Here is a 72089-nt window from a genome sequence, read left to right as displayed (position 1 = left end):
ACTGTGAAACATCAGTCTGCTTTTTTGTGTCAGGCTCACAGCGTATACTGTGCCTACTTGCCCAGTGGCACCACTCATATCTTGTTTAATAGTAGTGTAAGTGTACATTTAAAAAAAAATACTTTTTGGACTGTGAAACATCAGTCTGCTTTTTTGTGTCAGGCTCACAGCGTATACTGTGCCCACTTGCCCAGTGGCACCACTCATATCTTGTTTAATAGTAGTGTAAGTGTACATTTAAAAAAAAAAAAAACTTTTTGGACTTTGAAACATCAGTCTGCTTTTTTGTGTCAGGCTCACAGCGTATACTGTGCCCACTTGCACAGTGGCACCACTCATATCTTTTTTAATAGTAGTTTAAGTGTACATTTAAAAAAACAAAAAACTTTTTGGACTGTGAAACATCAGTCTGCTTTTTTGTGTCAGGCTCACAGCGTTTACTGTGCCCACTTGCCCAGTGGCACCACTCATATCTTGTTTAATAGTAGTGTAAGTGTACATTTAAAAAAAAAAAACACTTTTTTGACTGTGAAACATCAGTCTGCTTTTTTGTGTCAGGCTCACAGCGTATACTGTGCCCACTTTCCCAGTGGCACCACTCATGTCTTGTTTAATAGTAGTGTAAGTGTACATTTAAAAAAAAAAACACTTTTTGGACTGTGAAACATCAGTCTGCTTTTTTGTGTCAGGCTCACAGCGTATAGTGTGCCCACTTGCCCAGTGCCACCACTCATATCTTGTTTAATAGTAGTGTAAGTGTACATTTAAAAAAAAAAAAACTTTTGGACTGTTAAACATCAGTCTGCTTTTTTGTGTCAGGCTCACAGCGCATACTGTGCCCATTTGCCCAGTGCCACCACTCATATCTTGTTTAATAGTAGTGTAAGTGTACATTTAAAAAAAAAAAAAAATTTGGACTGTAAAATATCGGTCTGCTTTTTTGTCTCAGGCTCACAGCGTATACTGTGCCCACTTGCCCAGTGCCACCACTCATATCTTGTTTAATAGTAGTGTAAGTGTACATTTAAAAAAAATGACAGGCAGAGGCAGGCCACCCCGCAGGTGCCGTTGTGGTCGTGGTGCTGTGATTCCCTTTGGCCCTAGAAAAATGCCCAGTGTTCAGAGGCCACGTCCCATGAACTCGAAAAGTTCTGAGGAAATAGTTGACTTTTTAACACAGGACACCCAATCTTCTACAGCTTCCGCTCCGAACCTTGATGCACCATCCTCCTGCAGCTTAGCTTCGGGCACCTCTCAAGTTACTAGACATGTGCGGTTCGTTTCGGATTAATTCGGAAATTCGGTAAATTCGGAGATTCGGATCGATTCGGATTTCCGAATTAAAATACTTCCGAATCTACCGAATGAATCCGAAATAGCTGCCGTATCTCCGAATAAATCCGAATTAGCTCGTTAAGATTCGGCATTTCCCCATAGGAAACAATGGGAGTTTCGGCTGAAAAAAAACTAACACCGCAGCCCCATTGTTTCCTATGGGGAAACACTAAGTCTGCACCTAACACCCTAACATGTACCCCGAGTCTCTAAACACCCCTAATCTGACACTTATTAACCCCTAATCTGCTGCCTCCGCTATCGCTGACACCTGCATTATTTTATTAACCCCTAATCTGCCGACCGAATATCGCCGCCACCTACATTATAACTATTAACCCCTAATCTGCTGTCCCTAACACCGCCGACCCCTACATTATAGTTATTAACCCCTAATCTGCCTCCCCCAACGTCGCCGCAATCTAACTACAAGTATTAACCCCTAATCTGCCGACCGCAAATCGCCGCCGCCTACATTATAGCTATTAACCCCTAATCTGCTGTCTCTAACACCGCCGACCCCTACATTATAGTTATTAACCCCTAATCTGCCTCCCCCCAACGTCGCCGCAATCTAACTACAAGTATTAACCCCTAATCTGCCGACCGGATATCGCCGCCGCCTACATTATAGCTATTAACCCCTAATCTGCTGTCCCTAACATCGCCGACCCCTACATTATAGTTATTAACCCCTAATCTGCCTCCCCCCAACGTCGCCGCAATCTAACTACAAGTATTAACCCCTAATCTGCCGACCCGATATCGCCGCCTACATTATAGCTATTAACCCCTAATCTGCTGTCCCTAACACCGCCGACCCCTACATTATAGTTATTAACCCCTAATCTGCCTCCCCCAACGTCGCCGCAATCTAACTACAAGTATTAACCCCTAATCTGCCGACCCGATATCGCCGCCGCCTACATTATAACGATTAACCCCTAATCTGCTGTCCCTAACACCGCCGACCCCTACATTATAGTTATTAACCCCTAATCTGCCTCCCCCAACGTCGCCGCAATCTAACTACAAGTATTAACCCCTAATCTGCCGACCCGATATCGCTGCCGCCTACATTATAACTATTAACCCCTAATCTGCTGTCCCTAACACCGCCGACCCCTACATTATAGTTATTAACCCCTAATCTGCCTCCCCCAACGTCGCCGCAATCTAACTACAAGTATTAACCCCTAATCTGCCGACCCGATATCGCCGCCGCCTACATTATAACTATTAACCCCTAATCTGCTGTCCCTATCACCGCCGACCCCTACATTATAGTTATTAACCCCTAATCTGCCTCCCCCAACGTCGCCGCAATCTAACTATAAGTATTAACCCCTAATCTGCCGACCCGATATCGCCGCCTACATTATAGCTATTAACCCCTAACCTGCTGTCCCTAACACCGCCGACCCCTACATTATAGTTATTAAGCCCTAATCTGCCTCCCCCCAACGTCGCCACAATCTAACTACAAGTATTAACCCCTAATCTGCCGACCGCAAATCGCCGCCACTATAATAAATGTATTAACCCCTAAACCGCCGCACTCCCGCCTCGCAAACACTATAATACATTTTATTAACCCCTAATCTGCCCTCCCTAACATCGCCGCCACCTACCTACAATTATTAACCCCTAATCTCCCGCCCCCATCGTCGCCGCTACTATAATAAGGTTATTAACCCCTAAACCTAAATCTAACCCTAACCCTAACACCCCCTAACTTAAATATAATTTAAATAAAACAAAATAAGTTTACTATAGTTAAATAAATGAATCCTATTTAAAACTAAAGACTTACCTGTAAAATAAACCCTAAGATAGCTGCAATATAACTAATAGTTACATTGTAGCTATTTTAGGATTTATTTTTATTTTACAGGCAACTTTGTATTTATTTTAACTAGGTACAATAGTTATTAAATAGTTAATAACTATTTAATAACTACCTAGCTAAAATAAATACAAATTTACCTGTAAAATAAATCCTAACCTAAGTTACACTAACACCTAACACTACACTATCATTAAATTAACTAAATAAATGAATCATATTTAAAACAAAATACTTACCTGTAAAATAAACCCTAATATAGCTGCAATATAACTAATAGTTACATTGTAGCTATTTTAGCATTTATATTTATTTTACAGGCAACTTTGTATTTATTTTAACTAGGTACAATAGCTATTAAATAGTTATTGACTAATTAATAGCTACCTAGTTAAAATAATTACAACATTACCTTAAAATAAATCCTAACCTAAGTTACAATTAAACCTAACACTACACTGTCATTAAATAAATTAACTACAAGTACCTACAATTATCTACAATTAAATAAACTAAAGTACAAAACCCCCCCACTAAATTACAAAAAAAAACAAACACTAAATTACAAAAAATAAAAAAATATTACAAGAATTTTAAACTAATTACACCTAATCTAAGCCCCCTAATAAAATAACAAAGCCCCCCAAAATAAAAAAAAATGCCCTACCCTATACTAAATTACAAAAGTTAACAGCTCTATTACCTTACCAGCCCTGAACAGGGCCCTTTGCGGGGCATGCCCCAAAGAAAACAGCTCTTTTGCCTGTAAAAAAAAAACACAATCCCCCCCCCACATTACAACCCACCACCCACATACCCCTACTCTAACCCAAACCCCCCTTAAATAAACCTAACACTACCCCCCTGAAGATCTCCCTACCTTGAGTCGTGTTCACCCAGCCGGGCCGAAGTCTTCATCCGATGGGGCAGAAGAGGACATCCAGACCGGCAGAAGTCTTCATCCAAGCGGGGCAAGAAGAGGTCTTCCATCCATCATACAAGTACCAAAATACAAACAAACACTAAATTACCAAAAATAATAAAATATTACAATAATTTTAAACTAATTACACCTAATCTAAGCCCCCTACTAGCTATTAATATAGCTTCAATATAACTAATAGTTACATTGTAGCTATTTTAGGATTTATATGTATTTTACAGGCAACTTTGTATTTATTTTAACTAGGTACAATAGTTATTAAATAGTTAATAACTATTTAATAACTACCTAGCTAAAATAAATACAAATTTACCTGTAAAATAAATCATAACCTAAGTTACAATTACACCTAACACTACACTATCATTAAATTAACTAAATAAATGAATCCTATATAAAACTAAAGACTTACCTGTAAAATAAACCCTAATATAGCTGCAATATAACTAATAGTTACATTGTAGCTATTTTAGCATTTATATTTATTGTACAGGCAACTTTGTATTCATTTTAACTAGGTTCAATAGCTATTAAATAGATATTGACTATTTAATAGCTACCTAGTTAAAATAATTACAAAATTACCTGTAAAATAAATCCTAACCTAAGTTACAATTAAACCTAACACTACACTATCATTAAATAAATTAACTACAAGTACCTACAATTAAATGCAATTAAAAAAACTAAACTAAAGTACAAACCCCCCCCCCACTAAATTACAAAAAATAAAAAAATATTACAAGAATTTTAAACTAATTACACCTAATCTAAGCCCCCTAATAAAATAACAAAGCCCCCCAAAATAAAAAAAATGCCCTAACCTATACTAAATTACAAAAGTTAACAGCTCTATTACCTTACCAGCCCTGAACAGGGCCCTTTGCGGGGCATGCCCCAAAGAAAACAGCTCTTTTGCCTGTAAAAAAAAAACACAATCCCTCCCCCCACATTACAACCCACCACCCACATACCCCTACTCTAACCCAAACCCCCCTTAAATAAACCCAACACTACCCCCCTGAAGATCTCCCTACCTTGAGTCGTGTTCACCCAGCCGGGCCGAAGTCTTCATCCGATGGGGCAGAAGAGGACATCCAGACCGGCAGAAGTCTTCATCCAAGCGGGGCAAGAAGAGGTCTTCCATCCATCAGAAAAGTACAAAAAAACAAACAAACACTAAATTAGCAAAAATAATAAAATATTACAATAATTTTAAACTAATTACACCTAATCTAAGCCCCCTACTAGCTATTAATATAGCTACAATATAACTAATAGTTACATTGTAGCTATTTTAGGATTTATATTTATTTTACAGGCAACTTTGTATTTATTTTAACTAGGTACAATAGCTATTAAATAGTTAATAACTATTTAATAACTACCTAGCTAAAATAAATACAAATTTACCTGTAAAATAAACCCTAACCTAAGTTACAATTACACCTAACACTACACTGTCATTAAATTAACTAAATAAATTAATCCTATATAAAACTAAATACTTACCTGTAAAATAAACCCTAATATAGCTACAATATAACTAATAGTTACATTGTAGCTATTTTAGCATTTATATTTATTTTACAGGCAACTTTGTATTTATTTTAACTAGGTACAATAGCTATTAAATAGTTATTGACTAATTAATAGCTACCTAGTTAAAATAATTACAAAATTACCTGTAAAATAAATCCTAACCTAAGTTACTATTAAACCTAACACTACACTATCATTAAATAAATTAACTACAAGTACCTACAATTAAATACAATGAAATAAACTAAACTAAAGTACAAAAAAAACAAACACTAAATTACAAAAAATAAAAAAAATTACAAGAATTTTAAACTAATTACACCTAATCTAAGCCCCCTAATAAAATAACAAAGCCCCCCAAAATAAAAAAATGCCCTACCCTATACTAAATTACAAAAGTAATCAGCTCTATTACCTTACCAGCCCTTAAAAGGGCCTTTTGCGGGGGCATGCCCCAAAGAAAACAGCTCTTTTGCCTATAAAAAAAACACAATACCCCCCCCACATTACAACCCACCACCCACATACCACTACTCTAACCCAAACCCCCCTTAAATAAACCTAACACTACCCCCCTGAAGATCTCTCTACCGTGTCTTCACCCAGCGGGCCGAAGTCTTCATCCGATCGGGCAGAAGAGGACATCCAGACCGGCAGAAGTCTTCATCCAAGCGGGGCAAGAAGAGGTCTTCCATCCATCAGAAGTCTTGATCCAGGCGGCATCTTCTCTGTTCATCCATCCGGAGCGGAGCGGCAGCATCCTGAAGACATCCCACGCAGAGCATCCTCTTCTTTCTTGATCCGACGACTAGGTGACTGTACCTTTAAGTGACGTCATCCAAGATGGCGTCCCTTGAATTCCGATTGGCTGATAGGATTCTATCAGCCAATCGGAATTAAGGTAGGAAAAATCTGATTGGCTGATTCTATCAGCCAATCAGATTCAAGTTCAATCCGATTGGCTGATGGAATCAGCCAATCAGATTGACCTAGCATTCTATTGGCTGTTCCGATCAGCCAATAGAATGCGAGCTCAATCTGATTGGCTGATTGGATCAGCCAATCGGATTGAACTTGAATCTGATTGGCTGATTGAATCAGCCAATCAGATTTTTCCTACCTTAATTCCGATTGGCTGATAGAATCCTATCAGCCAATCGGAATTCAAGGGACGCCATCTTGGATGACGTCACTTAAAGGTACAGTCACCTAGTCGTCGGATCAAGAAAGAAGAGGATGCTCTGCGTGGGATGTCTTCAGGATGCTGCCGCTCCGCTCCGGATGGATGAACAGAGAAGATGCCGCCTGGATCAAGACTTCTGATGGATGGAAGACCTCTTCTTGCCCCGCTTGGATGAAGACTTCTGCCGGTCTGGATGTCCTCTTCTGCCCCATCGGATGAAGACTTTGGCCCGCTGGGTGAAGACACGGTAGAGAGATCTTCAGGGGGGTAGTGTTAGGTTTATTTAAGGGGGGTTTGGGTTAGAGTAGGGGTATATGGGTGGTGGGTTGTAATGTGGGGGGGGGTATTGTGTTTTTTTTTACAGGCAAAAGAGCTGTTTTCTTTGGGGCATGCCCCGCAAAAGGCCCTTTTAAGGGCTGGTAAGGTAATAGAGCTGATTACTTTTGTAATTTAGTATAGGGTAGGGCATTTTTTTATTTTGGGGGGCTTTGTTATTTTATTAGGGGGCTTAGATTAGGTGTAATTAGTTTAAAATTCTTGTAATTTTTTTTATTTTTTGGAATTTAGTGTTTGTTTTTTTTGTACTTTAGTTTAGTTTATTTCATTGTATTTAATTGTAGGTACTTGTAGTTAATTTATTTAATGATAGTGTAGTGTTAGGTTTAATAGTAACTTAGGTTAGGATTTATTTTACAGGTAATTTTGTAATTATTTTAACTAGGTAGCTATTAATTAGTCAATAACTATTTAATAGCTATTGTACCTGGTTAAAATAAATACAAAGTTGCCTGTAAAATAAATATAAATGCTAAAATAGCTACAATGTAACTATTAGTTATATTGTAGCTATATTAGGGTTTATTTTACAGGTAAGTATTTCGTTTTATATAGGATTAATTTATTTAGTTAATTTAATGACAGTGTAGTGTTAGGTGTAATTGTAACTTAGGTTAGGGTTTATTTTACAGGTAAATTTGTATTTATTTTGGCTAGGTAGCTATTAAATAGTTATTAACTATTTAATAACTATTGTACCTAGTTAAAATAAATACAAATTTGCCTGTAAAATAAATATAAATCCTAAAATAGCTACAATGTAACTATTAGTTATATTGTAGCTATATTAATAGCTAGTAGGGGGCTTAGATTAGGTGTAATTAGTTTAAAATTATTGCAATATTTTATTATTTTTGCTAATTTAGTGTTTGTTTGTTTTTTTGTACTTTTCTGATGGATGGAAGACCTCTTCTTGCCCCGCTTGGATGAAGACTTCTGCCGGTCTGGATGTCCTCTTCTGCCCCATCGGATGAAGACTTCGGCCCGGCTGGGTGAACACGACTCAAGGTAGGGAGATCTTCAGGGGGGTAGTGTTAGGTTTATTTAAGGGGGGTTTGTTTTAGAGTAGGGGTATGTGGGTGGTGGGTTGTAATGTGGGGGGGGGATTGTGTTTTTTTTTTACAGGCAAAAGAGCTGTTTTCTTTGGGGCATGCCCCGCAAAAGGCCCTGTTCAGGGCTGGTAAGGTAATAGAGCTGTTAACTTTTGTAATTTAGTATAGGGTAGGGCATTTTTTTTATTTTGGGGGGCTTTGTTATTTTATTAGGGGGCTTAGATTAGGTGTAATTAGTTTAAAATTCTTGTAATATTTTTTTATTTTTTGTAATTTAGTGGGGGGGGTTTGTACTTTAGTTTAGTTTTTTAATTGTATTTAATTGTAGGTACTTGTAGTTAATTTATTTAATGATAGTGTAGTGTTAGGTTTAATTGTAACTTAGGTTAGGATTTATTTTACAGGTAATTTTGTAATTATTTTAACTAGGTAGCTATTAAACAGTAAATATCTATTTAATAGCTATTGTACCTAGTTAAAATAAATACAAAGTTGCCTGTACAATAAATATAAATGCTAAAATAGCTACAATGTAACTATTAGTTATATTGCAGCTATATTAGGGTTTATTTTACAGGTAAGTCTTTAGTTTTATATAGAATTCATTTATTTAGTTAATTTAATGATAGTGTAGTGTTAGGTGTAATTGTAACTTAGGTTATGATTTATTTTACAGGTAAATTTGTATTTATTTTAGCTAGGTAGTTATTAAATAGTTATTAACTATTTAATAGCTATTGTACCTAGTTAAAATAAATACAAAGTTGCCTGTAAAATAAATATAAATCCTAAAATAGCTACAATGTAACTATTAGTTATATTGAAGCTATATTAATAGCTAGTAGGGGGCTTAGATTAGGTGTAATTAGTTTAAAATTATTGTAATATTTTATTATTTTTTGTAATTTAGTGTTTGTTTGTATTTTGGTACTTGTATGATGGATGGAAGACCTCTTCTTGCCCAGCTTGGATGAAGACTTCTGCCGGTCTGGATGTCCTCTTCTGCCCCATCGGATGAAGACTTCGGCCCGGCTGGGTGAACACGACTCAAGGTAGGGAGATCTTCAGGGGGGTAGTGTTAGGTTTATTTAAGGGGGGTTTGGGTTAGAGTAGGGGTATGTGGGTGGTGGGTTGTAATGTGGGGGGGGGATTGTGTTTTTTTTTTTACAGGCAAAAGAGCTGTTTTCTTTGGGGCATGCCCCGCAAAGGGCCCTGTTCAGGGCTGGTAAGGTAATAGAGCTGTTAACTTTTGTAATTTAGTATAGGGTAGGGCATTTTTTTTATTTTGGGGGGCTTTGTTATTTTATTAGGGGGCTTAGATTAGGTGTAATTAGTTAAAAATTCTTGTAATTTTTTTTATTTTTTGTAATTTAGTGTTTGTTTTTTTTGTACTTTAGTTTAGTTTATTTCATTGTATTTAATTGTAGGTACTTGTAGTTAATTTATTTAATGATAGTGTAGTGTTAGGTTTAATAGTAACTTAGGTTAGGATTTATTTTACAGGTAATTTTGTAATTATTTTAACTAGGTAGCTATTAATTAGTCAATAACTATTTAATAGCTATTGTACCTGGTTAAAATAAATACAAAGTTGTAAAATAAATATAAATGCTAAAATAGCTACAATGTAACTATTAGTTATATTGTAGCTATATTAGGGTTTATTTTACAGGTAAGTATTTAGTTTTATATAGGATTAATTTATTTAGTTAATTTAATGACAGTGTAGTGTTAGGTGTAATTGTAACTTAGGTTAGGGTTTATTTTACAGGTAAATTTGTATTTATTTTAGCTAGGTAGCTATTAAATAGTTATTAACTATTTAATAACTATTGTACCTAGTTAAAATAAATACAAAGTTGCCTGTAAAATAAATATAAATCCTAAAATAGCTACAATGTAACTATTAGTTATATTGTAGCTATATTAATAGCTAGTAGGGGGCTTAGATTAGGTGTAATTAGTTTAAAATTATTGCAATATTTTATTATTTTTGCTAATTTAGTGTTTGTTTGTTTTTTTGTACTTTTCTGATGGATGGAAGACCTCTTCTTGCCCCGCTTGGATGAAGACTTCTGCCGGTCTGGATGTCCTCTTCTGCCCCATCGGATGAAGACTTCGGCCCGGCTGGGTGAACACGACTCAAGGTAGGGAGATCTTCAGGGGGGTAGTGTTAGGTTTATTTAAGGGGGGTTTGGGTTAGAGTAGGGGTATGTGGGTGGTGGGTTGTAATGTGGGGGGGGGGATTGTGTTTTTTTTTACAGGCAAAAGAGCTGTTTTCTTTGGGGCATGCCCCGCAAAAGGCCCTGTTCAGGGCTGCTAAGGTAATAGAGCTGTTAACTTTTGTAATTTAGTATAGGGTAGGGCATTTTTTTTATTTTGGGGGGCTTTGTTATTTTATTAGGGGGCTTAGATTAGGTGTAATTAGTTTAAAATTCTTGTAATATTTTTTTATTTTTTGTAATTTAGTGGGGGGGGGGGGTTGTACTTTAGTTTAGTTTTTTAATTGTATTTAATTGTAGGTACTTGTAGTTAATTTATTTAATGATAGTGTAGTGTTAGGTTTAATTGTAACTTAGGTTAGGATTTATTTTACAGGTAATTTTGTAATTATTTTAACTAGGTAGCTATTAAACAGTAAATATCTATTTAATAGCTATTGTACCTAGTTAAAATAAATACAAAGTTGCCTGTACAATAAATATAAATGCTAAAATAGCTACAATGTAACTATTAGTTATATTGCAGCTATATTAGGGTTTATTTTACAGGTAAGTCTTTAGTTTTATATAGGATTCATTTATTTAGTTAATTTAATGATAGTGTAGTGTTAGGTGTAATTGTAACTTAGGTTATGATTTATTTTACAGGTAAATTTGTATTTATTTTAGCTAGGTAGTTATTAAATAGTTATTAACTATTTAATAGCTATTGTACCTAGTTAAAATAAATACAAAGTTGCCTGTAAAATAAATATAAATCCTAAAATAGCTACAATGTAACTATTAGTTATATTGAAGCTATATTAATAGCTAGTAGGGGGCTTAGATTAGGTGTAATTAGTTTAAAATTATTGTAATATTTTATTATTTTTTGTAATTTAGTGTTTGTTTGTATTTTGGTACTTGTATGATGGATGGAAGACCTCTTCTTGCCCAGCTTGGATGAAGACTTCTGCCGGTCTGGATGTCCTCTTCTGCCCCATCGGATGAAGACTTCGGCCCGGCTGGGTGAACACGACTCAAGGTAGGGAGATCTTCAGGGGGGTAGTGTTAGGTTTATTTAAGGGGGGTTTGGGTTAGAGTAGGGGTATGTGGGTGGTGGGTTGTAATGTGGGGGGGGGGATTGTGGTTTTTTTTTTTACAGGCAAAAGAGCTGTTTTCTTTGGGGCATGCCCCGCAAAGGGCCCTGTTCAGGGCTGGTAAGGTAATAGAGCTGTTAACTTTTGTAATTTAGTATAGGGTAGGGCATTTTTTTTATTTTGGGGGGCTTTGTTATTTTATTAGGGGGCTTAGATTAGGTGTAATTAGTTTAAAATTCTTGTAATATTTTTTTATTTTTTGTAATTTAGTGTTTTTTTTTTTGTAATTTAGTGGGGGGTTTTGTACTTTAGTTTATTTAATTGTAGATAATTGTAGGTACTTGTAGTTAATTTATTTAATGACAGTGTAGTGTTAGGTTTAATTGTAACTTAGGTTAGGATTTATTTTACAGGTAATTTTGTAATTATTTTAACTAGGTAGCTATTAATTAGTCAATAACTATTTAATAGCTTTTGTACCTAGTTAAATACAAAGTTGCCTGTAAAATAAATATAAATGCTAAAATAGCTACAATGTAACTATTAGTTATATTGCAGCTATAGTAGGGTTTATTTTACAGGTAAGTATTTTGTTTTAAATATGATTCATTTATTTAGTTAATTTAATGATAGTGTAGTGTTAGGTGTAATTGTAACTTAGGTTAGGATTTATTTTACAGGTAAATTTGTATTTATTTTAGCTAGGTAGTTATTAAATAGTTATTAACTATTTAATAACTATTGTACCTAGTTAAAATAAATACAAAGTTGCCTGTAAAATAAAAATAAATCCTAAAATAGCTACAATGTAACTATTAGTTATATTGCAGCTATCTTAGGGTTTATTTTACAGGTAAGTATTTAGTTTTAAATAGGATTCATTTATTTAACTATAGTAAACTTATTTCGTTTTATTTAAATTATATTTAAGTTAGGGGGTGTTAGGGTTAGGGTTAGATTTAGGTTTAGGGGTTAATAACCTTATTATAGTAGCGGCGACGATGGGGGCGGGAGATTAGGGGTTAATAATTGTAGGTAGGTGGCGGCGATGTTAGGGAGGGCAGATTAGAGGTTAATAAAATGTATTATAGTGTTTGCGAGGCGGGAGTGCGGCGGTTTAGGGGTTAATACATTTATTATAGTGGCGGCGATTTGCGGTCGGCAGATTAGGGGTTAATACTTGTAGTTAGATTGTGGCGACGTTGGGGGGAGGCAGATTAGGGGTTAATAACTATAATGTAGGGGTCGGCGGTGTTAGGGACAGCAGATTAGGGGTTAATAGCTATAATGTAGGCGGCGATATCGGGTCGGCAGATTAGGGGTTAATACTTGTAGTTAGATTGCGGCGACGTTGGGGGAGGCAGATTAGGGGTTAATAACTATAATGTAGGGGTCGGCGGTGTTAGGGACAGCAGATTAGGGGTTAATAGCTATAATGTAGGCGGCGGCGATATCGGGTCGGCAGATTAGGGGTTAATACTTGTAGTTAGATTGCGGCGACGTTGGGGGAGGTAGATTAGGGGTTAATAACTATAATGTAGGGGTCGGCGGTGTTAGGGACAGCAGATTAGGGGTTAATAGTTATAATGTAGGCGGCGGCGATATCGGGTCGGCAGATTAGGGGTTAATACTTGTAGTTAGATTGCGGCGACGTTGGGGGGAGGCAGATTAGGGGTTAATAACTATAATGTAGGGGTCGGCGGTGTTAGGGACAGCAGATTAGGGGTTAATAGCTATAATGTAGGCGGCGGCGATATCGGGTCGGCAGATTAGGGGTTAATACTTGTAGTTAGATTGCGGCGACGTTGGGGGGAGGCAGATTAGGGGTTAATAACTATAATGTAGGGGTCGGCGGTGTTAGGGACAGCAGATTAGGGGTTAATAGCTATAATGTAGGCGGCGGCGATATCCGATCGGCAGATTAGGGGTTAAATAATGTTATTATAGGGTTTGCGATGTGGGGGGGCCTCGGTTTAGTGGTTCATAGGTAGTTTATGGGTGTTAGTGACTTAGTGTACTAAATGGGTGTTAGTGTACTAAAAACATACCGAATTTCGGAACGGAATAGAACCGAATTCAGCCGAATCCGAATAAATCCGAAACGAATTTATTCGGATCCGAATAAATCCGAAACAAATTTATTCAAATTTTGCCGAATCAGATTCGATCCGAAACGAAATTTGAAAAGTCCGAATCGATCCGAACCGAAAACGAACCAAATTTTTTAGCGGTGCACATGTCTACAAGTTACCACTCGCCCGCCTACCGCCACCACCAACACTAGCACCACAACCGCTTCACTTGATCTGTCAGAGGAGTTATTTACACATCAGTTTGAAGAAATGAGTGATGTGCAACCATCATTGACAGAGGATGTAGATAACAGTGATATGTCTCAGTCAGGCAGCATTACAGACATGGACGTACGGTGTGATGATGATGATGTTGTACCCACTGCTGCTTCCCAGGGTCAGCCAGACAGCACGCCAATCAACGCATGCTGTTGCCACCACCAGAATGCCGTCATCGCAGAGCTCAGCAGTGTGGCATTTTTTTTGTGTGTCTGCCTCTGACAACAGCGATGCCATTTGCAACCTGTGCCAAAAGAAACTGAGTCGTGGGAAGTCCAACACCCACCTAGGTACAACTGCTTTGCGAAGGCACATGATTGCACATCACAAACGCCTATGGGATCAACACATGAGTACAAGCAGCACACAAACTCAAAGCCGCCATCCTCCTCCTGGTCCAGCATCTTCAGCCACGTCAACCACTGCTGTCCTCCTTGCTCCCTCTCAACCATCTGCCACTCCGTCTCTCGCCTTGAGCAGTTCCTGCTCACCTGCCCACAGTCAGGTGTCTGTCAAGGACATGTTTGAGTGTAAGAAGCCAATGTCACAAAGTCACCCCCTTGCCCGGTGTCTGACAGCTGGCTTGTCTGAACTCTTAGCCCGCCAGCTTTTACCATACAAGCTGGTGGAGTCTGAGGCGTTCAAAAAATGTGTAGCTATTGGGACACCGCAGTGGAAGGTACCCAGCCGAAATTTCTTTGCACAAAAGGCAATCCCCAACCTGTACTCAATTGTGCAAAAGCAAGTAATGGCATGTCTGGCACACAGTGATGGGGCACCTACACTGCGCATTGGGTAAACCTGCTGACGGCTGCCAAGCATGGAATGCATGGCTCTGCCGAGGAGTTGGTGACACCGCCACGACTTGCAGGCAGGCCTGCTGCCACCTCCTCTACTCCTCCTACTCCATCCTCTTCCATAACCTCCTCGGCTGAGTCCTCTTCTGCTGCTGCGTCTTGCTCCACATCAACGGCACCCCCCCAGCTCCCCAGGTACTATTCCACATACCGGATATGGCAGTGTCACGCTCTCTTGGGGTTGACTTGCCTGAAAGCAGAGAGTCACACTGGACCAGCACTCCTGTCCGTCCTGAACGCACAGGTGGATCAGTGGCTGACTCCGCACCAACTGGAGATCGGCAAAGTGGTTTCTGACAATGGAAGAAATTTGGAGGCGGCATTGAATTTGGGCAAGTTGACACATGTGCCGTGCATGGCACATGTGTGTAATCTGATCGTACAACGCTTTGTGCATAAGTACCCAGGCTTACAGGATGTCCTGAAGCAGGCCAGGAAGGTGTGTGGCCATTTCAGGTGTTCCTACACGGCCATGGCGCACTTTTCAGATATCCAGCGGTGAAACAACATGCCAGTGAGGCGCTTGATTTGCGACAGCCCGTCATGTTGGAATTCAACACTCCTAATGTTCAACCGCCTGATCCAACAAGAAAAAGCCGCTGACGACTATTTGTATGACCGGGGTGCTAGGACAGCCTCTGCGGAGCTGGGAATTTTTTTGCCACGTTACTGGACGCTCATGCGCAATGCCTGTAGGCTCATGTGTCCTTTTGAGGAGGTGACAAACCTAGTCAGTTGCACCGAAGGCACCCTCAGCGACATCATACCATTTGTTTTCTTCCTGGAGCGTGCCCTGCGAAGAGTGCTGGATCAGGCCGTAGATGAGCGTGAAGAGGAAGAGGAAGAGTTGTGGTGTCCATCACCACCAGAAACAGCCTTATCAGCATCGCTTGCTGGACCTGCGGCAACGCTGGAAGAGGATTGTGAGGAAGAGGAGTCAGAGGAGGAATGTGGCTTTGAGGAGGAGGAAGAGGAGGAAGACCAACCACAACATGCATCCCAGGGTGCTCGTTGTCACCTATCTGGTACCCGTGGTGTTGTACGTGGCTGGGGGGAAGAAAATACCTTCAGTGAGATCATTGAGGATGAGGAACGGGTCATGAGTAGCTCGGCATCCAACCTTGTGCAAATGGGGTCTTTCATGCTGTCGTGCCTGTTGAGGGAACCTCGAATAACAAAGCTGAAGGAGAACGACCTGTACTGGGTGTCCATGCTACTAGACTCCTGGTATAAGCATAAAGTGCCTGAAATGTTACCGAATTACCACAAGTCGGAAAGGATGCAGCAGTTCCAAAAGAAATTAAAAAGTATGCTTTACACAGCGTATAAGGGTGATGTCACAGCACAACAGGAATCTAACAGGGGAAGAGGTGAAAGTAATCCTCCTCCTCCCACGACCACGCCGGCAAGGACAGGACACTTTACAGATGTGTTGTTGATGGAGGGCATGCAGAGCTTTTTAAGTCCTATGCATCGCCACAGCCCTTCGGGGTCCACCCTCAGAGAACGACTCGACCGACAGGTAGCAGACTGCCTCGCCTTAACTGCAGATCTCGACATTCTGAGGAGCGATGAACCCCTTGACTACTGGGTGTGCAGGCTTGACCTGTGGCCTGAGCTATCCCAATTTGCGATAGAACTTCTGGCCTGCCCCGCTTCAAGTGTCCTGTCAGAAAGGACCTTCAGTGCAGCAGGAGGTATTGTCACTGAGAAGAGAAGTCACCTAGGTCAAAAAAGTCTAGATTACCTCACCTTTATTAAGATGAATGAGGGATGGATCCTGAAGGGACTGACATTGGGCGATACATTCGACTAAAAAAGGCCTGATGAGATGAGCTGCCTTGGGCTAAAAATGGTCCACACGCTGCTGTATTTTATCTCTGAATGCCGGATGACTTGCGTGACTTATCCGCCACCAACTAGTGTTCAAGCCGCAATGTTTTAGGGCACTTTCTGCCTGTGAAACAAACATCAATTTTTCTGGCTGCTGCTACAGCAGCAGCTGCAACAATACCTAATTTTTCAAGCATGTGTACATGCCTAATTTTTCTGGCCTCTGGTGCAGCACTGTGGCTTCAAAAACCAAACCAATAAAAAAGGCACATAACAGGGATTAAACTTTTTAGGAATAGTACTACTTAACACACCACTCATATCTGTTGGCACAGTAGATTGCACGCGCAGTGCCCCAAATTTGAAGTGGGAGGACCGACCAAGCATCTTTTTCCATCTCCCGGTTCCTAAAATCCATGCCATATACACGTCCCCTGATAGGGGACATAACAGGGATTAAACTGATGAGAATAGTACTACTTAACACACCACTCATATCTGGTGGCACAATAGATTGCCCGCGCAGTGCCCCAAATTTGAAGTAGGAGGACCGACCAAGCATCTTTTTCCATCTCCCGGTTCCTAAAATCCATGCCATATACACGTCCCATGATAGGGGACATTACAGGGATTAAACTGATAAGAATAGTACTACTTAACACACCACTCATATCTGGTGGCACAGTAGATTGCACGCGCAGTGCCCCAAATTTGAAGTAGGAGGACCGACCAAGCATCTTTTTCCATCTCCCGGTTCCTAAAATCCATGCCATATACACGTCCCCTGATAGGGGACGTAACAGGGATTAAAATGATAGGAATAGTACTACTTAACACACCTTATAATAATGAAGAGAGAGGCAATGCAGAGAGAGGAGTCTGAAGAAGAGGAGTCAGAGGAGGAAGGTGGCTTTGAGGAGGTGGAAGACCAAACACAGCAGGCGTCCCAGGGGGCTTGTTGTCACCTTTCGGGGACCCTTGGTGTTGTACGTGGCTGGGTGGAGGAAGAGACCTTCAATGACATCAGTGAGGACAAGGAACGGGACATGGCTAGCTTGGTATCCAACCTTGTGCAAATGGGGAGTTTGCGGTTGTGTAAATGGACTGTTTGCGGTTGTTTGCGGTGCGTTAAATGGGGAGTTTGGTCTGTCACTGTGAAGCGACGTAACCCTTACACTACCTGATCGATACAACATCATACCTGATGTTTTAAAGCACGTTATTCCAAACAATTTAGGAATGTTAGGTGATTTATGCCCTTTATGGATTAAAACCAGACTCTGCATCAACTATGTAATTTTCCGTGGGAGTTTTGCCATGGATCCCCCTTCTGGAATGCCACAGTCCAGGTGTTAGTTCCCTTGAAACAACTTTTCCATCACTATTGTGGCCAGAAAGAGTACATGTGGGTTTTAAAATTCGCCTGCCTATTTAAGTCAATGGCGGTTCGCCCGGTTCGCCCGTTCGCAAACTCTTGCGGAAGAGCAAAATTTTATGTTCGCGACATCACTAGTTATCAGTTTAATTTAGTTTATGGTGATGTGGGGGGCTGGCGGTTTAGGAGTTAATAGGTTTAGTTAATAGTAGTGATGTGGGAGGCCAGAGCTTTAGGGTTTAATATGTTTATTTAGTGGCAGTGGGGTCTGGGAGCGGCAGGATAGGGGTTAATAATTTTATTTAGGTTGCGGCGGGGTCCGTGAGAGGAGGGATAGGGGTTAATATATTTTATTTAGGATGCGGTGGGGTCGGGGAGCAGCGGGATAGAGGTTAATAACTTTATTTAGGTTGCGGCGGGGTCCAGGAGTGGCGGGATAGGGGTTAAACATTTTTTTTTTTTGAATTTTTTTTTTTTTTATTGAAGGTTATGCATCATAACAGAGATTACATCAAAGAAAACGCTCAGTAAGTTCACTTGTATACACACAGCAATTTGTTGCATCATTACAATGAATATCTACATTAGTGGTAACACAAGACATCTGGGATGAGCATATCGGAAGTAAATAAAACATCAACTGCATAAACCTTATTTTCTATTATTGTGAACAAACCTAAATATAGGGACTAGAGTAATACTCCAGTCCCATACATAGACTCAACTTTCTAGAAACTACAGAAGGTCAGTTTAGAAATGTCTGTTAGCACACTTCAACTAGTACTCATAATGTGCGTTCCCAGGCGGGGGAGGCCACCCCTGAGGGGTTAGAGAAGAGGGAGAGATATGGGCTAGGGCAAAGAGTAGGGCACATATTATAGGGGGGGGTGGGGAGGGGGGGGGGACAAGATTAGAGAAGGGGAGGGAATGGACCTGGTTTGGCAGTAGATTCATTGAGCGGAATAAGGCTAGAAATGAGAAGTTAATTACGTTACTGGGGGTAGTCGGGGACTGTAACATGACTTCATGTTCAACTATGATTTCCCTGGTAGTTAAACCAAGGTTCCCAAATCTGCCAGTATAGGTCTTCTTTTTCCATGTTAAAATAGAAACTTTGTTCCATTTTGGCATACATCTGCATTATAGATGTAACCGCTGCAATATCTGGAGGCAGGACCTGTTTCCAGGCCCTTGCAATTGCCAGTTTCGTGGCTGCTAGGACAAAAATGATCAGTTTAGAAACGTGGGTTGGGACGTTTCTTGGAAAGATGTGTAGGAGAGCAATTGTAGGAGTGAGTGGAATAGAGAGCCCGAGACTGGCACAGAGGTCGGCTATCTGACTCCAGATGGGTGCAAGTTTTGGGCAATCCCACCATATATGTATATCTGAGCCTCTCTGCATGCAGTCTCTCCAACATGAAGGAGACGTTGTAGGAAACATCTGCGACAGTCTCGAGGGGGTGTAGTACCATTTCAAAAATAGTTTCATGTAGGCTTCTAAGGTGTTTGCACAATGAACCGTCTTTTTAGTCAGCGTCATAGCAGTATGTAGGTCCCTATCTGTAAGTGGTCTGGAGAGGTCTCCCTCCCATGCCCTTAGCTGCCAGGGTCTCTCTTTGTTAGTAGACGTCTGTAGGAGGTCATAGTGAAACGATATGAGTTTAGGAGTCTTGATAGGGAGCTGCCACAGTTTTTCCCATTTAGTCAGGGGTCTATTTAGGGTTTTGGTAAATCCCCAAGATATCATAAAAGCATATAGCCTCGAGTATTTAAAGGTGACCCAAGGAGGGGCTTCTGGGACAGCTGTTCCGATATTATGGGGAGTGAGTAGAGTGCCTGAGGAGTATAGGTGGGAAACTGATTTCAGGTCCCACTCACTCCATTGCAGGACATGTGTGTCAGGTAGGGCCGCCAATAGGGCTGGTAGGGAATGAATGGGGGATGGATGTGGGGCGATATCGCAAAGATTTCTAAGGCTATGCCAAACTTTCAGATTATCTCTGACGATGGCATTGTTTAGTCCCAAATTATCAAGGCAGTGGCAAGGAATCCAGGGTAGGTCTGCCAGCTTTAAGCCCGGAGGGAGGGTTAGTGCCTCTATGCTTTTCCATCCCTGCGGTTCTCCTTTGTTTGCCCATGCCATGATGTGGGAAAGTCTGGCTGCTTCATAGTAACCACGTACGCTAGGCATTGCAACCCCTCCTTGTTCATATTTTTTTTGGAGTATCTTCGCCGCAATCCGGGGCTTAGATTTACCCCAAATATATTGTTGTCCCAGGGATTGGAGCTTATCAATTAAAGCTTTGGGGACATTGAGTGGGATACATTGGAAGTAGTACAGGATTTTAGGCAGGATCGTCATTTTGAAAGATGCAATGCGACCCAGCCATGAGAGTTCTTTAAGGCTCCAAGAGGAGGTGAGTTCAGTGACTTCTCTGATGAGACCTGTGTAATTAGCAGTGATTACTAATTTCGGATCCGGACCTAGTTGTACCCCCAAATGCCGAATAGTGGTTTGCGACCATCGGAATGGGTACGATGTGTGTAATTGTAAGGATTCCAGTCCTGCTTTTACTTTTTGCCTCAACTCACCTTCCTCACCTGTACTTAAGGCATCACCCCGCCCCAAACAAGTGCTTAGTTGTTGAGTATTGTTTGCTGAAACCAGTGCTCTGTTTCTTATAAGCTATATACTTATCAAAAGAAGATTTACTTCTACTACTTTAACATTTGGGATTACAAATACCAGCTGCAGTTTGGTCTCATAAAGGGACTAATAACAACTAGTCTCATTCATCCTGAAGATTGCTGTTCCAAGAAGTATTAATTTATTTCAACTCCACATCTCTACAGGAATTGCTATTTAATTTCCAACAGGAGGATTCTACCTACTACCGCTACGGTACTTGTATCAATTCTAATTTACCTTGGATGCCTTAAGTAACGGCTAATTACAAATTTCATGTTTTCTCTTGAACTTATCTAAATTGACTTTGTCTCTCAGATGTTACTTTGTTTGCAACGTATGTTTTATTTAATTCTATGAACTTCCTTTGATACATTCTCATACCGGACAGTAACGGACTTTACGTGACGTCACACAGCTTCATTCATCTCAGCGTGCCATACAGCTCCTTACAACTCAGCGTGTCTCACAGCACCTATTGCAATCACTAGTCTGTGTTCAGATATCCACGCTGCAAGCATTACTCTGTGTGCTGTGTCTCGCAGCAGGTCACGCCCCTGTCAGCAGCTGCAGTCTGTGTGTCTCATATCTCTCATGCTTCAGTGCTTGTTACAATGAACACTATCTCTCTCATTTAGGTTTGAGTACAACTAATGTCAAAAGTTGTTATTAATAATAATACTTATTTTCAGCCTCTAAATATTTATATGGTATAACAATATTATATAACCATATAAAGACTTACTGCCATTACTTATAAAAATCACTCTGAGTAAAACAGTCTATGCTGATATAATAGCCTGTACTTCAGTTGTGAAACAAATACAATTTATTTAGACTCTGCAGTTGTGATTCAAATAACCAAGGAACCTGATATAACAACTAAGCCATAAATAATGGATCCAGCAGAGCTTCCTCAAATTGTTTATAATTTAACACAAAGAGCTGACCAACTTAGTCAAGCCTTTAGAGAGTTACAATTAGAAAATGAAACTTTAAGAAAAGTAATAAAAGACACTGTCTCTACTAAACAGAGCCTTCCTGACAATCTGTCAGAACCATTTATTGCACCTCCAGATTTTTTCAATGGAGATAGGAATTTATACCGTCAATTCAAAAATGCTTGTCTGCTTAATTTCACCCTTAAACCTAAAACATACCCAAATGATAGGGTTAAAGTCCTTACAATTATAAGCTATTTAAGAGGTGAACCTCGCATTTGGGCAGACACTCTCTTTGAGACAAATAATGCTGTTCTTTCATCTTTTTCATCTTTTCTGGATATCATGGATGAATTATACTATGATTCTAACCTACAGTATACTGCTGAGAAAAAGATGAGGAACTTAAAACAAGGTATCAAACCTGTTGAATGTTACATAACAGAATTCAAGCAATATTCTATTGACTCTCAATGGAACGCTATTGCTTTAAAAAACCAGTTCAGGCTTGGACTCTCTGACGCAGTAAAAGATGAATTAGCCCGAACTGAGTTACCTGAAACATTGGAAGGCCTTATGAAGCTCAGCAGGCAAATTGATAGGAGATTACGTGAAAGAAGATTTGAACGTCAATACCCTGAAATAGTTTACAAGAAGGATAAGGTTCTAAACCATCCCACTTCTAACAGTCCTCATACTGGTTCAACTGGTGCTGAAGCAATGGATATAAGTTTTATTAGAGGACCTCTAACTCCTGAAGAACGCATCAGAAGGAAGACTAGAGGCCTCTGCATGTATTGCGCATCCTCATCTTATACTTTAAAGGATTGCCCCTCTTTGCCACAGAGCAAGAAGAGTAAGTACCATACCAATCTTTCTCTCCAGTCAAAGCATAACAACCCTCTTCATTGTTCTTTACTTCTTTCTCTACAGTGGGCAAATAAGCAATTGACCATTCCAGCCATCTTGGATACAGGAGCACAAGGAAACTACATTGACAGTTCTCTGGTTTCAAAAAATAAAATACCATTGATAAAAAAGTTGTCTCCTATTTTCCTTCGTGTGGTTGATGGCTCTGAGATATCATCAGGGCCAATTACACATCACACCATCCCGCTCTCTGTCACCACATTAAAAACACATCATGAACATCTCACTTTTGATGTAATCACTTCTCCATTATTCCCAATAGTACTTGGGCTAGCTTGGTTACAGCTACACGAACCTGATATTAATTGGAAATCCTTAAATGTTCAATTACATTCTGATTTCTGTCAACAGACTTGCCATAGAACCTTTTTTCACAGTTTATCCTCCACATCAGAAACTCTGATACCAGAAATGTACAAGCAGTTCTCTGAAGTCTTCAGTAAGAAGGAAGCAGATACCCTTCCCCCACACAGAATCTACGACTGCCCTATTGAACTGAAACCTGGAACCACACCACCTATTGGACATTTATACCCACTTTGTCAACCAGAACTGGATCATCTAAAGACTTACCTAGATGAAAATCTAAAGAAAGGGTTTATCCGTCCTTCGGTTTCTCCTGCTGGTGCAGGAATGTTTTTTGTGCGGAACAAAGACCAATCTCTTCGGCCTATCATTGACTTCAGACAATTGAACAAAATAACCATAAAAAAACGATACCCTCTCCCCCTCATTCCTGAACTCATAGAAAGACTCAGGCATGCTCAGATTTTTACTAAATTAGATTTGAGAGGGGCGTACAATTTAGTGCGTATCCGAGAGGGGGATGAGTGGCTTACCGCTTTTAGAACTAGGTATGGGTTGTTTGAATATCTAGTTATGCCTTTCGGCTTAACTAACGCACCCGCAACTTTCCAGTTCTTTATTAATGACATTTTCCATGATCTCCTTGACACATGTGTTGTTGTCTACCTAGATGACATTCTAATCTATTCCACAAATCTAGAAGAACATATCAAACATGTTAGTTGGGTTTTAGCAAGACTCCAAGTCCATCGGCTATACGCCAAATTGGAAAAATGTATTTTCCACACCAACAAAATAGAGTTCCTGGGTTACTCCATCAGCCCAAATGGGATTCAAATGCAAGATAACAAAGTGGAAGCAGTAAAATCATGGCCCACACCTTCAACACGGAAAGAACTACAAAAGTTTCTTGGCTTCAGTAACTATTACAGAAAGTTCATTCGCAATTTTTCAAAAATTGCAAAACCTCTGACTAAATTAACTAGTGCTAATTGCTCTTTCCAGTGGACTAAAGAACAGGATGATGCGTTCAGCTTCCTGAAGAATTCCTTTTCATCTGCTCCCATTCTGAAATATCCTGATCCAAACCTTCAATATACCCTAGAGGTGGATTCTTCAGATTATGCTCTTGGCGCTGTCCTCTCCCAAAGACAGTCTCCTACAGAACCACTACACCCAGTTGGGTTCTATTCAAAAATTATGAGTCCAGCAGAGATCAATTATTCCATTGGGGACAAGGAACTTATAGCCATTAAAAGAGCCTTTGAATTCTGGAGACATCTCCTTGAAGGTACCTCCCTACCTATAGTGATTTACACGGATCACCGGAATTTGGAATATCTACAAAATAACAAAACTTTATCTGGACGTCAAGTGAGATGGAGTCTCTACTTTAGTCGTTTCAATTTTCAAATCATGTACAGGCCGGGTTCAAAAAATGGGAAGGCAGATGCACTCTCTCGACGAGATTCAAGACCTATACAAGAAGACTCTCCTACTAGCATTCTTCCCCCTACTCGATTCCTTGCTATCCTATCTCAACAGGATAAGGAATACCAATCTGATCTATCTTCAGAAGACCAAACCCTACTAGATAGCCTAACCCTCCAGAATGGTTTTTACTTTCATGGTTCTAAACTATATATTCCAGAACGTTTCAGACAGAAAATAATCAAAGATCATCATGACCCTCCACTAATTGGTCATCCAGGAATCAAACGTACACATGAGCTCATCTCCAGAAGTTACTGGTGGCCATCGATGAAAACCAGTATAAAGGAATATATACAACATTGTACAACCTGTACAGTATCAAAACCAGAAAGGAGACCTCCCTATGGCTATTTAATTCCTCTGGAAGTACCGGAATCTCCTTGGTCTCATTTGGGAATGGATTTTATAGTTGATTTACCACCTAGTTCTGGACAAACTACCATTTTAGTTGTTACAGATCATTTTACTAAAATGGCACATTTTATTCCTTATCACAAGTTACCCACTTCCATTGAAACACATACTTATTTCTAAACCACATTGTACGATACCACGGGTTACCCTCCATTTTAACTACTGATAGAGGAACCCAATTCACCTCATGCTTCTGGAAAGCACTCACTAAAGCACTCCAAATTGATCAAAGGTTAAGCACAGCCTTCCACCCTCAGACTAACGGCCAAACTGAGAGACTCAATCAGTGGCTTGAGCAATATCTACGTTGCTATTGCTCATATCATCAAAATAAATGGACTTCTTTTCTCTCTATGGCTGAATTTGCCTATAATAATACCGTTAACAGCACTACAAATTACTCTCCCTTTTTCGCCAATTATGGTTTTAATCCAAGATTCACTATCCAAACGACCTCTACACATGACTCACCATCTGTTGATGTGTTAACACAAAACATAGCTGAAAATTTCCTACACTTACGAGATAACATCAAACAAGCTCAGGCTTCTCAGAAGAAATTTTATGATTTACGTTGTAGAGCTTCTCCGAAATATTCCATAGGGGACTATGTTTGGTTATCTTCCAAAAACATTAAAATGCACTTACCAAGTAAAAAATTGGCTGGGTTGTTCCTTGGCCCATTCAGAATTCTACACATCATCAATGAAAATGCCGTCAGGCTTGACCTACCTGATTCTTTACCCATCCACCCAACTTTCCATGTATCATTATTGAAACCCTACTTGGGAGATAAGCCTGATGTACCTCTTCTACCCCCTTCTCCTATTCAATTGGGCACTGATGTCTATGAAGTTTATGATCTTTTGGACTCAAGACTTTATAATGGAGAATTACAGTATCTGGTCCGATGGAAAGGGTTCACCCCAGAGGATGACACTTGGGAACCTCATGCACACATTAATGCTCCAAAGCTTATTGCTCGTTTCCATAGATGCTATCCAAGTAGACCTAAATTCCAACCCATGGTCGGCTTGCTTGAGGGGGGGGGGATCTGTAAGGATTCCAGTCCTGCTTTTACTTTTTGCCTCAACTCACCTTCCTCACCTGTACTTAAGGCATCACCCCGCCCCAAACAAGTGCTTAGATGTTGAGTATTGTTTGCTGAAACCAGTGCTCTGTTTCTTATAAGCTATATACTTATCAAAAGAAGATTTACTTCTACTACTTTAACATTTGGGATTACAAATACCAGCTGCAGTTTGGTCTCATAAAGGGACTAATAACAACTAGTCTCATTCATCCTGAAGATTGCTGTTCCAAGAAGTATTAATTTATTTCAACTCCACATCTCTACAGGAATTGCTATTTAATTTCCAACAGGAGGATTCTACCTACTACCGCTACGGTACTTGTATCAATTCTAATTTACCTTGGATGCCTTAAGTAACGGCTAATTACAAATTTCATGTTTTCTCTTGAACTTATCTAAATTGACTTTGTCTCTCAGATGTTACTTTGTTTGCAACGTATGTTTTATTTAATTCTATGAACTTCCTTTGATACATTCTCATACCAGACAGTAACGGACTTTACGTGACGTCACACAGCTTCATTCATCTCAGCGTGCCATACAGCTCCTTACAACTCAGCGTGTCTCACAGCACCTATTGCAATCACTAGTCTGTGTTCAGATATCCACGCTGCAAGCATTACTCTGTGTGCTGTGTCTCGCAGCAGGTCACGCCCCTGTCAGCAGCTGCAGTCTGTGTGTCTCATATCTCTCATGCTTCAGTGCTTGTTACAATGAACACTATCTCTCTCATTTAGGTTTGAGTACAACTAATGTCAAAAGTTGTTATTAATAATAATACTTATTTTCAGCCTCTAAATATTTATATGGTATAACAATATTATATAACCATATAAAGACTTACTGCCATTACTTATAAAAATCACTCTGAGTTAAACAGTCTATGCTGATATAATAGCCTGTACTTCAGTTGTGAAACAAATACAATTTATTTAGACTCTGCAGTTGTGATTCAAATAACCAAGGAACCTGATAGTAATACATCCAATTCAAATGTTGGAATGCATACTGGTAAGGCCTCGGTTTTGGAGACATTAACTTTGTAGTAGCTGTGAGCCCCAAACTTGGCAATAAGATCAAAAAGAGCTGGCAGTGAGCCTATTGGGTTCGTTAGGAATAGTGTCACGTCGTCTGCATACAATGCTAACTTCACAGCCTTCCTACCAAACTGTACACCTTGTATAGGGCGCGTTTGTCTAATAGCCTGAGCTAGAGGTTCAATGGCCATAGAGAAAATCAAAGGCGACAAGGGGCACCCTTGTCTTGTGCCATTAGTGATATGTATGGTCGAAGAAGCGAATCCTAGGCCCTTAACTACTGCAGAGGGACAAGAGTATAGGGCTTGTATCGCCGTAATCACTACCTCTGGAATGCCAAATTGGGCAAGCGTGTGCCACAAGTATTCCCATCTGACCCTGTCAAACGCTTTCTCTGCGTCTAGTGACAGGGCCAGCATGGGCAACTTCAGCCGGGACGCCTCCATAAGTATGTTCAGCATTTTCCGGGAGTTGTCTGGGCCCTCCCTACCAAACGTGAACCCAACCTGGTCCGTGTGAATCACCTTTGGGAGTAGGCTGTTAAGGCGGTTAGCCCATAGTTTTGCATATAGCTTTACATCGCCATTTATTAGCGAGATTGGTCTGTAACTCGTGCATGACGAGGGGTCTTTGTCTGGTTTAGGGATGGGCAAGATCACTGCTTGCAAGAATTCTTTATGGAATGAGCCTGCCTCTCGGGCTTCACAAAAAACCTTGAGGAGAATCTTGTGTAATTCTGTTTGGAACATTTTGTAGAAGGCTCCCGGGTAGCCATCAGGACCTGGAGCTTTATTATTATGAGTATGTTTAATGGCTAATTTGAGCTCAGTTAAGGAGAATGGGGCTTTAAGTGCCTCTCTATCCTCCTCTGGGAGAGTTGGTAAATTTAGGTTCTGCAAAAAATCCATCACCTCTCGGGCAGAGGATTCTGTGTCAGTCATCGAGGGTTTAAGATGATACAAGTCAGAATAGTAGGACGCGAACGTCTCCCCAATGTCTTTGGGTGAGAAGACCGAGGTAGAGCCTCTTTGAAGTGACAGAATTCTAGCTGCCGCTGTTCTGCCCTTTAATTTGCGAGCGAGTAGGATCGAGGCCTTGTTACTTTGGCAGTACATCAGCTTTCTGAATCGAGCATAGGAGTCTTTTACTCTCTGTAGTTCTCTGTCTGCCAATTGTGCTCTCAGCTCCACTATTTGGTCCGCAAGACGTGCAGTTGGAGAATCTTTATTCTCCTGTTCTGTGGAGCGCAGCTTAGCCATAAGAAGACCTAGGGGCAAACCTGCTTGGCGTTTTAGTATTGCCTTTCTTCTAATGCATATCCCCCTTATGTATGCCTTCAAAGCGGCCCATACTGTTTGGGAGGACACATCAGGGGTTTCATTTATTCTCAAGAACTCTACAATAGAGGTTTGAAGGGAAGTTCTGAAAGCTTTATCTTGAAGCATTTGTTTCGGGAATTTCCAGCTGGGCCTAGATTCTGTGGTTAAATCAGTAGAGAGAGTGAACGTAAGGATGTCATGGTCCGACCATGAGCATACCCTGATATGTGACTCTATGACTCTGTTCAGAGTCCACGAGTCAGTAAAGAAGTGGTCAAGCCTCGAGTATGAGTTATGGGGTCTGGAGAAGTATGTATAGTCCCTGTCCTTGTGGTGAAGTGCCCTCCATATATCGTACAGATTATGTTGGGAGATGTAGTGTCGAAATTTATTGGCAGTAGTTATAGAGTATTGGTCAATTTGTTTCCCCTTTTGAACTTTCTTATCTAGTAGGGGATCCCATATCATATTGAAGTCGCCCCCTAGGACTGTCGTACCCGTCTTGTGTTTCTCAATTTTAGACAGTATCCCTTTCAGGAAATTAGATTGTAGTTGGTTTGGGGCGTATATATTAACTAGAGTGAATAGGGTACCATTTAGCTTACAGTTAAGCAGTAGGAACCGTCCTTGGTTATCTTTTTCTGCGTAGATGTGTTCAAAATGTAAAGATTTGTGTATGGCAATTGCTACTCCTCTGTTTTCTCAGTATTAGAGGCTAGGACTACTATGGGATAATCAGGGGTTCTATATGGATTCTGAATTGACGCTAACCAATGGGTCTCTTGAAGAAACACAACTTGCATCCTCAAAGACCTCATTGTATTAGTAAGCATGCTTCTTTTCTCTTGGGAATTTAGTCCTTTGACATTTAATGTTGCAAAGGAAATGTTATTAGAGGCTGTCGCCATCTTAATCCTAGGAAGGGGGGGTGGGGGAGGGAAGGCAGTAGGAGGGAAGAAAGGGGGAAGGAACCAGGTATGTAACTCACCCCGCCTGGGTCTGCGCACCTGAATGTGGCCCTTGATGAGCGTAAAGCACAATGTTCGGATCTGTGTTTCACCTGAAATATAGTGAAAGAAATGCAGAAAACCAGGAAAAGTTGAACAACTGAATAGAAAAAACAACAATTAAATACAGACAGTACAATGTAGGATTATAGGTTTGATCAGGTCGTATTTGTATTGAGTAGGTGAGATCTAGGTATTTTAACCAATATGGTGAACCACTGGATCACCAAAAGGAGAAGTGTGTCTAATTAAAGAACTGACTTCTCCAGTCCCCGTAAGAGGGGATATCACAAATAAATTTGCGTATATGGGGGGGGGTAGTGCAAGTATTTAACTTGTAAATGAGGATTGACTGTCATTGGGGGAGTATGAACAAAAGGAACAAACCAGTGTCCTTACAACAAACTGAATAACATATACCATTTCTACAAGCATAGTTACATATATTGTTAGTGCTGTAAAATACATTATAGTTTCTGTTATTTCTAGAGACCATTCAAAACAGCAGCAGGTAAATATCTTAGGGAGATTGAATGGCTTGGATAAGTTAAAGGAGTGGGGAGTTCCCGTGAGTCCCAACCAAGAGGAGGTAATCAGTTAGAAAACAGAGTGGGTATCTTTGGGTAGACATCTCCTCCTTCACGAGGAGTCCCGGGTCCCCCCACTCCTTGTAGGCAATGAACATGTAACATAGGGTAAATATACTTAACAACATATATATTTTCATTAATTTCAAAAGTAGAAACAGCAAGGTAACAGGAGCAATTTGGTGTAAAGACCAGAGCTGTTTATTTTTCACTTGGCCGGCTTTTGAAGCCTAGGGGTGAAATCTAGGGCACTAGCTCGGATTCTTGTGACATGAGGGGTGTCAGTGTCACCGGTTTTTTGTAGTGATTGAGTTGTGTTTGTGGTTTCGGAGCGGTCTCTAGGGGTCAGGGAGTCCACTTCTGAGCGGGGTTTAGCTGTAGTGAGGCCCCAGTCCTGCAGCAGGTCAAACCCATCTTTGGGGGTAAAAATTGTGCGAGTCTCACCATTTTTAGAAACTATGAGCATTGTAGGGGTATCCCCATCTGTATCTGATATTCTCTGTTCTAAAAATTTGAGTGATATTTCTGAAGGATCTTCTTTTTTGTAAGGTGTAACTAGAAATGTCCGGGAATACAGTAATATGTAGGAATTTATCCGGGAGTTGAGGTTTATTAACCAGTTCTCTCAGTATCTTCTCTTTGTGGGTGAAGAAATGGATCCTAGCTAGGACATCCCTGGGCTTGTCTTGAGAAACAGATCTAGGTCGTGCCACTCTGTGAACTCTGTCTAACAGGAGACCAGGCGGATCTGAAGAAGGTAGTAAGATATTGCAGAACTCCAGAACGTAAGACTCTAGTTCTTGAGGGCCAATTTCTTCTGATATTCCACGGAATCTTAAATTATTCCGTCTGGAGCGATCTTCCATGTCGGCTAGTTTCAGTTCCAGATCAGATATCTGTATCGCTAGGTTTTGAGAATAAGCTTGTAGGTGGACATGGTCCACAGCCAGATCTTCGTGTTTACGCTCTAAAGTTTCAGTACGTTCTCCCAATGCTCCAATTTCTCTACGAAGCTCCGCTGTAGAACCTTTAATTTCTTTAGTTAGTGTGTCTTGAAGAAGGTTCATACGTCTGGTTAGGACATCAACAATGTTGGCGGAGAGAGTAACTGGTATAGGAGATTGGGAGTCCATGCTACCTTCAGATTCACTGCCTTCTAGTGCAGAAGTGGATTCTCTGTACATTTGGGACTTCGCAGTATGATGATTTTTGAAATGATCCGCAACTGTTTTCCTAGGTGGATGTGACGGTTTTGATTTTCTCTTAGAAGTTTGAGACATGGTTTCAGGCTTGGTTCCCCCTTTAGACCAATGTGTTTGGACTTTTGCTCCGTAGTAGAGAGTATAGTAAATAGGACAGTGGTAAGAAGTACTGTACTAAAGTCCCCCTGACGTCAATCTTGGTTTTAGGTGGTCATTTCCAGCGAATTGCTTGTTGCCAAAGTGAAAATTGGAGACATATCCTTGGTTAGGAGCAACTCTTGGGCAATCCTCTGCTTAGGTTGGCTGAGCGAGATTTTCAGTGTACACCCTCTCCGGGGGAGATTGCCCTCACTGGGCCAAGCCGGAAAAAGGAATGGGGGTATGACCTACTGTGTTGCGCACAGCAGGAAAGGGGTGGAGAGAGTGTCAAAAAATTGCAATATTAGGAAGCTACTGGTCTTTAGCACCTAATGGAGAGTAATACCTCTGGGCCTGTGCAATATTGATATATACTATAAGGTGGGGTGCTCCATTATATTATCAATTTGTATATAGGTAAACCCATATATTAGTGAATCTGTAAGGAGAGAATCAAGGTTAGTTTAAACAGTGAACATTGCAAACTAGATATGCAGTCTAATACTTTTGTCTACACCACAGTGGTGGATATGGAGGGGTGTCTAGGTAGGATTCTAGTATTGGTTGATGGTAGGGCTTTTTAGCCTGAGAAATCTCCTGGCAGTTTGCTGTATACTTAACGCTTAAATCATTACATGTGTAAGCCTGTCAGGCCACGCTTATGTGCAGTATTGTATAGCTCGCTAGCGTTGGAGGAAAAGAAATAAATGTTAGTGGGTGGACAATACATATAAGTGTTATGTCACTCAATGTCTAATGCAGCTAAACAGACTTTTTTTCCTGCAAGAAGAAATATGGGTTAAGACACTCCACTCTGAGCCTAGGCTGCAGAGACACACAGGCTGACGCAGCAGCTGAAAAACCTTGTAGTATTATTTTTATCACGGTTCTGAATAAATGTCAGCCTCTGAGAATGCAGATTAGGTCTCAGCGCCCCTATAGAGAGGCAGCACTTTGACACATAAAGTTTAAGCTTAAAGAGGTACTTTAATAACAAGCAGGCCTATTAATAAACACTGTGGTCACAGAAGTGGGTGAAGTAGCCCTTTGGGTATGCAGTTCTAGAAAATAAGGCTGTAACTTATTAGGGCACTGCTAGTACTGTTCTCTTATCCTTTCCTGCTGTAATGTTATGGTCTGTGTAATCACAGTTAATATAGATTAGTAGTGCCTAAGATTGGGCTTATCATCCAGACAACGGTATCATGCAACTCTTGGGGTAATGGAGTTTACAGTAACAGGGGAGTCGCTGTGTCTGTCAGAGGTTTTCACCCTTTTTATGAGGCCTGTTCGATTTGCAGGACTTCTTTTTAGGGACCAGAGTCACTTGTAGGATAAAGATGGTGGCAAACTGTTAAATAATAATTGTTTTATTATTTTCGTTCTTATTTAAATTAAGGATTGCCCCAGCTCTTAGAGCTTCAGAAGAGTATGGGAGGTACAGGCAGCTGTGGTGCGCTAACAGTCTCTCTTACCTCACTCGGTAGGGAACTTTGGTGGGGTCCGGGTCGGCCCAGCAACTTGCCGAATATTTGGGCCGCAAGATGGCGGCTGTTCGCGCCAAAGCACAAGCGGCGCAGCTGAAACCTCTGGGGTCGGTCACAAGTTCCACAGGACCCAGCGGGGGGTCAAACACAAGCCGGAATCGACTCCGGAATCACTCACCTCCCAGAAGCGGCTCAAGGATCAAAGGTGAGAAGGGTTGCGACTGTCGGCGGCGCAGGGAGACTTCGCTTCCCTAGAAGTCTGCGCGGCGTGAGACTACTGCACCGGAGCGGAGCCCCGACCCTCCGGGCAGCAGTGGCGGTCAAGCTGGGCTACTGGTAGTGCGTGCTCTGCGGCCAGGTGATAATTGCAGGCTAGGTCTTCAGGGTATTCTTACTGAAGCGTGACTGCACTGTGATAGTATGTTGGTGCTTGCACAAAGCACGTCTATGATAGCTCCTGTTTGAGAATAGTAGCTTCTGAATTTCAGCTTCCCCTTAACGAGGCTATAGTAAGAGATGTTGAAATAAGGTGCAAATTTTATATATAAAAGTGGTCTTAAATATATCAAAAAACCGTTGATTTAGAGAGAGCTCCACAAGGACACGTCTCTCCTGCTTGATGGCTAGCTCCGCCCCCCCAGGGGTTAAACATTTTAATGGTGGCGGCATTTAGTGACAGGATATGAATAAAGTTGGGAAAAAGCCGAATAGCAGCAATATCGATGACTGTTAGTTAACAACAGTCCGATGCGCATCTCCCCATACTTGGTGCGTGTCTTTTTGCCGGCTTTTTTAATAAATATGGAGATCGTATTCAGGTCCGTGGCCGCGATGTTAGGTGATCGTATTGGTGCCAGCGAATGCAGCATAGTTGAGGCTTTGATAAATATCCCCCCTTATCTCTTTCTAGGTGCAATAAAACAAATAAAATTAACTTTTATGAGGCTAGGGACAATTAACAGCCAGAAAAAAACTACAGTTAAGGAAATGTGACCAATTAGCAATTCATTGCTAAGGCAGAAAACAGAAGAAAGTCCACTGCAACAATTTCTGAGTGGTCAGTAGTTCAACTCCTTAATGGCTAAAACAGAACCAATGAAAGGAAGATTTGACAGCCAATTAAGAAGAAGGGGCATATTTGAGGTTTATTAGAACATCTTGATAACATTATATCATAAATTCACAATTCATTTTTCATCATGACGGTATAAATTAAAAAAGGACATTTTTAAAACCCACAAATTTACCTCTGGTTGAGTTACTCATTAGTTATAGGTTAGAAAGTGTTCATTAGTTTTTCTTCAGGTGTACCTTTTAATCCTTAGATCTATACCTGACTTCCATGTGTTGAAGAAGGAAATTGGGTAATATAGACCCTAATGCTTAAATTAGAGAACAAAGTTGATTGACGTGACATTATTGATGTACATATAATTGCACTATGTTAGTTATTGCTATTATATTGTATTGTTTTATTTCATGTTTGTATTGTCTGGTATATTATTCTTACCTTCACCCAATAACTATGTGCTAGATTACAAGTGGTGCACTAAAGTTAGGGTGGGTCGCAATAAGCAATAACATGATAGTACTAACTTGAGCATGTATTAGTTTGTTGGGTTAGTGCAAGCGCAGAGGGTAAAAAAAAAAGTGCGCAAAATACAACATAAATACATTGAAATAAAGTACAACATTCATATACGCACTTTCTAATAAAAACTATTTTATAAGGGTTAAAAGGGATATGGTATATAACAAGGTGACTGGAAAGGGTTATAATGTATATGTATATATATATATATATATATATATATACTGTATATATATATGGATAAATAAATATATATGTATACATGTGAGTTTATGTTTATATATATATATATATATATATATATATATATATATATATATATATATACTATTCCAACCTCATGCACTCACTCCTTTACGATTAAGTCCTGTGAGTGCCCTCATCAATGAGAAATGTATATATGTATATATATATATATATATATATATATACAGTATATATATATATATATATATATATATATATATATATATATATATATATATATATATATGATTAATAAAGTACCAGCTAAAGGTTATAATCTATTTAGCTAATAAGTGATAAATGGATCCCTTTAAAAATACTGTGGCGATCCAATTAGTGCCCGGTAATCTAATGTATCCAATAAATAAGATATCTTAGTAGATTATAGCCAGCACAAACCTATTTCAAGCTAGTAACTCCAAATACTGTGTCACAAATGAATAAGACATACCCAGAGTTGCAGTCAAAAAAGTTTCTCTGTGTATATTTTATAATTGCAGAATGAAATGTGGTAAACCCCTATTTGAATAATATAAACATACCAACTCCGGTAACCGGGATTTATGTCAGACACACTCACCCAACCAAAAACCTCTCAGTGTCCAGCAGCCATCAGAGGTGTACTTGTATGCACCGAAGGTAGGAGATTCTTATCCAACAGGATCGGAACGACATGCGACAGCAGTGTCCTCTGCTGATATCCTTCTCTTCCGCCTCTATCCGAAGTTCCCGGCCTGCGGCTGAGTTGATGACTGAGTGATACATCAGACGTGACGTTTTGGGGGAGTTTCTCCAAGAATCTTCACCCGGCACTTGCAGAAGGAGGAAATCGATTGGGATACAAATGCTGATTTAAAGATGCAAGTCGAAATAGAAGATATGTAATCCCAAAGCACTCGTATGATAAAACAGATAACTTTTATTAAGTCCAGTAAAACAGAGCATACAAGCTCATAGGTAGACAGTGCAATATCCAAAGAATAAAACAAAATGAGAGTGGCACCAGTGGCTTACATGTTTCGGCTTTGAGCCGTAATCATAACCACAGGCTATGATTAGTGATGTCCCGAACTGTTCGCCCGCGAACTGTTGCCCGCGAACATAGCTTGTTCGCGTTCGCCGCTGCGGGCGAACATATGCAATGTTCGATCCGCCCCCTATGTGTCATCATTGAGGAAAGTTTGACCTTGTATGTCACAGCCTTCTGACACATTTGAGCCAATCAGCAACAGAGACTCCCTCACAGACCCTCCCAGCTCCTTGGCAGCAGCCATTTTAGACTCATTACGATCTTGCTTTCTTAGTGAGAGGAGCTTTAGTGCTGCTGCTGCTGACATAATAGGGAAATAGATAGCTAGGCTAGTGTATTTAGTGTCCACTACAGTCCTGAAGGACTCATCTCATCTCTGCTGCAAGGACAGCACCCCAAAAAGCCCTTTTTAGGGCTATAACTTCAGTCGTTTTTTTTTCTTTGTATTTTTATTTGCATTTGCCTGGCTTTCAGCCTGTGTGTGAGGCTCACAGCATATACTGTGATTAGTGCTACCACTGATATCTGCTTAACATTAGTTTAAATTTAACCAACAAAAAATTGAAATTATTTTGCTAGTGTAATTTATTTTCATTTTCTATCAGGCCTGTGTCTCTCAGGCTCACACAGCATATACTGTGGTTCATTGCTCTGTGCCAGCCACCACTCATATCTGCTTAACATTATTTTAAATTTAAAACAAAAACTTTTAAATCATTTTGCTAGTGTAATCTAATTTCATTTTCTATCAGGCCTGTGTGTTTCTGACTTACAGAGCATACTGTGTTTAATTGCTGCCCTACCTAGGCTAGCAGCCACGACTCATATGTGCTTAACATTTTTTGTCAATTAAAAAAAAAAAAACCTTTAAATCATTTTGCTAGTGTAATCCAATTTTATTTTCTATCAGGCCTGTGTGTTTCTGACTTACAGAGCATACTGTGGTTAATTGCTGCCCTACCTAGGCTAGCAGCCACGGCTCATATGTGCTTAACATTTTTTTATTTAAAAAAAAACCTTTAAATCATTTTGCTAGTGTAATCTAATTTTATTTTCTATCAGGCCTGTGTGTTTCTGACTTACAGAGCATACTGTGGTTAATTGCTGCCCTACCTAGGCTAGCAGCCACGACTCATATGTGCTTAACATTTTTTTATTTAAAAAAAAAAAACCTTTAAATCATTTTTCTAGTGTAATCTAATTTTATTTTCTATCAGGCATGTGTGTTTCTGACTTACAGAGCATACTGTGGTTAATTGCTGCCCTACCTAGCAGCCAGCCACCACTCATATCTGCTTAACATTATTTTATTTAAAAAAACAAAAACCTTTAAATCATTTTGCTAGTGTAATCTAATTTTATTTTCTATCAGGCCTGTGTGTTTCTGACTTACAGAGCATACTGTGGTTAATTGCTGCCCTACCTAGGCTAGCAGCCACGACTCATATGTGCTTAACATTTTTTTATTTAAAAAATAAAAACTTTTAAATTATTTTGCTAGTGTAATCTAATTTCATTTTCTATCAGGACTGTGTGTTTCTGGCTTACTCAGCATACTGTGGTTAATTGCTGTCCTACCTAGCAGCCACGACTCATATCTGCTTAACATTATTTTAAAGTAAAAAAAAAAATTTTAAATCATTTTGCTAGTGTAATCTAATTTCATTTTCTATCAGACCTGTGTGTGGCCTGTGTGTTTCTGACTTACAGAGCATACTGTGGTTAATTGCTGCCCTACCTAGAAGCCACGACTCATATGTGCTTAACATTTTTTGGTAAATTTAAAAAAAAAAACTTTAAATAATTTTGCTAGTGTAATCTAATTTTATTTTCTATCAGGCCTGTGTGTTTCTGACTTACAGAGCATACTGTGGTTAATTGCTGCCCTACCTCGCATCCAGCCACCACTCATATCTGCTTAACATTATTTTAAAATTAAAATAAAAACTTTTAAATCATTTTGCTAGTGTAATCGAATTTCATTTTCTATCAGGCCTGTGTGTTTCTGACTTACACAGCAAGCATACTGTGGTTAATTGCTGGCCTACCTAGCAGCCACGACTCATATCTGCTTAACATTATTTTATAATTTTCAAAAAAAACGTTTAAATCATTTTGCTAGTGTAATCTAATTTCATTTTCTATCAGGCCTGTGTTTATTTCTGGCTTACTCAGCATACTGTGGTTAATTGTTGCCCTAGCAGCCATGACTCATATCTGCTTTACATTATTTTACAGTTAAAAAAAAAAGTTTAAATCATTTTGCTAGTGTAATATAATTTCTTTTTCCATCAGGCCTGTGTGTTTCTGGCCCACATCATATAGTGTGACACAGATTAATAGCTCTTTTTCCCACCACTTATTATATCTGGTGTAACAACATTAGTGTAAATTTAAAAAAAAAAATTTTTTACATCAGTCCTCTTCTAGTGTTATTTAAAGGGACAATGTACCCAAATTTTTTCTTTTGTAATTCAGAAAGAGCATGCAATTTTAAGCAACTTTCTAATTTACTCGTATTATCAAATTTTCTTTGTTCTCTTGCTATCATTATTTGAAAAAGAAGGCATCTAAACTTTTTTTGGTTTTAGTACTCTGGACAGCACTTTTTTATTGGTGGATTAATTTATCCACCAATCAGCAAGGGCAACCCAGGTTGTTCACCAAAAATGGGCCGGCATCTAAACTTACATTCTTGCATTTCAAATAAAGATACCAAGAGAATGAAGAAAATTTAATAATAGGAGTAAATTACAAAGTTGCTTAAAATTTCATGCTCAATCTGAATCACAAAATAATTTTTTTGGGTACAGTGTCCCTTTAATTTTAGTTACCAGGCCAGCCAGGCTGCCATTAGTGTCAGCCTGTGTGTCAGGCTGCCAGCATATACTGTGCCTACTTCCATCCTCAGTGCCAGTCCACGACTCCTATCTGGTGTAACATTATATTAAATTTTGTAAAAAAAAACTTTTACATCAGTCTTCTAGTGTTATTTAATTTTAGTTTACAGGCGAGCCTGCCACCACTAGTGCCAGTCTGTGTGTCAGGCTGCCAGCACATACTGTGCCTAGTTCTATCCTGAGTGCCATTACTCCTATCTGTTGTAACATTTTTGTAACTTTTTTTAAAAACAAACTGTTACATCAGTCTGCTATTATTATTTAATTGCAGTTGCCTGTCTGCCAGCGTGTGTGCCAGGCCCACTTCCACTTTCCACGAATCATATTTGTTATAACAGTAGTGTAAATATTTAAAATAAAATCTTTTTTGACTGTGAATCATCAGCCTGCTAGTGCAATTGAATTGCAGTTGCCTGCCTGCCAGCGTGTGTGCCAGGCCCACTTGCCAACTAGTGCCAACAATCATATTTGTTATAACAGTAGTTTAAATATTAAAAATAATAATTTTTTTGACTGTGAATGATCAGTCTGCTAGTGTAATCTAGTTGCAGTTGCCTGCTTGCCAGCGTGTGTGCCAGGCCCACTTGCTGCCAACTATTGCCACCAATCATATTTGTTATAACAGTATTGTAAATATTTAAAATAAATCATTTTTGGCCTGTGAATCATCAGTCTGCTAGTGCCATTTAATTGCAGTTGCCTGCCTGCCAGCATGTGTGCCAGGTCACTTGCCAACTAGTTACACCAATCATATTTGTTCTAACAGTATTGTAAATATTTAAAATAAAAAATTCTTAGATTGTGAATCATCAGTCTGCTAGTGCCATTGAATTGCAGTTTCCTGCCTGTCAGCGTGTGTGCCAGGCCCACTAGCCAACTAGTGCCACCAATCATATTTGTTGTAACAGTATTGAAAATATTTTAAATCATAACTTGTTTGACTGTGAATCTTCAGTCTCCTAGTGCCATTGAATTTCAGTTGCCTGCCTGCCAGCATGTGTGCCAGGCCCACTTGACAACTAGTTACACCAATCATATTAGTTCTAACAGTATTGTAAATATTTAAAATAAAAAATTCTTAGACTGTGAATCATCAGTCTTCTAGTGCCATTGAATTGCAGTTTCCTCCTGCCTGCCAGCGTGTGTGCCAGGCCCACTAGCCAACTACTGCCACCAATCATATTTGTTGTAATAGTATTGAAAATATTTTAAATCATAACTTTTTTTACTGTGAATCATCAGTCTCCTAGTGCCATTGAATTGCAGTTGCCTGCCTGCCAGCGTGTGTGCCAGGCCCACTTGCCAACTAGTTACACCAATCATATTAGTTCTAACAGTATTGTAAATATTTAAAATAAAAAATTCTTAGACTGTGAATCATCATTCTGCTAGTACCATTGAATTGCAGTTTCCTCCTGCCTGCCAGCGTGTGTGCCAGGCACACTAGCCAACTACTGCCACCAATCATATTTGTTGTAACAGTATTGAAAATATTTTAAATCATAACTTTTTTGACTGTGAATCATCAGTCTCCTAGTGCCATTGAATTGCAGTTGCCTGCCTGCCAGCGTGTGTGCCAGGCCCACTTGCCATTTCCAACTAGTGCCACCAATCATATTTGTTCTAACAGTATTGTCAATTTAAAAAAAAAAAAAATTGGGACTAAGAAGCATGACTGAACTAGTGTAATCTAATTGCAGTTGCCTTCCTCCCAGCGTGTGTGCCAGACAGGCCCACTTGCCAACTAGTGCCACCAATCATATTTGTTGTCACAGTACTTTTAATATTTAAAAAATAAACATTTTTGACTTTGAAACATCAGTCTTTTTTTTTGTCAGGCTCACAGCATATACTGTGCCCACTTGCCCAGTGCCACCACTCATAATTTGTTTAATTGTATTGTAAGTGTACATTTTAAAAAAAATGACAGGCAGAGGCAGGCCACCCCGCAGGTTCCGTCGTGGTGCTGTGATTCCTTTAGACCCTACGGATAGCTGGTCTGCAAAGCATGGTCAGGGCAGGTATATCACCTGCACTGCGCATTGGGTGAACCTCCTCACGTCTGACAAGCATGGAATGCGTGGCTCTGCAGAAGAGTTGGTGACACCGCCACGACTTGCAGGCAGGCCTGCTGCTACCTCCTCTACTCCTCCTACTCCATCCTCTTCCATAACCTCTTCCTCGGCTGAGTCCTCTTCTGCTTCTGCGTCTTGCTCCACATCAACGGCACCCCCCCAGCTCCCCAGGTACTATTCAACATCCCGCATACGGCAGTGTCACGCCGTCTTGGGGTTGACTTGCCTGAAAGCGGAGAGTCACACCGCACCAGCACTCCTGTCCGCCCTGAACGCACAGGTGGATCAGTGGCTGACTCCGCACCAACTGGAGATTGGCAAGGTTGTTTCTGACAATGGAAGTAATTTGGTGGCGGCATTGAAATTGGGCAAGTTGACACATGTGCCGTGCATGGCACATGTATGTAATCTGATTGTACAAAGCTTTGTGCATAAATACCCAGGCTTACAGGACGTCCTGAAGCAGGCCAGGAAGGTGTGTGGCCATTTCAGGTGTTCCTACACGGCCATGGCGCACTTGTCCGATATCCAGCGTCGAAACAACCTGCCAGTGAGGCGCTTGATTTGCGACAGCCCAACACGGTGGATATCAACACTCCTAATGTTCGACCGCCTGCTCCAACAAGAAAAAGCTGTTAATGAGTATTTGTATGACCGGGGTGCTAGGACAGCCTCTGGGGAGCTGGGGATTTTTTTTTCCAAATTACTGGACGCTCATGCGCAATGCCTGTAGGCTCATGCGTCCTTTTGAGGAGGTGACAAACCTTGTCAGTCGCACCGAAAGCACCATCAGCGACATCATACCATTTGTTTTCTTCCTGGAGTGCTCCCTGTGAAGAGTGCTGGATCAGGCCGTAGATGAGCGTGAAGAGGAAGAGGAAGAGTTGTGGTGTCCATCACCACCAGAAACAGCCTTATCAGCATCGCTTGCTGGACCTGCGGCAACGCAGGAAGAGGATTGTGAGGAAGAGGAGTCAGAGGAGGAATGTGGCTTTGAGGAGGAGAAGGAACCCCAAGCACAACAGGCATCCCTGGGTGCTCGTTGTTGTCACCTCTCTTGTACCCATGGTGTTGTACGTGGCTGGGGGGAAGAAGATACCCTCAGTGACATCAGTGTGGACAAGGAACGGGACATGATTAGCTTGGCATCCAACCTTGTGCAAATGGGGTCTTTCATGCTGTCGTGCCTGTTGAGGGACCCTCATATAAAAAAGCTGAAGGAGAACGACCTGTACTGGGTGTCCACGCTACTAGACCCCCGGTATAAGCATAAAGTGCCTGAAATGTTACCAAATTCCCACAAGTCGGAAAGGATGGAGCATTTTAAAAATAAATTAAAAACTATGCTTTACACAGCGTATAAGGGTGATGTCACAGCACAAAGGGAATCTAACAGGGGAAGAGATGAAAGTAATCCTCCTCATCCTCCCACGACCACAGCAGCAAGGACAGGACGCTTTCCTGACGTCTTGTTGATGGAGGACATGCGGACCTTTTTAACTCCTATGCATCGCCAGAGCCTTTCAGGATCCAGCCTCAGAGAAAGACTCAACCGACAGGTAGCAGACTACCTATCATTAGCTGCGGATCTCGACACTCTGAGGAGCGATGGACCCCTTTACTACTAGGTGTGCAGGCTTGACCTGTGGCCTGAGCTATCCCAATTTGCAATTGAACTTCTTGCCTGCCCCGTTTCAAGTGTCCTGTCCGAAAGGACCTTCAGTGCAGCAGGAGGTTTTGTCACTGAGAAGAGAAGTCGGCTAGGTCAAAAAAGTCTTGACTATCTCACCTTTATTAAAATGAATGAGGGATGGATCCCGAAGGGACTGACATTGGGCGATACATTTGAGTAAAAAAGGCCTGATGATGAGATGAGCTGCCTTGGGCTACAAATGGTACACACGCTGGCTTTTTTTTTCTTATAATGCAGGCTGACTTGCGTGACTTATCCGCCAACAACTAGTGTTCAAGCTGCAAGGTTTTAGGGCACTTTCTAACTGTTTTACAAACATCAATTATCTCTGGGTTCCATCTATGCCATACCTGTACTCTATTGTGCAAAAGGATGCCATATGTGGTGTTTTATGCTGTTGTGCCTGTTGAGGGTTGTGGCCCATCGTATAAAAAGGCTGAAGGAGAACGACCTGTACTGGGTGTCCAAGCACATTTTTTGTTCAATCTTCCCGGTTCCTCTAAATTATCTCCGGGTTCCTCAAATCAATTCCATACCTGTACTCGATTGTGCAAAAGGGTGGCATATGTGGTGTTTCATGCTGTTGTGCCTGTTCAGGGTTGTGGCCCATCGTATAAAAATGCTGAAGAACGACCTGTACTGGGTGTCCAAGCACATTTTTTGTTCAATCTTCCCGGTTCCTCTAAATTATCTCCGGGTTCCTCAAATCAATGCCATACCTGTACTCGATTGTGCAAAAGGGTGGCATATGTGGTGTTTCATGCTGTTGTGCCTGTTGAGGGTTGTGGCCCATCGTATAAAAAGGCTGAAGGAGAACGACCTGTACTGGGTGTCCAAGCACATTTTTTGTTCAATATTCCCGGTTCCTATAAATTATCTCCGGGTTCCTAAAATCAATGCCATACCTGTACTCGATTGTGCCAAAGGGTGGCATATGTGGTGTTTCATGCTGTTGTGCCTGTTGAAGGTCGTGGCCCATCGTATAAAAATGCTGAAGGAGAACGACCTGTACTGGGTGTCCAAGCACATTTTTTGTTCAATATTCCCGGTTCCTCTAAATTATCTCCGGGTTCCTCAAATCAATGCCATACTTGTACTCGATTGTGCAAAAGGGTGGCATATGTGGTGTTTCATGCTGTTGTGCCTGTTGAGGGTTGTGGCCCATCGTATAAAAAGGCTGAAGGAGAACAACCTGTACTGGGTGTCCAAGAACATTTTTTGTTCAATATTCCCGGTTCCTCTAAATTATCTCTGGGTTCCGCAAATCAATGCCATACCTGTACTCGATTGTGCTAAAGGGTGGCATATGTGGTGATTCATGCTGTTGTGCCTGTTGAGGGTTGTGGCCCATCGTATAAAAAGGCTGAAGGAGAACGACCTGTACTGGGTGTCCAAGCACGTTTTTTGATCAATATTCCAGGTTCCTCTAAATTATCTCCGGGTTCCTCAAATCAATGCCATATCTGTAATCTATTGTGCAAAAGGATGGCATATGTGGTGTTTCCTGCTGTTGTTTCTGTTGAGGGTCCGGGACCCTCATCTAAAAAGGCTGAAGGAGAACAAAGTGTACTGGTTGTCCAAGCATCTATTTCCATCTCCCGGTTCCTAAAAATTATCTCCGGGTTTCTAAAATGGATGCCATACCTGTACTCTATTGTGAAAAAGGATGGCATATGTGGTGTTTCCTGCTGTTGTTTCTGTTGAGGGTCCTGGACCCTCTTATAAAAAGGCTGAAGGAGAATGACCTGTACTGTACTGGGTGTCCAAGAATGGTTTTTTGTTCAATTTCCCAGTTCCTAAAAATTATCTCCGGGTTTCTAAAAACAATGCTCTATTTTTCTAAAGGATGGCATATGTGGTGTTTCCTGCTGTTGTTTCTGTTGAGGATCCTGGAGCCTCTTCTAAAAAGGATGAAGGAGAACGAAGTGTACTGGGTGTCCAATCATTATTTTTGTTCAATTTCCCGGTTCCTAAAAATTATCTCCGGATTTCTAAAATCAATGCTGTACCTGTACTTTATTGTTCAAAAGGATGGCATATGTCCTCTTTCCTGCTGTTGTTTGTGTTGAGGGTCCTGGACTCTCTTATAAAAAGGCTGAAGGAGAACGACATGTACTGGGTGTCCAATCATTTTTTTTGTTCAATTTCCCGGTTCCTAAAAATTATCTCTGGGTTTCTAAAATCAATGCCATACCTGTACTCTATTGTTCTAAAGGATGGCATATGTGGTGTTTCCTGCTGTTGTTTCTGTTGAGGGTCCTGGAGCCTCTTCTAAAAAGGATGAAGGAGAACGAAGTGTACTGGGTGACCAATCCTTATTTTTGTTCAATTTCCCGGTTCCTAAAAATTATCTCCGGGTTTCTAAAATCAATGCCGTACCTGTACTCTATTGTTCAAAAGGATGGCATATGTCCTCTTTCCTGCTGTTGTTTCTGTTGAGGGTCCGGGACCCTCGTATAAAAAGGCTGAAGGAGAACGAAGTGTACTGGGTGTCCAATCATGTTTCTTTTTAAATTTCCCGGTTCCTAAAAATTATCTCTCCGGGTTTGTAAAATCAATGCTATACCTGTACTCTATTGTTCTAAAGGATGGCATATGTGGTGTTTCCTGCTGTTGTTTCTGTTGAGGGTCCTGGAGCCTCTTCTAAAAAAGCTGAAGGAGAACGAAGTGTACTGGGTGTCCAATCATTTTTTTTGTTCAATTTCCTGGTTCCTCTAAATTATCTCCGGGTTTCTAAAATCAATGCCATACCTGTACTCTATTGTTCAAAAGGATGGCCTATGTCCTCTTTCCTACTGTTGTTTCTGTTGAGTGTCCTGGACCCTCTTATAAAAAGGCTGAAGGAGAACGACATGTACTGGGTGTGTCCAATCATTTTTTTGGTTCAATTTCCCGGTTCCTAATAAATTATCTCTGGGTTTCTAAAATCAATGCCGTACCTGTACTTTATTGTTCAAAAGGATGGCCTATGTCCTCTTTCCTACTGTTGTTTCTGTTGAGTGTCCTGGACCCTCTTATAAAAAGGCTGAAGGAGAACGATGTGTACTGGGTGTGTCCAATCATTTTTTTGGTTCAATTTACCGGTTCCTAAAAATTATCTCCGGGTTTCTAAAATCAATGCCGTACCTGTACTCTATTGTTCAAAAGGATGGCCTATGTCCTCTTTCCTGCTGTTGTTTCTGTTGAGTGTCCTGGACCCTCTTATAAAAAGGCTTAAGGAGAATGACGTGCACTGGGTGTGTCCAATCATTTTTTTTGTTCAATTTCCCAGTTCCTAATAAATTATCTCCGGGTTTCTAAAATCAATGCCGTACCTGTACTCTGTTGTTCAAAAGGATGGCCTATGTCCTCTTTCCTGCTGTTGTTTCTGTTGAGTGTCCTGTACCCTCTTATAAAAAGGCTGAAGGAGAACGACGTGTACTGGGTGTGTCCAATCATTTTTTTGGTTCAATTTCCTGGTTCCTAATAAATTATCTCCGGGTTTCTAAAATCAATGCCGTACCTGTACTTTATTGTTCAAAAGGATGGCCTATGTCCTCTTTCCTGCTGTTGTTTCTGTTGAGTGTCCTGGACCCTCTTATAAAAAGGCTGAAGGAGAACGATGTGTACTGGGTGTGTCCAATCATTTTTTTGGTTCAATTTCCCGGTTCCTAAAAATTATCACCGGTTTTCTAAAATCAATGCCGTACCTGTACTCTATTGTTCAAAAGGATGGCCTATGTCCTCTTTCCTGCTGTTGTTTCTGTTGAGCGCCCTGGACCCTCTTATAAAAAGGCTGAAGGAGAACGACGTGTACTGGGTGTGTCCAATCATTTTTTTGGTTCAATTTCCCAGTTCCTAATAAATTATCTCCGGGTTTCTAAAATCAATGCCGTACCTGTACTCTATTGTTCAAAAGGATGGCCTATGTCCTCTTTCCTGCTGTTGTTTCTGTTGAGTGTCCTGGACCCTCTTATAAAAAGGCTGAAGGAGAACGATGTGTACTGGGTGTGTCCAATCATTTCTTTGGTTCAATTTCCCGGTTCCTAATAAATTATCTCCGGGTTTCTAAAATCAATGCCGTACCTGTACTCTATTGTTCAAAAGCATGGCCTATGTCCTCTTTCCTGCTGTTGTTTCTGTTGAGTGTCCTGGACCCTCTTATAAAAAGGCTGAAGGAGAACAACGTGTACTGGCTGTGTCCAATCATTTTTTTGGTTCAATTTCCCGATTCCTAATAAATTATCTCCGGGTTTCTAAAATCAATGCTGTACCTGTACTTTATTGTTCAAAAGGATGGCCTATGTCCTCTTTCATGCTGTCGTGCCTGTTGAGTGTCCTGGACCCTCGTATAAAAAGGCTGAAGGAGAACGAAGTGTACTGGGTGTCCAATCATGTTTCTTTTTAAATTTCCCGGTTCCTAAAAATTATCTCCGTGTTCCTAAGATCGATGCCGTACCTGTACTCTATTGTTCAAAAGGATGGCATAGGTGGTGTTTACTGCTGTTGTGTCTGTGGGGGGTCCTGGACCCTCATCTACAAAGGCGGAAGGAGAACGACCTGTACTGGGTGTCCAAGCACGTTTTTTTGTTCAATATTCCTGGTTCCTCTAAATTATCTCCGGGTTCCTCAAATCAATGCCATACCTGTACTCTATTGTGCAAAAGGATGGCATATGTGGTGTTTAATGCTGTTGTGGCTGTTGAGGGTCATGGACCATCGTATAAAACGGCTGAAGGAGAACGACCTGTACTGCCTTGCTGCTCCTTTTAGGCAGGCCAGCTCTTTGCATACATGCCCACAGACTCTGTAACAGATGCCTCTTTTAGGGAGAGGTGCAGCCATAATGCAGGGTCAGAACCTCTGTCTGCAACTGGTATACTTGATTGTGCAAAAGGAAGTAACCTTACCATGGTTCCCTGACCGCACGTCTTGTTGTTATATTTTGGTGAGGGTAATCATGCAGGCCATATAGACCTCCCCCGATAGGGGGAGTTACAGGGATGAAAGTGCGAAGAATAATACTACTTTACACAACCGAGTTAGCCATGTGTCCCAGTCCAAGACCGCATGTCTTGTTGTTTTATTTGGTGCGGCTAATCATGCAGTCCATATAGACCTCCCACCATTAGGGGTTGTAACAGGTATTAAAGTAATAAGAACAGTACTACCGAAATAAACTTACTTAACATGGTTCCAAGAGCGCATGTTTTATTGTTGCACTTTGTTAGGATAATCATGATGGCCATGTAGACCTCCCCCGAGAGGGGGCAGTAACAGGGATGAAAGTGCTAAGAATAGTACTACTTTACACCACCGAGTTAGCCATGGGTCCCAGTCCAAGACCGCATGTCTTGTTGATTTATTTGGTGCGACTAATTATGCAGGCCATATAGCCCTCCCACCATTAGGGGTTGTAACAGGTATTAAACTAATAAGAACAGTACTACCGAAATAAACCTACTTAACATGGTTCCAAGAGCGCATGTTTTATTGTTGTACTTTGTTAGGATAATCATGATGGCCATGATGTAGACCTCCCCCGAGAGGGGGCAGTAACAGGGATGAAAGTGCTAATAATAGTACTACTTTACACAACCGAGTTAGCCATGGGTCCCAGTCCAAGACCGCATGTCTTGTTGATTTATTTGGTGCGGCTAAGCATGCAGGCCATATAGACCTGCCACCATTAGGGGTTGTAACAGGTATTAAACTAATAAGAGCAGTACTACTTAACACAACCTAGTTACCATGGGTCCCAGACCGCATGTCTTGTGGTTATATTTGGTGAGGGTAATCAGGCAGGCCGTATAGACCTCCCCCAATAGGGGGAGTTACAGGGATTAAAGTGCTAAGAATAGTACAATTTAACACAACCTAGTTAACATGGGTCCCAGACCGCATGTCTTGTTGTTATATTTTGGTAGGGTAATCATGCAGGCCATATAGACCTCCCACGATAGGGGGAGTTACAGGGATGAAAGTGCTAACAATAGTACTACTTAACACAACCTAGTTACCATGGGTCACAGACCACCTGTTTTGTTGTTATACTTTGTCAGGGTAATCATGCAGGCCATATAGACCTCCCTTGATAGGGGGAGTAACAGGGATTAAAGTGCTAAGAATAGTAATAATATAAACACAACCTAGTTACCATGGGTCCCAGACCGCATGTTTTGTTGTTATACTTTGTAAGGGTAATCAAGCAGGCCATATAGACCTCCCCCAATAGGGGGAGTAAGAGGGATTAAACTGCTAAGAACAGTACTACTTAACACAACCTAGTTACCATGGGTCACAGACCACATGTTTTGTTGTTATACTTTGTCAGGGTAATCATGCAGGCCATATAGACCTCCCTTGATAGGGGGAGTAACAGGGATTAAAGTGCTAAGAATAGTAGTAATATAAACACAACCTAGTTAACATGGGTCCCAGACCGCATGTTTTGTTGTTATACTTTGTAGGGGTAATCATGCAGGCCATATAGACCTCCCACGATAGGGGGAGTAAGAGGGATTAAACTGCTAAGAACAGTACTACTTAACACAACCTAGTTACCATGGGTCACAGACCACGTGTCTTGTTGTTTTACTTTGTCAGGGTAATCATGCACGCCATATAGACCTCCCCCGATAGGGGGGAGTAACAGGGATGAAAGTGCTAAGAATAGTACTACTTAACACAACCTAGTTACCATGGGTCCCAGACCGCATGTTTTGTTGTTATACTTTGTCAGGGTAATCATGCAGGCCATATAGACCTCCCCCGATAGGGGGAGTAAGAGGGATTAAACTGCTAAGAACAGTACTACTTAACACAACCTAGTTACCATGGGTCACAGACCACGTGTCTTGTTGTTTTACTTTGTCAGGGTAATCATGCACGCCATATAGACCTCCCCCGATAGGGGGAGTAACAGGGATGAAAGTGCTAAGAATAGTACTACTTAACACAACCTAGTTACCATGGGTCCCAGACCGCATGTTTTGTTGTTATACTTTGTCAGGGTAATCATGCAGGCCATATAGACCTCCCCCGATAGGGGGAGTAAGAGGGATTAAACTGCTAAGAAAAGTACTACTTAACACAACCTAGTTACCATGGGTCCCAGACCGCGTGTCTTGTTGTTATACTTTGTCAGGGTAATCATGCAGGCCATATAGACCAAAAGAGAGTTAATAGTTTCTGCAAAAGACAGAAATATTTTTTAAAACACTGTCAGTAAGTACTGCTGTTTGATAAATAGAGAAATCTCTGTGTTAAAGAATGTAGCAGGCAAAGAAGGGGGGCCACCACTGAGCGCGCACATAGATCAGAATAAAGAAACAGAGAGAAGAAACTGTTAGAGCAGCTCTGTTTGTGAGACTTTTTGTATTTGCAGTAAGGAAATGTAGGAGATTTTGTCTGTCGGTCCTCACTGTGGTATGCGTGTAACAGATTTACTTTAAACCAAAAACAGAATGTATTATTTGAAAATGATTATCCCAATCCGAGCAAAAAATGGCCATTTTGCGTGGAATCGGAAAGAAAAATACATTTTGAACTTGGTGACAGGTTAATCTGGTGGTTTTTAATATATATATGTTGTACGCGATGCAATTGATGTTTTACTGCGAAAGGAAAAAAAGGGAGTGAATCTCTGGTATGCGAGATGGAATGAACTTGTGTGTCTGTATCGTAAGAATGTTTCTTTCTGTTTCTCTGCTGGGAAATCAGACGTTTTTAGAAGATATTTGGTAATGTTATTTTATATACCTGTATTTTAAAGTCACCAGCATGTTTTAAGTATGTGGTATTCATATGCAGTTTTAGTTTTAAGTGATAATTGTTTTTCGGCATGTATAGATATGATATTGCTTTTTGCAAGTGAAGTAACGGCTTTGAAAGTGGCTTTGAAAGTGCGATGGTGTGTGTGATTTTTGTCACGCTCTGGTAAATATGAAACTGTTTCTGGTATGATTAATGGGTTAACGTATGTTGTATTTGTAAGGTCTGTGCACAGAGTTGGTGCACCCAATGACATATAGTTATAAGCTGTAATTGAAAGTTTATTTAAAAGTGCGTCCGTTTTTGTTGCAAGTAAATTAATCTGCAGGTCATGCTACAGTACAGAGGTGAAATTTGTGTGGTAAATCATACAAGCAGCCTAAATTGTGGTTAGGATATACATATGTAATTTATGTGATGAATGGTTAGTCCTTAAAGGGACAGTCCACTGTAACAAGGTGTTGCTATTAATGTATTGTCCATGACTTGTGATACAAGCTGCATAGTATAACATATAGGAGAGATTGCATTTGCAAGTTTATTTGTATATATATGAAGTAGCTGGTCTTATGCTTTCAAAACACAGTTGATTGCAATGGGTTGCATTTTAGATAATAAGAATATCTCATTATCTTATATTTGTCTGTAAGATCAGAGCTCAGTGCGTAGACGGAGCAATAGAAAATGGTCATTTTCTTATTTAAAGAACCAGTGCAATAACACTGTATTAGTAGTTTGCTAAATATATTTTAAGAGACTTTTCTTTGTATATATTTATTTTAAATTTGCTGTTCAGATAGCAGATATTTTTTTGGCAGCATAACTTAATTCTCTCTGTAATGCAAACTGAAGTGATAAGTTGTTTACAATTTTAGTGTAGGGATCCGGGAGACTAGTGGACAGAAAAAAAAAAAAAAAGAGAAAAAAACAGAGGAATGAAAATATTTAAAGGGATACAGGAAAACTGATATAACATCTGAGAATTTAAGGGAATATTTACATAAAAGACGATGAGGTTTACTGTAAGCCTAACACTAGGATATTTCACTGTGTTAGCAGTTTCAATTAAAGATTATTTTTAGTTTGGTTAAAATGTCCCTTTAACTAGCCTGCATCCCACTGTGAGTGCGTTCTTATGCTGCTTATGCTTGTTTAGGCTATTTAATGAACGTCATTATGCATTTTTTATTATAAGGATCATTGGGAATAATTTAAAGGGGAAATTGTATTAGTATTCTTTTTCAGAAAGCTTATTTTTTTTTGTGTTATATGCGGTTGTTATATTTGGCTGGACAACTGCAGAATGGTGAATATCAAATTATATACAACGTTAAATCCAATCATTTTGTTGTGGTTAAACTAATTAGCATTTATCCAGTTTTAGTGTGAATTTTATATTTTTAAGCAGTAAACAGTGTTTCTCCTTTAAGTAGAAATGAAACTGAGCTTGCCTCACTATCCTTGAGAAGGATGATAACACTGTGCATGTTTTGCTTTTCTTTTAAAAAAAAAAAAGGTTTCTCTGTTTGGCTTTGTTGCAGAGAGAACGATTTGTACTTTACATTTAAAGCGGCAGTACTGGTGTTCTATGTTATAAAAAATGATAACTATAAATTGCTCACTACAAAGAAACAAGTATTTATATTATATTCTGTCATAGAATATAGCTTAAAAATGATAATTTTATTTCTGTGGCTGTCAAACTGTATCTCACAGATATAACTCTTTGTTATTTAAAATAACCCCCACTGCGTTCAATAAATAAATGAGATATTATTTAATGAAGTGATTTCAGTGACACTTTAAAAATATATATAGTTATTTGGTTATTAACTAGTCTACCACTATTATTGCAATGACTTTGATTGCTGCTTAACAGCTAAGCCGTGGTCTATAAGGTGTCTACAAATAAACACCCCTAAAACAAATGATGCACATTTTATCTGATTCTACTGCATTTATATAACTTGCTAATTTATCTGATCCCAGTTTTAGTTTTATTTATATGGCTTACGTGTATTTTGTCTCTTCGTGTTGTAATGAGATTTATACAGCCTGTGATAAGAGACAGTCCTCAAAGGCTTAAAAATGAGCATATAATCCTACCTATGTTTGGTTTAATCTAGGGAGGTTGGTTAAAATTAAAAGTCCTATCGGAATACTGTAATTTTCATTTATCCTAGAATGTCCCTTTAACAGTGGCTACTGTGGTTATCTGATCTTTCCTAAATAAGCGCAATTTTATTTGTATAATCTGCAACTGAAGTTTCTTGTGCATCTGCCGTGTTTGTACATAGTGGATGTTTTTAATTGTTTGTAGTGTTCTGAGAGTGTTGCATTTCAGTGAATGTCAGAATATGTGTTGCATTTTATGTTACTTGTGGTTGTTTGAAATTTGTGGCAGCAGCTAATGTTTTGTGTTGTGTAAGACAAGAACGGTTGGTTTTCATTGTTTGTTATGTTTTTCTCTTTTGTGACTACGTGTGGAAGCGTGCTGTATGAACAGCATATTGAATTGTGAAGTGTATGTCATTTTGCTTGCTATTGAGCAGTGTCTCTGTATGAGTGGAGTGCATGATTTGTCGTTTCGTTTCTTGTTATCTTGTGTTTGCGTGTCACATGAGATGATTCACGCAAACATGGGGGAAGTATTGATGAGTATTGATGAATATCGTTATGTAATGGGGGTGATTGCTTTTAGGAGGTGAACCTAAAACGTTTTGAATCTCCTCGTACAATGTTATTGTCTAACCACCAGCTGTGCCCTAAAATTTCCTTGTCTTACCCCTATGCAGGATGCACTACGTCCCTAGGATTGTCTAGAACTTTCTTTCATTGGGAATCTGGCCACGGAAAAGCATCTACCTTGCTGGCCACACCGGTCGTAGCCTGTACACCCACACCCCACTTTTTTTTTCCCTCCCTGGTGGATTAGATCTTTTTATTGTCTTTCTGTGTTTTATTTTGCTCTCGTATTTCAGATGCCTAAAATGTTTTATTTTTCTATGTGGTTCTTAACACTATATTTGTATTTGCAGGATGAGATCATGAAGCTGTCTTCAGAGATTAAAAGACACTAACTGAATTATTTTTGAGTTTCCATATTTAGGTGAAATCTGTACAGGCAAAATTCCATAAGTGCACTCTTCAAAAGATTAAAGATTGAAAGCAAGTAAACCTTTAAAGAAAGAAAAGAAGAAAATGAAAGACCTTTTGTCAAGCTTGTTTTAACCACCATACTGCAGTAAAAAAAGTTACTGAACTATTTTTGGATCCATTCTTTGCTTTGCATGCTTGTACCAGCCCCAGAACTGGACTCTGGGTAATCCATGACTGTTTCCTCTGATGTGTGTCTTCAGGACATAAAGACTATCCTTCTCTCGACTGTGCCTTACCGCTCGATATGGAGGTCCTGTTATGCTGTTACAGGGTCAACCAATTAAATTAGGGGAGTATTGTTTTAACTCAATTCCTTATATTGCTTGTTTTGTATTCTCGTGTATTTGTTTTATTTTTATTGATCATATTGGGTATAAGACATTATATGCTTCATTGGTATTAGTGCACATTGTAGTTTATGTGCTTAACATAGTAATTTTTAGATAAATGTAACTGTGAATTGTGCAGTATTGTACCCTATTGAATGGCCCACTGAGTATAAAAATATGTTTCAGGAAAATGCTGCAATATATCATAATATCTTAGACCCTTCACCCTTTAGAACATAAGGAGGACACGTCTAAGCTAGAAGTTTATAGTAAATATACAGAGAAATGTTTGTTTCAGGGAATAGCTTAATTATAGTTTATGAAAGCAAATGTATTTTTCCCTTTTATTAATTAGTATGGTATCTGCAAAGTGAATTTGGTCATTCCTGATGTTTGTCAAAGAGAGTAATTCTTACCATAAAGATGTGTTTACCTTTAAAAGAACTTGTAGTTTTAAATGATGTTCTGTTTGTATGCTTTCCTCATACAGGAGTGGGAGAGAATTTAGGTTGGAGAATTATAAACATTATAGATAGCAGCCATCCAGAATAAAGCAACACGAGGTTCTTTTATTTTTAGAAGTTCAAAGTGACAGTGTAAAGAAATTCATTTATTTTTATTGACTGTTTTCTTTTTTTCCATTTTTGCTACAGGGAAGGCCTTAGCATAAGTTTTAGCATAACCATTCAGGCCCTTGATGAAGTTTGGCAGGTTTTCACTTGCTTAGTATTCATGCGGTATCATTTAAAAGTGTATAGGGAAGTTGTAAATTATTCTCTGAGGAATATCAATGTATTTAGTTTGTATCAACAATGTTTTGTTTGATTTTAAATGACATAGGATGAAAGAAACAGTTTATTTGGACATAATTGTGATTGTATTGCGGTGTGTACTCATCCTGTACTGTTTCTGTTTGCTTCCTAGACTCCCTGTGACTCGAGTGTTTGCTTGCCATGGGTATCCACTGGTTGCCTTGTCTACCCCATGAACAAACCATCAGATTTCCAGTATCTCCCTGCGGAAGAACCGTGGATAAGCACCCCTACTGCAAATGAACTGTTGGAGAACTGTATTATAGCAAAGTGTCAAGGTGCAGCGCTCTCAAATGGACAAAGACTGTTCTTAAAGTGTTCAGAGGCCACCTAGAGACAGTTGTGCTGTTGCTATGTCATGCTTTACTGTGGAAAAGGAACTGTTGGACATATTGGGGGGTGCTAGCAATGCAGGTGGAGAGATAGACGATGCAGCGTTGTTTGGGGGTAGATGGGGGGCTGGTTGGGTCTCTGTGCCGGTAGACAGGTAGTTTTGGGAAGGCTGGAGGATAGATGGAAGGTATTGGAGGGACTGTACCTATATGCAGTGACAATTAGTCTATAACAGTATATCACGACATAGGAATATTTTTCGCTTTAGTATTCTTATAGAGTTCTGTTACCATAATATAAGGCTTTACTAATTTTCTATGCCTGTCTATTTTTATGTTATTCTGTTAGAATAAAAGGATGGTATGTTAGGGGTAATATGAATCTGATGGCAGCCATCTTGTTCTTCGCAGCCATCTTGTTCCTCGCAGCCATTTTGTCATGAATAGACTTTATTATACTGGGGTATTATGCAGTGAGAACTATATGCATATTATGATAGTTTCCTTAGCTGTTCGGCCTTGCCAATGTACCCTGGCCCAACGCCCAGAAGAAGATAGAATAAGATAATGTAAACAAGAGGGTTCAGAAACCTTGTTGTCTCCGCAGATGGGGGGCTGAGAAACTCATGTTCCAGTTTTTCCTTGTACTTTGCTCTGTATAACTGTGTAAGATGACGCGGTCCTAACGTGTCATCCCCTTAACCCTGTATGTCACTATAAGAAAGGCTTGCACTGTGCAATAAACAGAATTGGCTTTCAATCATAATGCTGCGTGGTCTGAGTCATTCTAAGGGGCCCTTATCAGATAATCTACATATGCCTCAGGTGGTACACTAGGCCCCAGGCTTTGGCCTGCGCTGACACCCCCCCCCCCCGTGGGATTATACACCTTACAGGGAGTAACAGGGATTAAAGTGCTAACAATAGTACTACTTAACACAACCTAGTTACCATGAATCCCAGACCGCATATTTTATTATTATACTTTTTCAGGGTAATTATATATATATCAAATCTATCTATTTATTTTCTATCTATTCTATCTAACTATCAATCTATGTATATCTATCTATCAATTCTATCTATCTCGTGTCCGGACTATTTTGAGACAGCCACTTGTGTTTTTGACAAATTTGAAGTAGGAGGACAGACCAATCATCTTCTTCCATCTCCCTGTTCCAAAAATGCAGGCCATATAGACCTCCCCCGATAGCGGGAGTAACAGGTAGTAGTAAACTGCTAAGAATAGTACTACTTAACACACCACGGGTCCCAGACCGCATGTCTTATTGTTATACTCTGTCTGTGAAATTATATATCTTTCAAATCTATCTATTAATCTATCAAATCTATCTAACTATCAATCGTATCTATCAAATGTATATTGCATCTATTTATCGATGTAATTTGTATCTATCAAATGTATATTGCATCTTTTGATCGATAAAATTTATATCTATCAAATGGATATTGCATCTATTGAATTATGTAATTCGTATCTATCAAATGTATATTGCATCTATTGATAAGTAAATTATATATAAACCTTAAACGGTCTAAGGTCAAACATGCCATAGTAAATTGACAATACAATACAGAAGTATGATATAGTACATTGCAGTTATGAACTTACTAGAATTTTTCAAATGTCAAAATCAACTGCAATAACAGTTATAATGCTGTTAGCTATACCTAGACCAATAACATAAAAGGTATGCAATTAAATGCCAGAAAATGCAGAGTATTTATATAGAGGAAACCTAACTATATACACAAAACCTAACCCAAAACGTTTGGGTTTACCGTGGCTACACAGTCCCATATAACTACATGTGTTCATATTGGTGAAATGTTAGAACAGTGCAAATGTTCCATGCTAAACTGAACTTGAGATATATATGCACAAGGGTATCTAACTCTATGTAGAAAAGGGCATATAGCATCATATGGACACCATACCCACCATAGTGGAAAGTGAAAGTAAAAATGAATATAATTACGGCTCAAAGCCGAAACATGTAAGCCACTGGTGCCACGCTCATTTTGTTTTATTGTTTGGATATTGCACTGTCTACCTATGAGCTTGTATGCTCTGTTTTACTGGACTTAATAAAAGTTATTTGTTTTATCATACGAGTGCATTGGGATTACATATCTTCTATTTCGACTTATATTTTATAATTCACTAAAGCAACACATTTGACAATTTGTGTTAATAAACAATATAGAGCATGTACTAAGTGCAAGGTGGGGTACCCCAAAATGTGATGAAAAGCACTCACTGGACTCATCACATTTGCCTTTACAATTACCCTCACAGCACTGTGGCAGTTGGAGACATTTAGTGAGAGTGCATCCACACCACCATTTACTATATATATATATATATATATATATATATATATATATATATATATAAACATATATAGCCATATTATATATATATGTATGTATATATATATATATATGTATATTTATTCACAAAGAAAATTAGCAGGAAATGCATATGTGACAGTACAGCTGTGCGATGCTATAACAATAGCAACAGATTATGGGACATTGACAAACGTCACATCAGACTTACATACCTGTGCATTACATATAATACATCTTTTTACAAATAATTTAAGCATGAGAAGTTCACCAAACTATTGGAACTTTATATAAAAAATATTAAAACTCTAATGGGGTATCACATTTTAAGTATAAGTAAATAAAATGCAGAAGGTTTTCATGGGAGAGTGAATCTAGGGAGCTACAATATGCCCTATCAATGAGAATAGATCTGAAACCCATGAAATATTCAATTTGGTTATGTTGTATGTTGTTTGTAGTTGCATAGTAAATCATTAAGTTCTCCAATATTGCACAAAGAGGGGTTCCCCATGTCTACCAATGTAGTAAGATTTGTAGAGCTTAGTAGATGAGAATAAGTGCAGCGTTCCCCCGGCAGGTCTTCTGGGGGCAGATATTGAGCAGAAAAATGAGGTTTCCACCTCTAAACTCAATGGCCCAGTCTGAGAGATCCAGAGGTGTAGATTAAAAAGTTGTATATCTTTCTAATTAGTAGACATTTGTGCAGCAGTGTCTAGCTTCAGTAAAAGTGGATGCTGAACCATACCAAAGATAATTGGCAGATTAGCCACAGCACTAAAGGAAAGGCTTCTCATGGCTGCCTCCTGGACACCCTCAACTCAAAACTTTTTATAACCTTAATCAATTTTAATATTTCATAATATGTTTACTATGTATTTAGGGCCAGATATTTTTGCATGGAAGCTTTGTGCTCAATAGAGCGCACTTCCATAGGCTCCAATGGGAGCCTCACTCTCATGCTATGAGACACGGTATGAGAATTAGTGCAGTGAAGAAGGTAAGTCATGCAGCAATGGGCAGCAATTTTAAATATACATGTATATGAATATATACAGTACATACAGTATATATTTATGTGTTAATTTGTGTATATATACATATTAACACGTTTTTTTTTCATATAAACTAAAAGACCCTTTATTTTGGGGGCATTCTGGGCACTTTTAGAGAATTAAAGAGAGATCTGACTTCTGGTTAATTTTCTGAGCACTAATTGCTACTGCAAGCTTGTGGTAGCAATAACCAGCCACTTATAACGCAAACGGGCAAATAAATTTGTGATAGATTAGTGCTCAATGGCCCTCTATGTAGATATTTTACATTCCAATGTTCTTCACTTTAAAGAAAACGTTCTTAATATTTTTAAATATATCTATATATATATATAATCATATAGATATATGTAGGTATAGATAAATATTTTAGAAAGCACACACACACACACACACACACATATATATATATATATATATATATATATATATATATATATATATATATATATAAAACAAAATGTATGCTTAAATTTGGAGAGTCCATAACGTCATTCCAATTACTAGTGGGATATTTACTAGCTGTTAAGTGTCACTTCCCTTACCCATAACCCCCAGTCATTCAGCCGAAGGGAAATGGAAAAGGAAAATAACACAAAGGTGTAGAGGTGCCTGAGGTTTAGTAAAATATTACTGTCTAATCTAAAGGGTGGGGTCGTGGACTCCCCATGTCCGGAAATAAATAAATTTATCAGGTAAGCATACATTTTGTTTTCTTTCCTAAGACGTGGAGAGTCCACTACGTCATTCCAATTACTAGTGGGAACCAATACCCAAGCTAGAGAACACGGAATGAATAGGGAGGGAGAATAAGACATACCTAAACTGACGGTACCACCGCTTGAAGAACCTTTTTCCTAAAGGAAGCCACAGCCGAGGCAAAAGTATCAGATTTGTAGAATTTAGAAAAAGTATGCAGAGAGGACCAAGTTGTAGCCTTGCAAATCTGTTCCACAGAAGCTTCATCTTTGAAAGCCCAAGAAGAAGAGACAGCACTAGTGGAATGAGCTGTAAGTCTCTCAGGAGGCTGCTGTCCAGCAGTCTCATAAGCTAAACGAATCATACTTTTCAACCAGAGGGAAAGAGAAGTAGAAGTAGCCTTCTGACCCTTATGCTTTCCACAGAAACAAACAAACATGGCAGCAGACTGACGAAAATACTTAGTAGCCTGTTGGTAGAATTTTAGAGTGTGCACCACATACAAATTGTGCAACAGACGTTCCTTATGAGAGGAAGGATTAGGACAAAGAGAAGGAACAACAATTTTCTGATTAATATTTCTATACAAAACCACTTTAGGGAGAAACCCCAATTTAGTACGAAGGACCACCTTATCCGAATGCAAAATAAGGTAAGGCGAATCGCACTGAAAAGCTGAGAGTTCGGAAACTCTCTGAGCAGAATAAATAGCAATAATAAACGAAACCTTCCAAAACATCAGCTTAATATCTATGGAATGCATTGGCTCAAACGGAGCCTGTTGAAAAAACTCTAAGAACTAGGTTAAGGCTCCAAGGAGGAGCAACAGATTTAAACACAGGCCTGATTCTAACCAGGGCCTGACAAAATGATTGACCATCTGGCAGACCTGCCAGATGCTATGTAAAAGAATAGATAATCCAGAAATCTGACCTTTCAGAGAACTGACTGACAAATATTTTCTCCAGACCATCCTGGAGAAAAGACAAAATTCTAGGAATCCTGATTCTACTCCAAAAATAGCCCTTTGATTCACACCAATAAAGGTATTTATGTCATACCTTATGCTAAATCTTACGAGTAACAGGCTTCTGAGCCTGAATCATAGTATCAATGACAGACTCAGAAAACCCATGCTTAGCCAGAACTAAGCATTCGATCTCAAAGCAGTCAGCTTCAGAGAAACAAGATGTGGATGGAGGAAAGGACCCTGAGTTAGAAGGTCCTGCCTCAGAGGTAACCTCCAAGTAGGTGGAAGAGATTCACCAGGTCCACAAACCAAATCCTGCGAGGCCATGCAAGAGCTATTATAATTACAGGTGCTCTCTCCTGTTTAATACGAGCAATGACTCATTGAAGGAGAGCAAACGGAAGAAACAGGCATGCTAGAGCATCTATCAGGGTGGCCTGAGGATCTCTTGACCTTGAACCGTACCTTGGAAGCTTGGTGTTCAGAAGAGACGCCATCAGATAAAACTCCGGCACCCCCCACTTGAGGGTTAACCTGGAGAAGACCTCTGGATGGAGAGCAGACTCCCCGGATGAAATTTCTGTCTGCTCAAGAAATCCGCCTCCCAGTTGTCCACCCCTGGAATGTGGATGGCAAATAGAAGACAATTGTGAGCTTTCGCACACTGCAGAATACGAGTCATCTCCTTCATGGCCAAGTATCTCCAAGTTCCTCCCTGGTGGTTGATATAGGCCACTGAGGTGATACTGTCGGACTGGAACCTGATAAACTAGGCTAAGGAAAACTGATGCCAACCCTTTAGGGCATGGAAGATCGCTCTTAACTTCAATATGTTTATTGGGAAAGATGACTCCTCCCGAGACCATAAACCCTGAGCCTTTAACGAGTTCCAGACTGCTCCCCAGCCCAGCAGGCTGGCATCCATGTTCACAATCACCCAGGAAGGTCTCCAGAAGCCCTGAGACAGATGATCCTGAGAAATCCATCACGATAGAGAGTCTATTGTCAACTGGTCTAGATCTATGGTCTGAGACAGATCTGAATGATTCCCATCCTATTGTCTGAGCATGCACAACTGCAGAGTTTTAAAATGGAATTGAGCAAAGGAAATGATTCCCATGGAAGCGACCATCAGACCAATTACCTCCATACATTGAGCTACTGATGGCCGAACAGTAGACTGAATAGAGAGGCAAGAAGTGAGAAGCTTGTATCTAGATAAATCTTCCTAGATAGAGAAGGAACAAGGGAACTCTTCTCCAGATTCACTTTCCATCCATTGGAACGTAGAAAAGACAACAAGGTCTCGGTATGAGAGTTTGCTTGTTGAAAGTTGGCACCTGAACCAATATGTCGTCCAGGTAAGGAGCCACCACAATTCCCTGTGACCTGATAACTGCAAAGAGAGACCCCAGAACCTCTGAAAAGATCCTGGGAGCTGTGGCAAGGCCAAACGGAAGAGCAACAAACTGAAAATGCTTGTCTGGAAAAGCAAATCTCAGAAACTGTGATGATCCCCGTGTATGGGAACATGAAGATACGCGTCCTTCAGGTTTATGGTCATCATGAACTGACCCTCTTGGACCAAAGGAAGAATGTAACGAATGGTTTCCATTTTGAAGGACGGTACCCTGAGAAACTTGTTGAGACTTTTTAGGTCTAAAATGAGTTGAAAAGTTCCCTCTTTTTTTGGAACCACAAACAGATTTGAATAAAAGCCTAGACCCTGTTCTGTTACTGGAACAGAAACAATCTCTCCCAGGGAGGAAAGGTCCTGAACACACCTTAAGAATGCCTCTCTTTTTATCTGATTTGCAGATAACCTTGAGAGGAGAAATCTGCCCTTTGGATGACAAGATTTGAATTCTATTTTGCACCCTTGAGATACTATGTCCACAGCCCAAGGATCTGGGACATCCCGTATCCAGGCTAGATGAAACAAGGAAAGTCTGCCCCCACTTGATCCGATATAGGACCAGGGGCAGACCCTTCATGCTGATTTAGTCTCAGCAGAGGACTTCTTTGATTGCTTTCCCTTGTTCCAAGACTGATTGGGTTTCCAGGAAGACTTGATCTGATCCTGCATGGAAGAGGGAGAGGAAAACTTTTGATCCTTGAAGTTACGAAAAGAACGAAAATTACACTGATGTTCTTTAGGTCTATTCTTCTTGTCTTGAGGGAAATTTCACCTGTAATTTCAGAAATTATCACCGTCAGACAAGGACCAAACAGGGTCTTACCCTTGTAAGGTAACAACAGGAGCTTGGACTTGGAGGTAACATCAGCTGGCCATGATTTTAGCCACAGAGCCATGTGGGCTAGGACAGAGAAGCCAGACATCTTGGCTCCCAGTCTAATGACTTGTATGTTAGCATCCAAGATAAAGGCATTGGCTAGTTTGAGAGCCTTAATCCTATCTTGGATCTCCTCTAACGGAGTATCCTCTAAAATCAGTTTGGACAGGGCATTGCACCAATAAGATGCTACACTAGCTACCATGGCAATACAAACCGCAGGTTGCCATTGTAGACCCTGATGAACATACATTTTCTTTAAATAGGCCTCCAGTTTCTTGTCTATAGGATCTGTAAATGAACAGATATCCTCAATAAGAATCATGATTCTCTTAGCCAGAGTAGAAATAGCCCCTTCTACCTTAGGAACTATGCGTCATAAGCCTCGAATGGAGTCAGCAACAGGTAACATCTTCTTAAAAACGGGAGACGGTGAATAAGGAATCCCAGGTTTATCCCATTGCTGTGCAATAATTAGTGATGTCGCGAACTGAAAATTTTCCATTCGCGAACGGCGGACTCGAACTTCCGCAACTGTTCACGAACGGGCGAACCGGGTGAACCGCCATTGACTTCAATAGGAAGGCGAATTTTAAAACCCACAGGGACTCTTTCTGGCCACAATAGTGATGGAAAAGTTGTTTCAAGGGGACTAACACCTGGACTGTGGCATGCCGGAGGGGGATCCATGGCAAAACTCCCACGGAACATTACATAGTTGATGCAGAGTCTGGTTTTAATCCATAAAGGGCATAAATCACCTAACATTCCTAAATTGTTTGGAATAACGTGCTTTAAAACATCAGGTATGATGTTGTATTGATCAGGTAGTGTAAGGGTTACGCCCGCTTCACAGTGACAGACCAAACCAGTTTAACGCACCGCAAACAACCGCAAACAGTCCATTTGCACAACCACGAGATAGATAGATTTGATAGATACATAGATACATAGATTAGATAGATAGATCAATTGATGCAATATACATTTGATAGATACGATAGATAGATTTGATAGATAAATAGATAGATTTGATAGATATATAATTTCCCAGACAGAGAATTACAAGACGTGCGGTCTGGGACCCATGGTAAGGTTCCCAGAGGCAGTTGCGGTGCCAGGGGACGTGTATATGGCATGGATTTTAGGAACCGGGAGATGGAAAAAGATGCTTGGTCAGTCCTCCTACTTCAAATTTGGGGCACTGCGCGTGCAATCGTGGCCGGACTTTTAGCCGACGGACATTTGGCCAACGGACATTTGTCCAATGGACATTTGGCCGAAACACAAGTGGCTGTCACAAAACAGTCCGGCCACGAGATAGATAGATTTGATAGATAGATACATAGATTAGATAGATAGATCAATAGATGCAATATACATTTGATAGATACGATAGACAGATAGATAGATTTGATAGATAAATAGATAGATTTGATAGATAGATAGATAATTTCCCAGACAGAGAATTACAAGACATGCGATCTGTGACCCATGGTAAGGGTACTTCCTTTTGCACAATCGAGTACAGGTTGGGGATTGCCTTTTGTGCAAAGAAATTTCATCCGGGTACCTTCCACTGCTGTGTCCCCTATCAGGGGATGTGTATATGGCATGGATTTTAGGAACCGGGAGATGGAAAAAGATGCTTGGTCGGTCCTCCTACTTCAAATTTGGGGCACTGCGCGTGCAATCTAATGTGCCACCAGATAGGAGTGGTGTGTTAAGTAGTACTATTCCTATCAGTTTAATCCTGTTAAGTGTCTTTTTTTTGGTTTTGTTTTTGAAGCCACAGTGCAGCACCAGAGGCCAGAAAAATTTGGCATGTACAAATGCCTGAAAAATTAGGTATTGTTGCAGCCGCTGCTGTAGCAGCGGCCAGAAAAATTGATGTTTGTTTCCCAGGCAGAAAGTGCCCTAAAACATTGCGGCTTAAACCCTAGTTGGTGGCGGATAAGTCACGCAAGTCATCCGGCATTTGAAGATAAAATACAGCAGCGTGTGGACCATTTTTAGCCCAAGGCAGCTCATCTCATCAGGCCTTTTTTACTCGAATGTATCGCCCAATGTCAGTCCCTTCGGGATCCATCCCTCATTCATCTTAATAAAGGTGAGGTAATCTAGACTTTTTTGACCTAGGCGACTTCTCTTCTCAGTGACAATACCTCCTGCTGCACTGAAGGACCTTTCTGACAGGACACTTGAAGCGGGGCAGGCCAGAAGTTCTATTGCAAATTGGGATAGCTCAGGCCACAGGTCAAGCCTGCACACCCAGTAGTCAAGGGGTTCATCGCTTCTCAGAGTGTCGAGATCTGCAGTTAAGGCGAGGTAGTCTGCTACCTGTCAGTCGAGTCGTTCTCCGCATGTCCTCCATCAACAACATGTCTGTAAAGCGTTCTGTCCTTGCCGGCGTGGTCATGGGAGTCGGAGGATTACTTTCAGCTATTCCCCTGTTAGATTCACGTTGTGCAGTGACATCACCCTTATACGCTGTGTAAAGCATACTTTTTAATTTATTTTGGAAATGCTGCATCAATTCTGACTTGTTGTAATTCGGTAACATTTCTGGCACTTTATGCTTATACCGGGGGTTTATTAGCGTGGACACCCAGTACAGGTCATTCTCCTTCAGCTTTGTTATACGAGGGTCCCTCAACAGGCACGACAGCATGAAAGACCCCATTTGCACAAGGTTGGATGCCGAGCTACTCATGTCCCGTTCCTCGTCCTCAGTGATGTCACTAAAGGTATCTTCTTCCCCCCAGCCACGTACAACACCACGGGTACCAGATAGGTGACAACGAGCACCCTGGGATGCCTGTTGTGGTTGGTCTTCCTCCTCCTCTTCAAAACCACATTCCTCCTCTGACTCCTCTTCCTCACAATCCTCTTCCAGCGTTGCCGCAGGTCCAGCTGTTTCTGGTGGTGATGGTGACCACAACTCTTCCTCTTCCTCTTCACGCTCATCTACGGCTTGATCCAGCACTCTTCGCAGGGCACGCTCCAGGAAGAAAACAAATGGTATGATGTGGCTGATGGTGCCTTTGGTGCGACTGACTAGGTTTGTCACCTCCTCAAAAGGACGCATGAGCCTACAGGCATTGCGCATGAGGGCCCAGTAACGTGGCAAAAAAATTCCCAGCTCCACAGAGGCTGTCCTAGCACCCCGGTCATACAAATACTCATTAACGGCTTTTTCTTGTTGGAGCAGGTGGTCGAACATTAGTTGGAGCAGGCGGTCGAACATTAGGAGTGTTGAATTCCAATGTGTCGGGCTGTCTCAAATCAAGCGCCTTACTGGCATGTTGTTTCGCCGCTGGATATCTGAAAAGTGCGCCATGGCCGTGTAGGAACACCTCAAATGGCCACACACCTTCCAGGCCTGCTTCAGGACATCCTGTAAGCCTGGGCACTTATTCACAAAGCGTTGTACGATCAGATTACACACATGTGCCATGCACGGCACATGTGTAAACTTGCCCAATTTCAATGCCGCCACCAAATGACTTCCGTTGTCAGAAACCACTTTGCCAATCTCCAGTTGGTGCGGAGTCAGCCACTGATCCACCTGTGCGTTCAGGGCGGACAGGAGTGCTGGTCCGGTGTGACTCTCTGCTTTCAGGCAAGTCAACCCCAAGATGGCGTGACACAGCCGTATCCGGGATGTGGAATAGTACCTGCGGAGCTGGGGGTGTGCCGTTGATGTGGAGCAAGATGCAGCAGCAGAAGAGGACTCAGCCGAGGAGGTTATGGAAGAGGATGGAGTAGAAGGAGTAGAGGAGGTGGCAGCAGGCCTGCCTGCAAGTCGTGGCGGTGTCACCAACTCCTCCTCTGCAGAGCCACGCATTCCATGCTTGGCAGCCGTCAGCAGGTTTACCCAATGCGCAGTGTAGGTGATATACCTGCCCTGACCATGCTTTGCTGACCAGCTATCAGTGGTCATATGGACCCTTGCCCCAACACTGTGTGCCAGACATGCCATTACTTCCTTTCGCACAATCGAGTACAGGTTGGGGATTGCCTTTTGTGAAAAGAAATTTCAGCCGGGTACCTTCCACTGCGGTGTCCCAATAGCTACAAATTTTTTGAACGCCTCAGACTCCACCAGCTTGTATGAGTTCAGACAAGCCAGCTGTCAGACGCCGGGCAAGGGGGTGACTTTGTGACATTGGCTTCTTACGCTCAAACATGTCCTTGACAGACACCTGACTGTGGGCAGATGAGCAGGAACTGCTCCGGAAGAGAAATGGAGTGGCGGATGGTTGAGATGGGGCAAGGAGGACAGCAGTGGTTGATGTGGCTGATGATGCTGGACCAGGAGGAGGATGGCGGCTTTGAGTTTGTGTGCTACTTCTACTCATGTGTTGATCCCAAAGGCATTTGTGATGTGCGATCATGTGCCTTCGCAAAGCAGTTGTACCTAGGTGGGTGTTGCACTTCCCACGACTCAGTTTCTTTTGGCACAGGTTGCAAATGGCATCGCTGTTGTCAGAGGCAGACACACACAAAAAATGCCACATTGCTGAGCTCTGCAATGACGGCATTCTGGTGGTGGCAACAGCATGCGTTGATTAGCGTGCTGTCTGGCTGACCCCGGGTGCCGATGCATGCTGTCTGACTGTGCCACTAGCTCCTGACGACCTCCCCCTGCTTCTAACTCATCTCCTCCTCCTCCTCTCTGTCTCCCCATCTGAACTTTCCCCCTTTTCTTCTTCTATTCTAGCGGGCACCCACGTGACATCCACGGACACATCGTCATCATCAACCGCTTCACTTGTATCTGACAAATCAACAAAGGAAGCAGCAGCGGGTACAACATCATCATCATCACAGCGTACGTCCATGTCTGTAATGCTGCCTGACTGAGACATATCACTGTTATCTACACCCTCTGTCAATGATGGTTGTGCATCACTCATTTCTTCCAACTGATGTGTAAAAAACTCCTCTGACACATCAAGTGAAGTGGCTGTGGTGCTAGTGTTGATGGTGGCGGCAGGTGGGCGAGTGGTGGTAACTTGAGAGGTGCCCAAAGATAAGCTGGAGGAGGATTGTGCGTCAAGGTTCGGAGCGGAAGCTATAGAAGATTGGGTGTCCTGTGTTAAAAAGTCAACTATGTCCTCCACAGAACTTCTCGAGTTCATGGGACGTGGCCTCTGAACACTGGGCATTATTCTACGGCCAAAGGGAATCACAGCACCATGACCACAACAGCACCTGCGGGGTGGCCTGCCTCTTCCTGTCATTTTTTCTTAAATGTACACTTACACTACTATTAAACAAGATATGAGTGGTGGCACTGGGCAAGTGGGCACAGTATACGCTGTGAGCATGACACAAAAAAGCAGACTGATGTTGGACAGTCCAAAAAGTTTTTATTTTTTTAAATGTACACTTACACTACTATTAAACAAGATATGAGTGGTGCCACTGGGCAAGTGAGCACAGTATACACTGTGAGCCTGGCACACACGCTGGCAGGCAAGCAACTGCAATTAGATTACACAAGCAGACTGATGTTTCACAGTCAAAAAAGTTTTTTTTTTAATTATTTACACTACTGTTACACCAGATATGAGTGGTGGCACTGGGCAAGTGGGCCTGGCACACACACTGGCAGGCAGGCAACTGCAATTAGATTACACTAGCAGACTAATGTTTCACAGTCAAAAAAGTTTTTTTTTTTAAATTATTTACACTACTGTTACACCAGATATGAGTGGTGGCACTGGGCAAGTGGGCCTGGCACACACGCTAGCAGGCAGGCAACTGCAATTAGATTACACTAGCAGACTGATGTTTCACAGTCAAAAAAGTTTTTTTTTTAAATTATTTACACTACTGTTACACCAGATATGAGTGGTGGCACTGGGCAAGTGGGCCGGGCACACACATTGGCAGGCAGGAAAATGCAATTAGAATTACACTAGCAGACTGATGTTTCACAGTCAAAAAAGTTTTTTTTTTTTTTAATTATTTACACTACTGTTACACCAGATATGAGTGGTGGCACTGGGCAAGTGGGCCTGGCACACACGCTAGCAGGCAAGCAACTGCAATTAGATTACACTAGCAGACTGATGTTTCACAGTCAAAAAGTTTTTTTTTTTTTAATTAGTTACACTACTGTTACACCAGATATGAGTGGTGGCACTGGACAAGTGGGCCTGACACACACACTGGCAGGCAGGCAACTGCAATTAGATTACACTAGCAGACTGATGTTTCACAGTCAAAAAAGTTGTTTTTTTTTATTATTTACACTACTCTTACACCAGATATGAGTGGTGGCACTGGGCAAGTGGGCCTGGCACACACGCTAGCAGGCAGGCAACTGCAATTAGATTACACTAGCAGACTGATGTTTCACAGTCAAAAAAGTTTTTTTTTTAAAATTATTTACACTACTGTTACACCAGATATGAGTGGTGGCACTGGGCAAGTGGGCCGGGCACACATGTTGGCAGGCAGGAAAATGCAATTAGAATTACACTAGCAGACTGATGTTTCACAGTCAAAAAAGTTTTTTGTTTTTTTTTATTATTTACACTACTGTTACACCAAATATGAGTGGTGGCACTGGGCAATTGGGCCTGGCACACACGCTAGCAGGCAAGCAACTGCAATTAGATTACACTAGCAGACTGATGTCTCACAGTCAAAAAAGTTGTTTTTTTTTATTATTTACACTACTGTTACACCATATATGAGTGGTGGCACCGGGCAAGTGGGCCTGGCACACACACTGGCAGGCAGGCAGGTAACTGCAATTAGATTACACTAGCAGACTGATGTTTCACAGTCAAAAAAAGTTTTTTTTTTTTTTAATTATTTACACTACTGTTACACCAGATATGAGTGGTGGCACTGGGCAAGTGGGCCTGGCACACACGCTGGCAGGCAGGCAACTGCAATTAGATTACACTAGCAGACTGATGTTTCACAGTCAAAAAAGTTTTTTGTTTTTTTTAATTATTTACACTACTGTTACACCAGATATGAGTGGTGGCACCGGGCAAGTGGGCCTGGCACACACGCTAGCAGGCAGGCAAATGCAATTAGATTACACAAGCAGACTGATGTTTCACAGTCAAAAATGTTTTTTATTTTAAATTATTTACACTACTGTTACACCAGATATGAGTGGTGGCACTAGGCAAATGAGCCGGGCACACACGTTGGCAGGCAGGCAAATGCAATTAGAATTACACTAGCAGACTGATGTTTCACAGTCAAAAAAAGTTTTTTTTTTTTAATTATTTACACTACTGTTACACCACGCTGGCAGGCAGGCAGGCAACTACAATTAGATTACACTAGCAGACTGATGTTTCACAATCAAAAAAGTTTTTTTTTTTTAAATTTACACTACTGTTACAACAGATATGAATGGTGGCACTAGTTGGCAAGTGGGCCTGGCACACACGCTGGCAGGCAGGCAACTACAATTAGATTACACTAGCAGACTGATGTTTCACAGTCAAAAAAGTTTTTTTTTTTTAAAAATTACACTACTGTTACAACAGATATGAGTGGTGGCACTTAGCAAGTGGGCCTGGCACACACGCTGGCAGGCAGGCAAATGCAATTAGATTACACAAGCAGACTGATGTTTCACAGTCAAAAATGTTTTTTATTTTAAATTATTTACACTACTGTTACACCAGATATGAGTGGTGGCACTAGGCAAATGAGCCGGGCACACACGTTGGCAGGCAGGCAAATGCAATTAGAATTACACTAGCAGACTGATGTTTCACAGTCAAAAAAAGTTTTTTTTTTTTAATTATTTACACTACTGTTACACCACGCTGGCAGGCAGGCAGGCAACTACAATTAGATTACACTAGCAGACTGATGTTTCACAATCAAAAAAGTTTTTTTTTTTTTAAATTTACACTACTGTTACAACAGATATGAATGGTGGCACTAGTTGGCAAGTGGGCCTGGCACACACGCTGGCAGGCAGGCAACTACAATTAGATTACACTAGCAGACTGATGTTTCACAGTCAAAAAAGTTTTTTTTTTTTAAAAATTACACTACTGTTACAACAGATATGAGTGGTGGCACTTAGCAAGTGGGCCTGGCACACACGCTGGCAGGCAGGCAACTGCAATTAGATTACACTAGCAGACTGATGTTTCACAGTCAAAAAAGTTTTTTTTTAAATATTTACACTACTGTTACACCAGATATGAGTGGTGGCACTGGGCAAGTGGGCCAGGCACACACGTTGGCAGGCAGGAAAATGCAATTAGAATTACACTAGCAGACTGATGTTTCACAGTCAAAAAAGTTTTTTTTTTTTTTTAATTATTTACACTACTGTTACTCCAGATATGAGTGGTGGCACTGGGCAAGTGGGCCTGGCACACACGCTAGCAGGCAAGCAACTGCAATTAGATTACACTAGCAGACTGATGTTTCACAGTCAAAAAAGTTTTTTTTTTTTATTATTTACACTACTGTTACACCAGATATGAGTGGTGGCACTGGGCAAGTGGGCCTGGCACACACGCTAGCAGGCAGGCAACTGCAATTAGATTACACTAGCAGACTGGTGTTTCACAGTCAAAAAAGTTTTTTTTTTTTAAATTATTTACACTACTGTTACACCAGATATGAGTGGTGGCACTGGGCAAGTGGGCCGGGCACACACGTTGGCAGGCAGGAAAATGCAATTAGAATTACACTAGCAGACTGATGTTTCACAGTCAAAAAAGTTTTTTGTTTTTCTTTATTATTTACACTACTGTTACACCAGATATGAGTGGTGGCACTGGGCAATTGGGCCTGGCACACACGCTAGCAGGCAAGCAACTGCAATTAGATTACACTAGCAGACTGATGTCTCACAGTCAAAAAAGTTTTTTTTTTTAATTATTTACACTACTGTTACACCATATATGAGTGGTGGCACCGGGCAAGTGGGCCTGGCACACACACTGGCAGGCAGGCAGGCAACTGCAATTAGATTACACAAGCAGACTGATGTTTCACAGTCAAAAAAAGTTTTTTTTTTTTTTTAATTATTTACACTACTGTTACACCAGATATGAGTGGTGGCACTGGGCAAGTGGGCCTGGCACACACGCTGGCAGGCAGGCAACTGCAATTAGATTACACTAGCAGACTGATGTTTCACAGTCAAAAAAGTTTTTTGTTTTTTTTTATTATTTACACTACTGTTACACCAGATATGAGTGGTGGCACCGGGCAAGTGGGCCTGGCACACACGCTAGCAGGCAGGCAAATGCAATTAGATTACACAAGCAGACTGATGTTTCACAGTCAAAAAAGTTTTTTATTTTAAATTATTTACACTACTGTTACACCAGATATGAGTGGTGGCACTGGGCAAATGAGCCGGGCACACACGTTGGCAGGCAGGCAAATGCAATTAGAATTACACTAGCAGACTGATGTTTCACAGTCAAAAAAAAGTTTTTTTTTTTTAATTATTTACACTACTGTTACACCACGCTGGCAGGCAGGCAGGCAACTACTATTAGATTACACTAGCAGACTGATGTTTCACAATCAAAAAAGGTTTTTTTTTTTTAAATTTACACTTCTGTTACAACAGATATGAATGGTGGCACTAGTTGGCAAGTGGGCCTGGCACACACGCTGGCAGGCAGGCAACTACAATTAGATTACACTAGCAGACTGATGTTTCACAGTCAAAAAAGTTTTTTTTTAAAAAAAATTACACTACTGTTACAACAGATATGAGTGGTGGCACTTAGCAAGTGGGCCTGGCACACACGCTGGCAGGCAGGCAACTGCAATTAGATTACACTAGCAGACTGATGTTTCACAGTCAAAAAGGTTTTTTTTTAAATATTTACACTACTGTCATAACAAATATGATTGGTGGCACTTAGCAAGTGGGCCTGGCACACACGCTGGCAGGCAGGCAACTGCAATTAGATCACACTAGCAGACTGATGTTTCACAGTCAAAAAAGTGTTTTGTTTTTTTAAATTTACACTACTGTTACAACAGATATGAGTGGTGGCACTAGTTGGCAAATGGGCCTGGCACACACGCTGGCAGGCAGGCAACTACAATTAGATTACACTAGCAGACTGATGTTTCACAGTCAAAAAAGTTTTTTTTAAAAAATGTACACTACTGTTACAACAGATATGAGTGGTGGCACTGAGCAAGTGGGCCTG

This window comes from Bombina bombina, chromosome 6 (genome assembly GCF_027579735.1).
Source record: "Bombina bombina isolate aBomBom1 chromosome 6, aBomBom1.pri, whole genome shotgun sequence".
In the NCBI taxonomy this organism is placed as follows: domain Eukaryota; kingdom Metazoa; phylum Chordata; class Amphibia; order Anura; family Bombinatoridae; genus Bombina; species Bombina bombina.
This window is presented reverse-complemented; position numbering follows the sequence as displayed.